The sequence below is a fragment of the Atractosteus spatula genome, chromosome 9 (assembly GCF_055471065.1).
Source record: "Atractosteus spatula isolate fAtrSpa1 chromosome 9, fAtrSpa1.hap1, whole genome shotgun sequence".
NCBI classification, from domain to species: domain Eukaryota; kingdom Metazoa; phylum Chordata; class Actinopteri; order Semionotiformes; family Lepisosteidae; genus Atractosteus; species Atractosteus spatula.
In genome coordinates, this window is record NC_142714.1 from 49,597,152 (window position 1) to 49,667,163 (window position 70,012).

A 70,012-nucleotide genomic window follows, 5' to 3' on the forward strand; every position below is an offset into this window, starting at 1 on the left:
GCAGCACCTGAAGAGCAGGAGAACCTGTGAAACTGGTCAAGCTGAGTCCACAACCAGCTGCTGGTGGTCATTAAGAGCCTGGAATGGGAACCTGCAGACACGGCGCCCCCTGCAGGACCAGAATGGAGTCTGAATGGCCACCACACAATAGCACCAAAACCCTGCACAGCCCTTGCACATGAGCTTGATCATATTATATAGTAGATAGATAATACTTTATTAATCCCGTAGGGAAATTAATGAGAAAGGTCGCGGCGCCGGCTGGATTTGAACACACAACCTGTAGGTTAGTAATCAGGCACATAGACCAGTAGGCTACTAGGGAAGTCACACCGTATGTATACACCGTATGTACTGTATAGATTATAAAAGTGCCTGCACAAAAACAGAGAAAACTACACGTCTCTGCCTAGCTGTGTTTATACACATCCTGCAACAAAATGTTGCACGTGGTTGGGTGATATCCGACTGAGTCAGCCTGCACTAATAAGCTGACACGTTGAGTCTGTTCTAGTAATTCACGCGCAGACAGGAGCAATGTTTGCAGAGGAATCCTACTCCGTTGGGCCCCTGAGCAAGGCCCTTAACCCCAGCTGCTCCAGGGGCGCTGTGTAAATGTCTGACCCTGCGCTCTGACCCCCAGCTTCTCTCCCTGTCTGTGTGTCTCAGGGAGAGCAAGCTGGGGTCTGCGAAAAGGACAAACTCCTAATGCAAGAAATTGTATAGGGCCAATAAAGTGATCTTAAAAAAAACGTGTCTTTAACAAACCGAGAGGCCTGAGTGTGGAGCCGTGTCAGAGTGCAGGCAGCAGACGAACAAGTAGGTGGCAGCAGTAGCTCGTCCCGTAGCCTCCAGACATTTTTAAAGCAAGGACAAGTGTTTAAAATTAAACAACAAGGCCGTGACGTGTCAAAAAACAGGCAGAGGTGAATTCCACGCCAAAAATTGAGAATAATTGATGAAGAGAACTGGAAACCATCTAGTCTCCCAGAACTGGAGGGCACCCAACTGATTCTACACTGAAAAGGAGAAAAAACAACAGGTTTTTAGCTGTTAAGTCTCTTCAGTTGTGAGGTGTTTGTCATTCATTTCCACTTTTCAGCGTTGAACTAACCTCTGCTTGTTCTTTTTCAAATCAGTCTTGTTGTTAATCTGAAATCCTTGTCCTTCCCCGAACTGTCTGCAGGCTTGCTGGCAGTTGGACCTTAAATGAATAAAAAACTGGCAAAGTGCCACAGTAGCTGTATTATAGTCAGAAAAACACTGAAAAGTAAAAGTTAAAAAAAGTAAAAAAGAATCCTAATCCCAACCAACCATAGCAAAGCAAACTAAAGCATACCAAACCATACTGAAGCATATTAAACCATACCAAACCATATTGAACCACACCGAATCATCCTGAACCACACTGAACCACACCAAACAATACTGAACCACACCGAACTACAATTAACCATATTGAACCACACCGAACTACAATTAACCATATTGAACCACACCGAACAATACTAAACCACACCGAACTACAATTAACCATACTGAACCACACCGAACCATACTGAACCACACCGAACTACAATTAACCATACTGAACCACACCGAACCATACTGAACCACACCGAACTACAATTAACCATACTGAACCACACCGAACTACAATTAACCATACTGAACCACACCGAACCATACTGAACCACACCGAACTACAATTAACCATACTGAACCACACCAAACAATACTGAACCACACCGAACCATACTGAACCACACCAAACTACAATTAACCATACTGAACCACACCGAACCATACTGAACCACACCGAACTACAATTAACCATACTGAACCACACCGAACCATACTGAACCACACCGAACCATACTAAAGCATAACAAGGTAAATGGGCCCAACAACCTCCTGTCTCTGTAACCTTTCTTCTGTTCTCTTCCTTTCCAAGCTCATCTGCTAGTAAATACCACACTTCACTCTCCACTGTCCCCATATCGTTCTTTTAAACTGTTCATAGAAGCTAAATCAAAAAGGGGGCTTCAAATTCTCCCGGTGATAAAAGCACCTCCATTGGCCTAATGATCGTGCCCTGTGTTGCAATTCTGATTTTCTGTAATGCTGATCTGTGTGATCCTTAGCTTAGCTGGACCTTTAACTGGATAAATAATTTTAGTAATTAAACCTTTAAAATTATTTGCTGTTCCTCTTAAACTGTGGATTATACATCAACTATGGATTTTCACAGCTAATTTAAACATCTTGGACAGTTCCCAGAAAACTGAGAAGAAATAAAAAGTACCGTTAATAAATAATTTAACTTCAAGGTTCAATTCATTCAGCGGGGGCTCAGTGGGCACAGGTCCCAACAGCCAGTGAGGTCAGGGGTCAGAGGGGTTGATAAAGGTTGTAGTGATGTGAGCTGGGCTGTCCGATGTCGATCCAGAACTCTCTCAGCAGTGCCTGGAGAGCTGGGAAAGGCTTTGACAGGGGTCCAGTTCAGCCAGTAAAGAGATGAGTTAGCATTTCAGGAGCTCAGACGCCGTGAAAAACCAGAGACCTTCAGGACCAGGACTGGATACTGCGTATGCAATAAGAATGGTTTATAAAAAGACTCAGCCTTTCCCAGCCTACTGCAGGATCTTACTAAAACCGGGACCTCAATTGCTTCATTCACAATTAACACCACCCACAGAATGAAAACGTGTCACGTGTCCTGCAAAGGAACGAGCAGATGAAATGCCTTTACCTACACGCTTAAAAATGGCATTTTCAGTCTGGAAATCTGACCTGTTTGGTTTTTCTCTTTGTGATGATTACAAAGGGGACGAAAACAAATGAACGTCACAGCTGGGAAATAAAATCAAAGCAGCAGAAACTCACACAAATCACCCACGGAAAAAGATGAATAAAAACCAGTCACTTGCTCAGATCAAGGCACACGAGCCGACATTGGTATCTGAAGATGCTCTGCAACTGTAGCTGTATTAGCAAACATATCTGCTATGATCTTTCTCTCTCCTGTGAAAACTCTGGAGCCGAGAAGTGGGTCGCCTGACTAGGACTGGACTTATCCAAATGCACACTGCAGAGGCGCTCGATTCGCAATGTTTATTTCCTGTATTTGCAAACGGCAGAAAGCGGGTCGAAAAGACGTGCTGCAACGTTTTTCAGCGCTGCAAGGTGCCACGCTCCGAGAAGTGAGGTGACACTCGAGACAGCGGGGGTGAGACTATCTCGCAATCACCCCCAACCGAGCGCAGAGCCCAGACCAGACCCGGGGCCAAACTCTCGCGTTGTCAGGAATTTTCCTTAGCCACTCTCCTGCGAGTTAAACAAGCAAAATGCGCGCAATCATGTGGCTTCCTGCGCGAAAAGGGTGTTTCTCTCTCTTCGCCAAACCCACGAAAGACAGAAGCGGAGGGAGGGAGGGAGAGAGAGAGAGGAGAACAGCCAATTGAAGCCAAGCAATCGCACGTCGAGAGCATAACTGCTTTGCATCAGCCCAGCACTAACTGTAACTCTCAGCGGGTCTTGCTTCGAAGGAATTAGTCTGCAGAACAAAAACACAAAAAAATAAAATATCTGTGCGGCATTTGCTTGTGACTGCCCGCTCGGCTTGGAAAGCAAGCGTTCGCCGGAGAGACGTCTTCGAAAGTAGAAGGAAACATGGTGATTAAAGTTTACATAGCATCATCGTCTGGGTCCACCTCGGTAAGGAAACTTTCTATATTTGGGCAGCTCTCGCAGCTGCAGGGAGCACAGCGGTTTGATGCGGCGCCTGCTGCTGTACGGGTTCTGCTGTCAGAGCTGAGAAGCCGCTTTTCACAGATTGCAGCGCAAAAGATATCTTTGCACATGGGCATTTCATCCACGGCGACGAGTACAATACACGTTTCATGCCGTTAAAAAAAAAAGAAGAGCAATTGCCGTTAGTAACTTTGCGGAGCACCTTGTACATTGCTGTGCCTGAACGCCTGAGAACTGAGCGTTGAAGTTGGGGATCGCTCGCTGCGTTGGCCTGCCGTCTTCCTCTTGCGAAGGCTCGCTGGCTGTTTGCACGGCGCAGCACGGGTCGGCGCCGGCACACTTCCCAGGCGTTTAGCCCGATTACACGGGACCGTCACTGTGGAAGGATGCGCTCGCATTCCCCCACGATGTGCTGTCTCCGAGCGAGTCGCTTATAGCCGGTGGGAAGTGGCACAGCGGCGTCTGCCTGTAGTTCCGAGTTTGAGACCAGTCGGGTAACTCCGAAGCCCGAAATTACTCGGAGAACTGCCTGAACCCGCAGAGACTGTTTAAAGAGCTAAAAGAAAACGGGAAAAGAGACGGGTCATCTGCCCCACCTGGCTTGTTTGGTCCTTGGTAGCTCGTTGATCTGAGGGTCACATCCCACTGGTCTTCGTGAAAGAAACTTCTGGATTGTGGCCAGTTAGTTTTTTGTTTGATGTTTCATAGGTGGCTTTTAAATATTCCGTTTAGAAAGGCCAGGGATAATTTTAACAGTGAGCAGTTAAACGGGAGGTCAGTTCCATTAAGTTTAGAGATTGTGTGGAACGAAAGTCAGAACACCCACTGGCCCTCAGAGACCAGTGTGTGCTTCATGCAGCATGGCTTAAAGAAATGTTCCTGATCTTCAGACAGCAGGTGACGTAGGGTGACCTGTAAGAATATGTGGCCTGGGTCTCTGTAGACTGTGGGGCTGTCTCTTCACAGCTCGTGTGCGGCAGTGCCTGTGTTGTTTCTGGTGGCTGGCCACTAACTGCAGGCTCTCGGTTTGGCAGATCTGAACCTAGTTCTGGGATTTCTGCTAAAAGCACCAATCTGGGCTCAGCTGAGCTCCCAGTCCAGCCTAGGGGCCACCTCTTAACACCCTGCAGTCACTCCACCTCGGAAGCTCTCTCTCTGTTCCTGCCAGGAAAAGTATAGTTGGGGCACGTGTCTAATGTTAAACTGAAGATGCAAAGCAGGGAAATGCACACACACGGCATCAGAGGACAGCGGCGACTTGTTTTTCCTCACAGACAGTAGGCCCGCCATAAATGCACGATCCCCAGTGGCTTTATTCTGGGTCGTTGATTTACGCGATCCGTTTTCTGGAAGGTTTCTCATTTCTGCACCAGGGTTCAGGGAAAAGTCTCCTGAACATCACTCCCACACCGCCCCCATGGGCGCAATGGGAGCTCTCTGTCCCAGGCTGGAGTCCAGATTCCAAAGATCGTTACTGTACCTTTTGGCTTGGCTGACATAAGGCAGCTGTATAAGGAACTAAAGCAGTTGAGGTTGCATTAAGGAAGTAAAATCCTAAAAAATGAGAAACGGTCCGGTCTAGAGCCGCCGTGTTTTCAAAGCAGAAAGACAACGCGCACCAACAAAAACAGAGAAGCTGAGCTGTGCAAGGGTGTTTTTTTTTTCCGGGACAGCACCTCTTACACAGAGTGCACTTCATACTTGTTTGCTCAGTGGGCGGGCTGAGCCAGTCACAGGACTCGCCAGCGGAGCTCTCTCTGCTTTAACCCGCTTGGCTTCACAAGAGCCCTGCAAGTCGCCAGCAAGCAGAGGCGCAGCAACCAGGTGCGTTTCCAGCCGGTGAAGCCATGCAGCCTGGCCAATGTGAGCCTGCCATCTCGGATCTGACACCGTCTGGTGTCCGTATAGACCTCCCAGTGCCTTCCTTCTCCTCTGCACAGGAGCTCCTGCATTCACACGGATTGTGTCTTCGGCATTCCGAAAAGTCTGCCTTCCAGTCTTTCTCATATGGGAGGGGGGAGGGTCCGTTGCATGTAGCCATACGCTTATAAACGGATGATGCCATTTTTCTAGCTATGTATTATATTCAGTCCAGTATATATACACGGTCAAGTGCTTGTCTAATTATTGATCCAGCGCAGGTTTTGGGGGCATGCAGGGCAGTCCCCGGTCATGCTCATGCTGCTGAGATTCCATTAGTCCTCAGGGGCTGTGCAGGAAATTCTGGAAGAGCTCTTACCAGGCCAAGGTCACAAACTCATGGCTGCTGTTCTTTCTTCCGCTGGCTGGCAGCTGGGGTTTGTATCTCATCCCAGACATCCACTGAATAAGTAGGGTCTGTGAGCCTGCGGGACCCTGTCTGAGCCCAGCCAGATGTGGCGGCTGCTGCAGCTGACATCTGAGTCGATGAGGTCTGAGCGTTCTGCTCGGAGCTGGATGTAGAGGTCACAGAGGTCATGCGACACTGCCAGGGGGTCTGTACTGCTAAGGCCTTTTGGTTTGTTTATACAGTCATGCATTGTTGCTATTCATCCCTGACACTTAGTGTGAAAAGGGCAATTTTCCAGTCACCTTGGAGGTGATGAACCGGCCTGGGAGATGCCACAGCTACATACCTGGGGAAAGGCAGGCAGGTCTAAATGCATCAGGTTTTCTGGAAGTTTGTGGCTCGGAAACATCTTTCTTGAATCCAGTCTCCAGTATGACTGTAATCAAATGTGGAAGACAACTTCCACTTTTCTCATTTTGAGTTATTTTTAAATCTGTGACAGCTGCTCTGTTTGGTTAAGGTAAAAGGTGACATCAGCCAAACAAAATGGTTCATGTGTTTAAATTTTGCATTGAAAATGTGCTGTACACCTTTGTTTATTATTCAGTAATTATTGTCAGGCCATTAACCAGCTATCCTTAATGCATGCTGCAGAGCTGAAACCTAATTCATGCTCCTCTCTATACTTGCTCCAGTGTTTCAATTAGGCTGTCTGCTACAAGGTTGTGGAGATCAATGGCATTGATTCACGAGAATTACAGCCCAGTCAGTCTCCTGCAGAACTACTGCTAATGAACAAGAGCTACGAGTTACATGGGGAATAAACAACTGCTGTGGCTTTACAGAGACAGCACAGATATCACCATTGTGATGTACGACAGCACTGAAGCATGCAAATGTGTGCATTTCAGTGCAATAGGCAATAGGCAAAGGGATACTGTTGGTAGTTTGGTTAAATCAAACTGCACAGTTGGGGTTAAAGATCAGAAATCAGGGCCATCCTGACAAAAGCTACGCAGACCCACACACACCTGCTTCCTCGATGAGATCTCAAGAGTCTCCTTCGGGGATGATAAATAAAAGAGAAAATGAGAAATTAGCTAACTGCTCCTGGGTCTGTGTCATGACAGACAGACGATGGGGTTGTGGAGGGTGTCTGCGCTGTGGGAGTGAGCTGAGGACTGTAATCTGAGCCTTCTGCTCACAGCTGCAGCGAAGAGTTCATCAGTCCAGCCCGAGAGAGGCAATTAACGGTGAGACCGGTGATCTGTGTGACAGGAGAGCGAGACGCTGAGATAGCGGATTCTTGATCGAGGCTGTGTGGGCTGAGGACGACAGCTGGGAACAGTCCTGTGTGTCCTCCTCACCTGCTGTTAGCAGGAGGCATGTGCTCTTCACAACCCCAGTATTTCTACTCAAGAGCTCAGTCATAAGAATAGAGCAGCCCTGTAGAATTCATAGATGTAGTTCCTTGATCTGAAGAAAGCAGGTAGCACACCTTGTTGTTTAGCTCTGACAGTACCAAGTTCTTGTTTAGGAGCAAGTAAAGGTTTATTCCCTGCTGAAAAGAGAAGAAAAGAAACACAACGGTTTGGCTGTGGAGCCTCCTTCGGGTATGAAGAAGAAGAAGAAGAAGAAGAAGGCTCCACAGCCGGAATGTTGTTCCTTTTGTTCTCTTTTCAGCAAATAATAAACTGTTAACTTGTTCCTTTGCAGCCTGCACCTGCTGACGCAGCTACCAACGCGAACAAGTTCTTGTTTAGCTGACTGGAAAGAGGGCGTGACATTCCCAGACAGCTGGCCCTCAGAATGAGAGTTCTGTGCTGGTGTTTAAGAACGCTGCTATTCCGTGTGTGCCCTTTCACATTCTGTGTTTAAACACGCGTGGTGTCCTTGTGCTGAAAGTGACATCTCAGGTAACAGAAGGGGTTGGCCGGGGCTGTGCTCGGATTGTAAAAGGCCCCTGGCAGAGCAGAGTAGGCACTGCGCCTGCTGTGTCCTTCAGATGGCCGCCTGTGAATAAACTTCCTGCTGAGCTGCACTGGAGCCCATAGTCGAGCAGTTTCTGCTGAAGGCGGGACTGTTGGGCATGGCCGGGCCTGTGGCTGTGTGTGCCATTGGAGCGCAGCAGCTGTGTTAGCTTCCCCGGAGCTGCTGGCTGTGATCGGGCACAGATCTCTGCTGTGGGTTTCCTGCAGATCCGCAGCTACGGGCTCAGTCTCGGTTATTCAGCGTCTGCCAGGCATCAGCTGCTGTGGCTCAGCCCCAGGCCTGTGATCTGTGGCCTGGGTCGAGCTGTGTCCGGAGTCGCCTGGTTCCTGTGGCCCGTTATGACAAGCCCTTCACCTGGACTTTCCCTCCGTTCGCTGCGATCCCGTCGGTGATCTCGGGTCTTCCTTTCCCTTTATGTCTGGTCCAGATAGAGCAGCGCGCACAGTTCCGCGCGACCAGCTCGGCCACGGCTTTTCCCCAAGAGCTCAGAGCTTTGGGGAGCCTGGAGACGAGCTCCCCAGCCGCGTTGCAGAAGCTGACTTCCTGAAACCCTTTCACAAACGCCTGGACGGTCCTGGGATCAGTTAATTACTGCCAACACAATGGACTAGACTGCTTGAACGGCCTCCTGTACTTTGCAGCCTTCATGTGCCCTTTAATGGCTTTGCATCAATTACATTTTATACTCTGCAAAATACCTAATTTGGTGATGCAGCGAGGGACGTGGGAGGGCGCCTTCAGCTCAGACGGGGATTAAGCTGCAGTGGGACAGACGGTGCGACCCCTGCCCTGCTCTGCGAGTGGGCGTTCCTGAGCCGCGCAGTCCCTGTGATCTTAATTTAATGGATACTGCAGCTTTTTGAGTCGAGAACCTGGATCATCCAAGCATGTCTCGGTCATATGTTCAATCCCCCACTGTCTGGAAAGAGCAACCTTTAATTATCTTTAATTAATGTGCAGCTCGTCCTCATTAACATGGAGGAGGTGTGCACAGTGTTGATTTTCCTTGCTGTTCATGGCCACTAGGGGGCCCTTCTCTCACAAAGCCCCCTGGCAAGAGTTCAGTGCTGAAAACGCTGTAGGAATAGTCACTTTAAACATTTTACTGTTTTAACATAACAGTAGTAGCAATAGCAATTTAATTAACTGCATTTAACTGTAAACACGGCTGTGGGTGGAGAAGTTTAAGTCTTTAATTAAAAGAAATGATGAAAGAAAATTCTATTTTTAATTTAAAATTTGGATTTTGCAAATGAGAGGAGGCTTCTACTCCCACAATCTTTTCGGTGAAGAGGTGCCTCCTGTTCTCAGTTTTAAATACACTTCCATTAGTAGTTTTCACTCGTCAGCTGGGTTGGCTTTGTTAGTTCCTTTGTGGATCCTGAATACTTGGATCAGGTCTCCTCGCGGTCTTCCCTGTTCTGCACTAAAAAAAGATTTAATTCTTTCAGCCTGTCAGTGCATTCCTTTAATCCCAGGAATGTATCGGGTTGCTCTTCCCCGGTGTTTTGTTGTTCAAGAGCAGCAGTACTGTGGGGGGGGAGCTGGTTTTCGGGAGACTGCACTGAGATCCAGATCAGTCCTGGTCTTTTTGTGCATATAGGAAGGATCCAGCTGCTCCTCCTGCGCTTGGTGCAGACCTGTGCCAGGGAGATCGCTGCAGGGGCACGTTGTGTTTCCTGCACTCCTGCAGGCACCTGGCAGTGCTGCAAACACCCTGAGCTTTCCGCTGTGCATCGCGGCCATTCCTGCAGCCAGCGCTGACGGCGCCGTTTCCATGGGCAAACCTTCACTGCCTTTCCCTTTGCTGCGAAAGGCATTACGTCATCTCCCGGCAGCAGCAGGGTGGGAGGAGGGGTGGGGTGGGAGTGGGGGGGGTGGGAGAGGGGGAGGAGGAGCCCGAGTTCAAATGTGCTGCTGCTGCTGCTGCTCTGCTTCTCTGCGGGAGTGAATAAAGAGTCAAAAACGAAAAGCCCATTCAGATTGCGCAACAAATTCCCCCCCAGTGGATTAAACCCCCTTTCCCTGCCAAAAAACGCAATTCCAGCCAGATTTAAAAAAAAATAAATATTAAAGGCGAGAGGGAGCGGTTGTGTGTGAACTAATCTTCGCAGTGTGGTGGGATAGCAGGCCGCTGGGCGCTGGCTGTGTGGACACTGGGCTCTGGCTGTTTCTGTGGCCTGTGGTCTGTTGGACAATAGAGCCAGCATATGGCCATGGTGGTGCTGGGGGGAGGGGGGAAGTTGGCGTCGCTCCCCTGCAAATTAATTTATCTTGGCATCTGTACAATGAGGGCTCTGTGGCTGGCTGCTCCAAGCAGGAACTGGATATTTGTCCTTTGGAGATTTGGAGAGAGAGCTGGAGAGCTGCCCCAGTGAACCCTAGGATATTTGTGCAAATTTAACACCACTCAGGAGCCTTTCTTAGGAGGCACAGCTTGTTCTAAAGAGACTTGGCGCATCAAAATAATAATCTCCCCTCCCGCAAACCAGGGCATTTGTGCAAACAGCTCCGTGCTGGGTGTTAAAATGCAACAGATGCCTTGTGCATGAGCGTCTCTGTTGTGTTTATGTCTTTTATTTCGTGCTTGGTGTTTTGTTTTTGAGACGACGGCTCATTTCAGTGTTTGCTGACACTGGATATCACCAGTGCCGCACGTTTAAAATGTTGTTTTCACTTTCAAAACAAAATGCTATCCAGTATCAGGTGAGAAATAACTCTGTCATTTCTGGCCAGGTGGTCTATAATTAAGCTTCTGATGCAAAGTTGTTCTATAGAATAATTGCTCTCAACTGCACTATATCTCCAATGCATTTGATTGACGGTTTAAATGCACAGGTCTTGTCACTGATAGAGGAGGCAAAGGAGTAGGGGGGTAGACCACCTACAGTCTCCTCTACAGCAGCTGTCTGCAACTTGCACAGCAGTTACGCAAGTATTCAGACTATAGATACTAGTATGTACTTATTGTCTCACATGTGATGACGTAGTTGTCTACAGAGGTGGCACTGCATTTTTATAGATACAGCATTGTCTTGTGTGCTACAAAGTTGCTCTTATTAACTTTATTGTACTTTTAACTGTTTTCCATATAGAGACGGGGGAAATGAACTACATCTCTAGAGAAATGATCCAAGTATCTAAAATTCTAAGGGGTACATAAATTAATCAAGAAGAATGATCTAATCCTGGTCCCAGATTTCTTTTGCACCAGCAAACCGGAATCTAGCCACACCCCTGGCTGTAAGAATAATTACAGCAGTTCATTAGTGAACACAGCTGATCGTGATAGAGGAGAATCTCAGTCTTGTAAAATAGATTGCTTAGCAGCAGCTGGATCCGCAAACAAAACGTGATAGGCTTGGGAATCGTCTTTGAGAAAGTGCCTGTGAGGGAAGGGGATGTTTTGAGGGATAGGGAAAGGAACCCCTCTGGTTCAGTGCCTGTGGAGGCAATGACTACACAGTTGTAGGAACTGAACTCCATTTCCCATGAGTCTGTGTTTGGCGAGGGGGGGGGGGGGGGCGGAACTGTCTTGAGCCCGCATCGCCGTGGAGCCACTGTGTGACACAGGGGTGGTCGCTGCTGGAATCCTGCTTCTGGTGGAGATGCAGACACCTGGTTCCCAGTGCACTGCCATATTTGGTTGTGTCCTGACCGCCCTGCGCCTGGTCTGTGATCACAGTGCTTCCTTATTTCTCCTTATAAGGCCGTGCTTCTCCTGATTCTGCCATCCCGTCGGCACTGGGACAAACATCCGCACGTCTGGGGGGAAAAAAAAATGCTTCACACATCTTAATGAATTGATTGGGATTAAAAGTTTCCAGCTTTTATTAGGGGGGTGCACTGTTCTGTCGCGAAGCTTGTAGCTCGTCCTCCTGGCCCAGAGGAGAGGAGCACATCCATCTCTGAGCCCCTTCTTGGTCTTTGTCTGTTCTCCTTGATTTTGCTCCTGTCTGAAGTTCATGTTTGGTGGAGGAAGTGTTTTTGAGTGCCGGAGTATTTTTGTTTTTAAAGCAGAACAAACGAAAGTAAAAAGCTGGGCTCAAAACAGTTGTGAAAGGGTCATTTCTGTACAAGCCAACAGAAGTATGCGGAGTATTTGATAATAGCGTGTCCTGTTTACTTAGTCCCTCTTCGGTTTATAACTAGAGTTCAGCAACCCTGCTATCCCTTCCAAAAGTCTGCCCCTCACTCCCTCTCTCTCTCCAAAAGAAAAATAAAGCTCAGTGATTTGGAGAAATCCCCTTCAGAATATTCCACAAAAACAGAGCTCACTGGCTAGCAGGAAGGGGAGACAAGTGCCTAGTGGAATTCTCCTCAGTGGAATTCTTCTTCTGCTTAGCATCTGGTCTCTCCAAGGCTCTGTTTCAGCAGGAGAGTGAGCTGCAGGGGGCTCTCTTGCCCTGAGCCCTTGTGAGAGATACAGAAATGAGATCAGAGACCTGCAGCACCTTTGGCCTTGAGGCCAGATTGGTTAAGTGTGGAAGGCAGGAGACTGTCCATGTGATGCCCGATGCTGGGCAGCAGGGAGTGTGTGCATAGGTGAGAGAGGGAGGGGGTTAATAATGAAAATGTGGGAAACTTCAATTCTGAAGCAGTATGTGTTTTTTTTAATGGGTTTGATGTCTCTGTAAGCGACGTGAGGGTGAGGCCTACTGCACATCAGCAGTTTTGCACAGAATCGACATGCCTGTCAGACAGTACAGTCCTCCACAAGGAGACTCCCACAGCCGACAGGCGTGGTCCTGTACAAGCCTGCTCCTCCAGCTGCATCTCTGCCCTCAGCTAAGGGAGTTCTGCCTGCTGTGTGGGAATTGGCAGGTTTTTGTGAAGATTGCTAGGTTTCCCGAGAGATAGAGCACACCACAACTGTTTGTTGTCTTGTTTGCCTAAGAAAAATATGTTAAATGAAAATGCAGAGTTTTTGGTTTCTGTGTTGGGTTAGCTGAAAGAGCTCAACGTCTGTGAAAACCAGGGATCAAAGCGAGCGGAGGTGTCCTGTTGGGGCTCGTCCATGTGTTCGCCGCGTGCGGCCCTGATGGAGTGGGAGGTGCAGCTGAAGGCCTGGTGTTGGGGAGCTGCTGGCAAAGCTCAAGTCCTCTGAGTCTCTGAGCCCTCAGCCCACGGACAGCAGCTCCCAGCGTTCAGCGGCTCAACACACTCATTTCCTGTGCCTCTCCCTCGCTCACGTTGCCATAATTAGGAGGGAGCGTGTAATGAACCTTGTTTTCCTTCGGCTCAGGGCGCCCACGCACTCCTTAATTAGCCACTACGTGCGGAACGGAGCTGAGCGATTGAGTTTCCGTGCTTGTCATGTAGTCGCGAGCAACTGTCACTACCGCTTCCCCTTTTTGTCCCCTCTGCACAGCGGGGCACGGCAGCTCCGGCAGAGACTGCGGCCCGGCAGGAGAGCTGCGCAATCCCACGGTGCCTTGCCTCTCCAACTGGGGCGGGGGGTGTGGGAGAGCGGAGGTCGCGCGGCCCAGATCCGTGAAAGTGCTGGATATCAGCAACGGAGACGGCCAAGACTCTGCTCCAAAGCGACCCTTAACAAAAGGCCCGAGTAGACGTCGCGAGCAGGGCTCCCCAGGTGGCAGCGCCCAGGTGGCCGAGCACCCCCGGGGCAAAACTGGCGCAAACTCTGACTGTGCCGGTTGCCGTCCGCGAGACCCCCGCCCCCGCCAGGCGCCGGTGGGCCCACAGGAGGCGTGTCCCATGGCGACTGGCAGTGCCGGTGGGCGTGTCGGTGGACTGCGCTCACGGGACCCGTCTCCCCGCAGCAGGTGCCCGAGTCCCTGGCGTTATCTGGAGAGAACGGGCGACTCCAGATTTGGCGAGCGTATGGCAAAACATCGACTGACTATTGCAGATTCCGCAAGATCTTGTTCAGGACTTTACCGCCATGACAACTCGTTGCCTGGAATTTGGTTCGGCAAGCTCGGATAATTAAAGACGTATAACACAAAGACGCCACATAAGACCAATAACAGAATGCATCCACCCAGCACAGAAAAGGAAGAAAGCGACAACATTCTTCCTCACCTCGGTGGTCCTATGCCCTTCATCCTCTCTGCTTGGTTCGTGGGAACGCTACAGAGCTGTTCCAGCGATAAGGAAGTTGAAACTGCCCCTGTGTCTCTGGGGTCCAGTTGCCTCCTGGCAGACTGAGGTCTTTCCTAGTGTCCTTTGTCTGAGTGCGTTGACCACAGTCTGCCTCCTGTCTCTGACCGGGCGTCGCGCTCCCTGCCTCTCCCTCTCCTCCTCAGATTAAGAAGCAGCAGCAGGATGTGATGGGGTTCCTTGCAGCCAATAAGATCGAGTTTGAGGAGTGCGACATCGCCGCCAACGAGGACAACAGGAAGTGGATGAGGGAGAATGTTCCGGAGAGCTTCCGACCCTCCACTGGGAACCCCCTGCCCCCCCAGATCTTCAACGAGGAGCGATACTGCGGGGTGAGCTGCAGGTGTCAGGGAAGGGAGGAGGACTCCCACAGTGCATAGCAACCTGTGGTATTCCAGGTTTTTCCAGCAGCCGGGGCCTAATATGTCAACATACAGCAGGTGCTGGATACGTCGTACTGGTTATCCTTTTGGGCTTAATGTGTATAGGTCAAATTGCTGTATGTGTGTATATTTTGTGTATGCAGTGTATGAAAAAATGGCATTTTAAGTAAAACCTGAAAGGGATGATGCTGTCAAGGAGTCTAATTCTATTCTGAATACTGGTGAATCACTCTAAACACCCGGTAATGCAGCCAGAAACCAGGATTTTCAACACTGTGCGCACAGAGCTCACTGCAAGATTGATAATTAGCAAATCCCTCCATTAGAAAGGTACAGGCCAGGCCTGTTGACAAACTGTTTTAAAACTAGTGCGATCTGGACAGATTTCCATGCAGTTACAGCAGATGTAGCAGGTGGAGCAATACAGTAGCTGTAAGATCCTTCGCTGTAATGTTTCCCATCAGCTGCATTTTAATAGGCTACCTCTCCGAAGCTCCCCTCAGGAACAAAATGGATGCAAATTCTCCATGGGAGAAAAATGTTCCAATAGCAATGCGGGACCAATGCAACAAGAGAATGAGCATTGAGAAAATCCTGGTTCTTTCCCAACTGGAATCATCTTGTAAGCGTTGTTTTGGGGAAAAGAAATACAAGAATCCCTCCATGCCTGCTGCTGGAGGAATGTGAATCGAGTTTTGGACTTTTGGCAGATTGTGGATTAATACCTCTACAGATTAACTAGCAAAACATGACCAGTAGGACATATTCAGCACCTGGTGTTGGTTGTCGCATATGCAAATAGCAGAAATCTCACAAAGCTGAGAAAAAATATGGGTCCTGTTAGACTCCCCTGCACACTGCTGACCAGCATGCTCCCCACCTGGGACGCCTGGGCCTGGTCCCAGCTGCAGCCCTGCCCTGCCCTGCCCCCTGCCCTGCCCTGCCCTGTCCTCTCCTGCCCTGGTGTCCGTGCGTGCATGCACATGGACTTTTTACTCCTCATTCAAGCAAGCGCTGAAGGAGTTTCCTGGCCTGTGGTTTTTGCAGAATTACCAAGCCTTCTTCGACGCCAGGGAAGATAACGCGGTCTACGCCTTCCTAGGTCTGACTGCTCCCCCGGGGTCAAAGGTGAGTGAAACAACACTGGGGCACTTCACGGCTGGGGAAACGGGGGGGGGGGAGAACAATTCACTGACAGCGGTACTCTGATCCAGGTGCCTTGATGGGATGTGTAGGTTTTGGACCTAGTGTTGGAAGTGATTCCTAGCGTGTTGCGTAATTGATTATGGCTGCAGAGATGGAATGGGGGCTCATCTGGGAGTGTCTTCCCAGAACTGAACTGCGGCTCAGCCTGCTTGTAACTCCCGATGAAAGCATGGTTATTGTGTGACCTAATCCTTGGAAAGGCGAACTAGGGGCTGATAGTCCTCTTGTGGAAGAGGAGAGAGACCGTTCGAAACGCCCTCGAGTGCAGGGAGGCAGTGATTAGCCCGCTGGCTGTTGTAGTGAGTCGGCGGCCTGGTTCGCAGCAGGCGAGAAGGTGCGAGTCGGTTTTTTTCCAGGGCGATAAGATGTCTTCTCCAGATAAACGCGTGACTCACACCTGCGATACAATTTCCAGCTCCAGAGAGTTCTGAGCAGAACAGAGCTGCCCTTGTGGCTCAGATAAGGTACAAGGAAGCAAACAGCCAAACGCCCAAGTGCACAGGTCCACCTGGCCTGCTGCACACACACGTTCAAACACACACACACGCCCCCCTCGCTCTCTGGCCATTCTCTCTTGCAAACCAGCATGCAAATCTCATGCAAAAAAAAAAAAGTGCCAGTTTGTTCAGCTAGACAAAACGCAAATGTAGCCAAATTTAGACACGGATACTATGTACCTTGGCAACAAAAAGTAAAAAAAAAAGAAACTACAGCTGTACGGAGTTACTGTATGTGCTTCAAGCTCAGCACATCTGGAACAATAAGGCATTGCAAGTATTGATACTTAAGTATGTAATTGAAGGTGTTACACTAAATAAATTGAGAGTTTGTCTTCCATTTGTAAGTCATATGCTGCTCCCACATGCTTTATGATTCGAGCCTACAGACAGAGCGTTTGTCTGTGGCTGTCCAGGTCTGAAAACTACAGAATACCCTCCTCTCTCCCGAACCTGCATATTTCTTTGTCTCTCTCTTCGTCCAGAGAGTCTCTTTTCCCCTTGTCCAGCACTGGCCCAGCGCTCAGAGGCAGGTGTTCATGACCCTCGCCGTGCAGGTGCTGGACAGATGTGCTGGACAGGCGGGGGATAAGGGAGGGGGGAGAGAGCACTGCTGAGCTGTGCCCGGGGGCTCACTCTGACACTCCTTCCTGAGTGACAGCGTTTGTTAACCTGCACGCTGTCCAGCCCTGACGGACCAGGGCTGTGTGTGGCTTTTGTAAAGGTCAGGAGATTAACTGAAACAACCTACAGCTGCGCATTTTAATTGGGTGGGGGGGGGAAAAAAGACAACTATCAGATGAAAGAAAAAATAAGTCGGTAAAAACAGATACCAAATGACCCAGGAGGTACTTGTAAGCCGATAATTAATATATAAAATCCTTCTCTTTGTTTCACACCCAGACGTGAATTACTTGTTACTGCGACTAGCTGACCACTTCCTCTGTTCACAGGAAGCCGTGGCCCTGGCCAGGCAGCAGCAGGAACAGCAGCAGTAGCAGACAAGCACCTTCCTCGGCAATCGGCGCCCTCTCCTGTCAATGTGTAGTACTGCAGCCACAGCAGCGATGTCAGGGAGAGCCCGTGCTGAGATGACCCTACTTAGCAGTGTTTCCATCCATCATAACCTGCTTCTTTTTATATATATATAACTTTTCCCCTGTTTTCTATTTAAAAAAAAGAAAAGGCAAGCCAAAATATATTTTTGTTAGAGGGAGAGGGGGAACAAAATATATATTTTTCGTTATTGTTAATTTTGTATCCAGCGTCTTATAATAATAAATGGTAGGTACAAACATACCCCCATAGATTGCACGACTTTATTGCACTAATAATCTTCTGTTCATTTAAACAGAGGCTATCCACAATACCCAAAACAACAAAATTCCCTGAGACGTGATGTGGTTTTGGATTCTAAGGGTCTGTGGTCTCTGCTTTACCTGATGGTAGATAATTTAAGGCTCTGTAGGTCTGTTTAACCACTGAACTCCATAGGTCGTTATGATTAGAAAAAAATGTCTCTGCCATGTCTCTGGAGGCGGTGTGACTCTTTCTCTTGGTTCTGTCCCTACGAATTTGAAAGTTGGGGCCTTTAAAAAAATTAGCACATGCTTCATACACAGGGTTCCGTTCTGGTGCCTTCAGAGACCCCAGAACAGGCTTTCAGGGCTGTCCAGCTGACCCACTGCCCTGCAGGGTCCTGGATGCAGTTCTCTTGCACGAGAGTCAGATTAAATTTGGTGGGGAGTCCAGTCTCAAAGACGACGCACAATGCTATTCAGGGGCGTCCCGTTTGAACTTCCTGGGGCCCGGGTTCAGGCTCAAGTCAAATTTTAAGATTTTTACAATCCCACCCCGCCTGCTCAGTCCCCACATGTGAAATCCAAACTCCTCACTGGACTCGCTGTGCTTTGCTGAGATCACGGGACAGCTGGCACCGACAGCTGGATTCAGAGCTCGGTGACTGGCACCGAAAGGTGAGGGCTTGCTTTGATCCGGGCCCGGTGAGTTCATCCAGCTGCTGATGAATATGTCAACCACAGGAAGACCTAGAATTTCTAGCTGCAGTCCGGGAGTCCTATCATTTCAAAAGCTGACAGAATCAAAAGCCTTAAGCTGTAGGACACCTTGGGTTTTGTCTCCAGTTTGCGACAGTCTGCAGTCAGTTTCTGCCTGTTCATTTCCAGTGACAGTGATGTCTTGCTGATTATTTGTGTCTCATCTGTACATTGTGTCTGGGCTCTGGGCTGCTGTCCTTTGCTTTGTTCATGATAAAGCTTCCATGTTGAGTGCCATGTTGTGTTCCGATTGTACTTTGTGTTCCCTTTCAATCCGACAAACGGGAGATGGGGGGCGGTGTTTGTGTTTGATGTTTAAGCACACGAAACGACAAACTGTGGGATGTTGCAGTCTTCCCAAAACAACATGAACTGCAGTCCCTCATTCCTGAATACGGCACTCTGCTGACTACCATTGGATACAGGTAGTTGTCACAAGGATGAAGTTAAACAATGCATTGGTAGTTGACTAAATGTTATTTAAGCTAAATTTCACTGTAAATACAGATGTAGAGAGGGGATGGATGATGACCATGATGGGGATGATCATTATGAGTGACCTTAGCCATTATTCAAGACAGAGCAAAGACTGCCATAAACAGATTTCAGTATAAATGCAATAGAAAAGCACATAAGTACAGCAAGATAGAAATGGGATGAGATTTTGAGCACTTGGTACTTGGTTTAGCAGTGCAGCGGAGGCAGCTATAGCTACAGCTACAGAAAATGCAACAGCAGCAATACAAAGGCTTAGCCAGAGGCGCAGGTCAGGGGCAGATCAAGGTGTTTCAGGAAAAGAATGTTCTCTGCACGGTCCCCTCACCTGTGTTGTGTTTTCCCAGCCCCTGGCTGACACAGAGCTGTTCTGGAATGCTTCAGGCTATGTGGCTGGGATTAACCAAATTCCATGCATTTTTCCCCACCCAATACTAGCCACTGAGCAGATTTTTTTGCGAGAATTTCAGTATGATCCCTGCCACATTCCTTAAACCCAGAGCAGATGGGCAACACGGGAAGTGTCGGAACACGCAAAATGATCAGCACAATCGTGTGCTGATGCACAGCTGCTGCTTTGTAATTTATTAAGATATAGAAGAGGAAATTGTTGTGCCTGGGAGCCCTGCAGTTCTGAGACCTAGTCATATTTGTTTCTGCTCTTTCTTAATATGCGTTGAGATGCCAAGTCAGATTCTCTGTGGTGGAATTTGACAGCAGTGAGAGGCTGTCAAGAATGTGTATTCTTAGCAAGACGCATTCTGCTCCGCACAGAGACTCCTGTGATAAATCTGCAGGCCGGCAGTCCTGTTTGGAGACGTACAGAGACTGATCTGGGCGCCCTGATAACCTCCTGCCCAGCAGTGCGTAACACAGCATGACTTCACTGCCTCAGATGCTGTACAGGTGGAAGTAGCTCACACACAGTGCTGTGTCACAGGGTCACAAGACAAAAGAGAAGGGTGAAAAAGCCCCAGAAATTTCCAACATTCAAATATTGTTTAAATATATAGTTACATAACCTTGTGAACCAGGGTGCACTTGTCTGGTATTTCAGTCTAATTTTCACTGGCAGCCAGTGCAATATATAGAGATCAGGAGTTACTTTATGAGATGATACATAAAACTTGAGGCACATGAACTGCAGAATTAGGGACGCAATGAAGCTTATTTAGTACTCTAGACGATATTCCAATAAGATGATACAGCAATAGAATCTTGATCCAATAAAGTCATGTATCCATGTTTCATCATTAAACAGGCAGAGCAAGTGTCTTATCCAAGCAACGTGATGCCCATATGTTATTTCCTAACATGAGCTTCGAATGTCAACACAAGCTGACTTCAACTGTTTCTACTGCTGCGATAGCAGAGATCGTCGTGCAACCGTTCGCACTGTGCCAGGGGAGAGGGGTTTGCATGGCAGAGCAGTGTGCCAGGGGAGAAACATGGGCTGCTGAATAGGGATGAGCACTGAGAGCTGCCTGCAATGAGGGGCTGCACGGCCCCAGCCAGTTAACTTGATTGTGTTAGTTTCCAACTAACAGGAAGTTGAATGAAGTTTATAACAAAAGTTCGGGAGGGATGACAATAGCCAAGTTCCAACAGCCTCAGCTGTCCGTCATTTGTAATAAATCTTGTAATCAGTTGTGACTAAAACACTCCAAAAACCTTTGGGTACGCTTAATTCTTAGGTGTTGTTATTCCTAGCGTCTGAATGCAGAGTGCTGTTGTTTGACAGCTCCAGTCCAGAGAGTGTGTGTGTGTGTGTGTGTGTGTGTGTGTGTGTGTGTGTGTGTGTGCAGGTTGTGCTCACCCCGGGCCTGAGCAGGGAACGAGTGGGAGGAAACAGAGGAGAGACCTTCTGAAGAGTCTTCCACCCTCCCCGGTGCTCCTCTGAAGGCAATCTCAAATCGTCTGGCCACGCAGCTCCAGCACAAGTGCTCAGGGGTTTCAAAGTGCAAGGTCACCCCTGCTCTGCTCTACTCAGGCTCAAGGCTGGATCGGCCATTTCTGGCAGCTAACAAGTGTTTTGACAGTCAGAACACATCCGACTGAAGGAAATTCCCAGAGGAGCATGGGAAATTCTTATGTCCAAAAGGCAGCTGGATGCACAAGACGGAGCACAAAAAGGAGCAAAGCGATCTAGAACCTTGTGGCTTGGCTCTTTAGAGTACGGTGAGATGCAGCAACAGTGGAAAGTTTGCAAAACTGCCCTTGAATACAACAGCACAAACTATGGACCAAAGGACACGTTAAAAGGCAAGTGAAACTGCCTGACATTGGTTGATGTAAATACTGTAAATCCAGTGTGGGCCAGGTTTCAGGTTTAGTAAAGCAGGAGTCATTTTACCGCACTGACATCCAGGTTCGGCTGAAAAGCAGTTACAGGAAACATCATCTCATTTCCCATGTGCCAACATCTGGCACTGCCCGCCAGACACCTGTCCACTTTGTTCGTGTTTTACAAGTGACCTACATTAACGGTGCAAGCATTGCTAATTGGCTTCTGGGAAAGGTGGCTCTGGTGGGAGGGTGTGTTGGTGTCGGTGTGTGCCCTGTGATGGACTGTGTACCTCCTATGTACCCGTGGCTTGCCGGGATAGGCCCAACTCTGAGCAGGATAAAGCAGTTCGAAAAGGGATGACTGGATAAATTGAGCTGCTGTTTAATTACAGCTAAAGAAGAGTCACATAAAGTGTCACATAATGGTGAGAGCATCGTGGGTTTTTTCCAGAGTCACCTAGACAGGTGTTGTAAATGTCATGCTCGTTAGGTGGCAGCGTTCTGCCTGTGAAGGACTGAAGCTGACCCTGGTGTAGGTACTCGCTGGTTAAGTACAGTAAGTCATATTCTTCCTCTATGACGACAGGAAAGAAATGATCATTTTACAAATACATCACGCAACAGGATTATTACGATGTTGTAAAATATAAATATTCAGGGTAAGGGTCAAAGAAGCACAGTGAAATGAGAGGAAACCAGAAAACCCACCCAAACACGGGGAGAACATTCAGGCTCCCCACAGAAGGAGTTCACCTCCATCCAGAATCAAGAATACCCCTATATCCACGCCAAGTCCCATTATCAGTTACGAAACATTATAATTCCCCACTATAAAAGTGCTGTTAATGAGTTTCCTCTGCTACTATCAATCAAGCAAAAAAACTCTTACTCTTGGGACTAAATTCCAAACCTGCCAGTATAAACATGCTTCGCCTTTCAATATTGCGATCTTATCGACCAGCAAAACTAGAGGATTATTCAGTCATCGTGCAGAAAAGTGCATCTCAAATAAGCACTCGGGCGCAGTTGTATTTTTCTTTGCAACCTCCTTGTCTCAGAAGATCGATTGTACCACAGTTTATTCCTTATTCCACTTTTGCTCACACTGTGAAGCATCAGTACTTTTGAAGCAGCGATAAAATATTTCTAATGCAAGTGTAGATTCGTGTGATCAGACCATTGGCATTATGAAATTCTGTCCATGCTGCCCTGAGAGTTAAAAAGGAAAACAGGGACTTAAGAGGAATTAAGAAGCCTCAGAGGGGGTGTACACATGTACTTTAATTGTCAAACGCAGTATTGCACATCAGGGGATTACCAGGCACACTGCACGAGCACAGCTTTGTGATTGCAAAACCCAAATCCATTACTGCAAAACAAATTGGTCCATAATCTCCCCTAATTCGCAACGGGTCCGTTCTTGCATCTTAATCATCAGAGGAGAGCAGTGGAGGAGCCTTCGAGGACAGCCGAAGGAGAGGGCAAGGAAGCCCGAGGTGAAGGAGGAAAAGAGCAGGAGGAGGAGGAAGGTGGAAAATGACAGCAGCACTTTACAACAAAGCTCTATAACCACCTGGGGCAAAACACAAGGTCTACAGTACTAGTCCCTCCGGCATTTGAAAATCACGGGCTTCTGTGTCAAGTTTCACTATGATGGGGCTCAGAACAGGGTAGTGTATCAGCAGGAAAAACTCAGAAAAAACCCATAAACTGAGTTTACACTCATGACACACGCTGACACTGCCTCGCGCTTATTGGCAGCATGAAATCCTGAATCCATCAGGCTGTAAATGCTTTCTTAGCTCTGAGCAGATTACGCTACTTTGATGATCAAGAAAATTTACATATGCCAGCAAAGAAATCATATACTCTAGGTATGTCAATGTCTCTTGTTCTTCAATGCTTGGAAAACCCATAGGTGACTGACTGAATACCCTGTACTAGTTTATCCGATTTAACAATCCTTCTGTGAAAGGGCACCAGGTGTAAGTTAGTGGGTGTGTGCTGTACAGTATGTAGTCTGTCTTGTCCTACATAAGCTTAGTCTAGTCATAATGTCAGAGGTTATCGAACTGACATTTGCCCCCATAATCGTGTGACAGTCCAGCCTCCACCAACTCACAGACCTTTGTGCGACAGGTCACATCGCCGTCATGGAGCAAGGACAGTCAGCTTCGTCAAGCACACGTAGGAGACCACAGAGCAGAAAAGAAATCTCATTGGTGTTGCTGCTCAAAAAAAAAGACATTTTCCACCCACAGGGCTGCTGCTCTCTGTGTTGCACTATGGTTAGGAGCATTTCTGTGAGTTCCTCTTTCAGCGTCGGTTTGCAGAAGTTAAGGAAAGAGCTGTCCTAGCACCCTGCCTCCGCAGTCACTCTTGATCAGCACACGGCTGGAGCGACAGCACCCTGCGAGCAGACCGGCCACGCGCCCCTACACACAGCAGGCTGACGGAGGTCCTCCGCACAGCGGGAGGCCATCTGACGGCACAGCCTGCCTTTCCTGTGGGTACGTATCTGCTGGGGAATTCACAGCCGTGTAGAGACGGCTCCTCGATCACTGACCTCTTTCAGAATAGAAAGCTGTAGGCAGAGCACCCTGTCAATGTCACCGTTGTGTATGTGCAGTCCACCATGATTCTGAGTTTTCTTTTTCCCACAGGCGGCACGATGTTTTAGTCCTTGATTTTACTGTGCTTTGCTAATCCTGTGCTTTTATTCAAACATCCTGGTGCTCCTGGAGCAGCGCGCACTTGTTTTGTTGTCTCGACGCAGTAGCTTTGTACGGTAGCTTGAAGTGGTGAAGGTAAGTCAACAGAACAAATAGCTGCTGTGTGAATGATCCACCATAAGACTCGCAGGCGGGGAGGAGTCAGTGAAAATGATGCCCACCTGAACCAGCTTCCTCCAGTGTCTCTCTGCCAGCTGGCAGCCTGCTTTGTTCCGCCTGGTTTTCGCTTCTGTCCCCTTGCCCATTGTCGCAGGGCTACAGATGTTCTCGTAGTGAAAGGACAGTGGGTGGGCTGTTCCAGCCCCCGTGTTTGGACCTTCGCTATCATTGCTCATGCTCTAATCTCAGACGGCTTGGGGTTATATGTGTGTGCGTGTTCGCAAGGAACCAGCCCACCTAAGTGACCCACCCCCATTACTAAAAAGGTAGAGGCTGGTGTCATGAAACCACTTCCTGCGTTAGTTTGGATCCGGAGATATGTGCACCAGCTAATGTTTTTCACTATCAAGGCAGATCCACACAGTTGCCCGCGTGTTCTGGAGCATACTGCTGCAGCAGGGGACAAAGTTTCCTAACATGCAGGAGGGAACTGTTTGCCTGTCTTTGAAGTGTCATCTAGTCTATTGCTCATGCAGTCTACCAGTGAATTCAGTTTTCTGGTTTCTGTTGCAGTGGTGGGGTTTTCTGTAATTGTTGCCCATTCTCTGATTTTTTTAAAGCACCTTCAACCCCAGAAGTACCGTCCTGTCCCCTGGCACAGCCATGCTAGCAGAGGGGTTTCTCAGGGCTATTGAATACAGGGAGGACCTCAGTGCCACTGCCGCAGCTTGTCCCCGCAGGGCCAGGCCCAGGCCCAGCAAGAAATCCCGTCAGGGCTCCTGGGAAGACCTGCATGGAGACTTTGTGGTTCTGGGAGGTAGGCACTGGGAACTGCGCAGTTTGGGCTGGGGGGGTGATGTCCTTAGTTGCAGATGTATTCTTTTTTTGAACTGAGCCTCCAAAAGTGTGAGCAGTCCTGACACAGGTAATATGCATGGTACACAATACTTAGCACAACATGGAGCAGCCTCAAACACAAACGTCAGTCTCACTCTGACACTCATAGACAAGGCTCTCATTTACACCACAGGTGCAAGAACGTTTCTGGTACATTGGTCAGTACGTTTGAAATAGTACAGGAGCGTATATTAAAAGGCATTTTACATTTTACATGATTGTTCTCATTAGTGTTAGCAAGGGCTGTCGAGCAAATCAAAGCCAAATTTAAAAAAGCTGGATCTTAGCTTGAGAGCCGGTGAATCAGTGGATAAGCTGTGTGAGAAAACTCCCAACAGCAGAAGGAAAGACTACGAACCGAGAGCTGGCTCGGCGCCTCGTGCAGGAGATCACGTCGCACTCTTTTCCCTGCAGCGATGCGGGAGGACGCGCCCGGCCTGGCGCAGGACCAGCGCCAGAGTCCGAAGCAGACGCCGCCCCAGGGCATACCCCGGACCGGCGGTGCCAGCTTCGCCCTGGGCAGCGCGGCCGATGGGGGCCCCTGGGGCCTGGAGCTGTACCGCTCCTGGGGGTGCACCAGCATATGCAAAGACTACCCGGACCTGCAGATCAGAGGGGACCACGTGGGGGACCGGGGCTCGCCGCCCTCTGGGCCCATCGGCCGGGGGCCGGACTGCGAGGCCTGCCTGGGCCCGCTGCTGCAGTCGGGAGACCTGGAGGACCTGGAGGCCCTGGAGCCCCTGGAGGCCCTGGAGGCCCTGGAGCCCCTGCCCCTGCGGTCTGGGCCTCAGGACTGGGGGGTGCAGGAGCGCGCCAGTGGGCACGGGGACACGTTGGCGGACGAGGGCTATTTGGTCATGGACAGCAGCATCGGCCTGAACCGGGAGCCCCTCTCCAACTCCATGCTCAACATCTACCTGGAGACCAAACTGCTGGAGGTGTACAAGCAGTACCTGCAGGACAGACTGGCCAAGTGCGCCTCTCCGAGCCGGGCCCTGCCCTCCAGCTTCGTGCAGTACAACGTCCAGCAGCTCAGCCTGCAGCTGTCGCAGGAGCAAGGACTGGACGCTCACCGAGCGCGCAGCATCGTCATCAACTACCTGAGCACCCGGAGCAGCAGCAGCGGCCAGATCAGCTCCCCTGTCCTGCGCATCTCCAACATGGAGCCGAGGAAGTTCCCAGAACCAGCCAAGAAGAAGCCCCCCCCTCTTGTTACTGGTGTGCTCCACACCGCCCTCTAGAGACAGCCACTGGACCTGCACCCTGACGCCATTTCACATTCTGTTTGTAGCTGCTGTTACACAATTCATTCAGGAAGAAGCTCCTGACAGATCTCTTTAACGAATGGTTTTTAGCACAAGACTGAATGGTTTTCATCCCAAAATGATCTGTTTTGTGGCCTCCCAAAATCTCCCTTTTGGTTATATAATTATATATATACTGTACTGTACAGCAGGTTATCTGTGTCCTTGGAAGTGCAGTTTATATTTTTCCTCTTAGGATAATGCATCAAGCCTGAACTGTAAGCAGCTTGATTCTGCTTTTCTTGCCCTGATTTCTGTACAGAATTGTTTAAAAATAAATTAGTGAACTACACCACGTTTGTGGTTCTGACACTTCTCTCTATTTTTAATTGCTGCACAAATACAGAGCTGACACACCCCACAGCTTCCTCTGGGGAGTTCTGAGACATGCAGTAGAACCTCTGTATCACTATATTATAGTGCACAAGGGTGCTCGTTTTGTCTTAAAAAAAGGGATTTAAACTCAGGGTTTAATAAGCAATCTGACTTTCCTTGTATCTAAAGAATTAGCGACTGCGAAGCAGGGCGCCAGAGGAAAAAGGCCATAGATATGGAGGAAATAGATATTTTAATATTTTTGCTCAGAATACAAACCTTAAGATTCAGTACACAATCTTATAAGATTTTTTTATTTCTCTTTGGAGAGCATACATAATGATTGAGAAATTGCAGCTGTTTGAGGTAAATGCTTTTGCCCAGACACTGACATACCTGTAGTTAAAACAGCCTTGTCCTGAAGTACTCAACTTAGGTGTAACCATTACAGAAAGAGAGCTAACTTCACTGTTTCAAAAAATAAATAAATAAGTAACCATCAGCTTGTTACTGACATCATTCTACATGTTTCTCACTGTTATGTACAATAATGCAGGGTGACATTAAGATACTCTAAGAGAATATCAATAATATACTTTAAAAAATCAAAGAATTGCTTTTTGCCATGATGCAACAACAGCAGCAGTTCCCCTTTTTGTGAAATGGTATGATTTTCGTAATATATCACTTCTGTCATACACAGTGACTGCATCTCTTTCATCAGCAGTGCTCTGTGACTCAGTGGCCACCCCTGTATATTTATATATCTGCATGCTTCATAGATTCCAACTAGTCAAAATGCTCTAAAACATCCACTTTCTGGTTCTTGCAGTAATAAAGCCACATGCTGTCATGTTTTGAAAGTTACGACATGGCCACTGTGTTTTAAAACAAACTTACACTTACACCAGCAATGTTCAAACAGGTGAAAATGGTAATAAAAATAACAATTATGTAAAAGATTTTTAAACTAATTCTTACATCAGGGAGAAGAAATATTAAAACTCTTTTTCAAAAATCAAAATTTTAAGTCAAGGTGGCTACTTTATCCAAAGGGTGGTGGGGGTGTGGAACAAGCTGCCCAGCCATGCTGTCAAAGCTGATACCCTGATTTCTTTCAAGAAACAGCTGTACGAGAACTTTGTATTAATTAACTACGAACAGGCTTGGATGGGCTGAAAGACCTGGTCTTACTGGTAACCTTTCTTATGTTGTTGAGTTTATGTTCTTACCTTTTAACTCACACACATACACTGCATTCTGTGGAGATCTTGTCTACAGTATGTGTATAACTGGATGATTATCTTCAAAACTCTGGATGAACTATGAGCTATCAGCGTGAATCCAACCTCAGAACAGTAAATCTGTTACAGCCTGACTCATAGCTCTGGGAGATAGGTATACAATATATCTCTTACCTTCTGAGACCTGTGCTGTCCTTAGTTTGGGGTGTTACCTACAGCCCAGTGACACAGATGGTCATCCTGAGTCTCTGTGGAACAGCCAGGCATATATCACCTGCTCCTTCTTTCTGACCCTAGCTCTGGCTGCACAGAGGTCACCAAGGTCAAAGGTCAAGGTCAGCTGAAGGCAGAGACACAGTGAAAGAGAGACACAGTACAACTAACATGATTGCATGTTTTTGTGCTACAAAAACCTGTGGTATATGGGATAGTTTTCAATGCTGATTTCATATAAATTGTAATTCGGAGTTTCGGTCAAAGCCCAGTCATGAGGGAGAAGAGGTGTGATTTTGAATCTAGAGCTTTACTGGGGTAACTTGCCTGGCTGAGATGAGTCTGGGAGCTGCAGCAAGGGCGGAGATGGGGCAGAGTAAGGGATCCAAAACCGAAAGGAGCAGCGAGTCAGCAGGAAGCGGGATATTTATTTATCGGCAGGAGGAAGTGGGCGAGATAATGTTTTGCCATCCTCCGGGACGTGTGCTGAAAAATCTTTCACATCACGCAAAAGGTTCTGGTAACTCCGCGGTTCCTGCTCTCCCAAGCTGAAACGTTGTTCGATGTGAGATGTGTTAGGATTGGATGTGGCTTTTGAAGTTGCGTGTCTGAAGATAAGCAAAGCACAAAGATATCACAAGCTCAAGTGAGCTAAGCCCTTGCAATGGACAAGCAAATACAGCACTGAGATCTGGTTTTCCATCGTGAGGGGTCACGGTGAAAAGTGATGGCATAATGAACTGGCAGGCTCTTTAAAAGCCCATTACTGAACGGCTCAGTCGATACAGTCAGCGCAGGGGCACATTAGAGTCTGAGTGCATCAATTAGTCAGCTGCTGCACTGGACAGCAGCGTCCCTGGGGGGCTCGGTGGGGAGGTGGGCACGCCCTGTCAGCAGAGCTCCACATGCCACTCTCCCTCGCTCCTGTGCTGTGCCCGGGCCAGTCTCTGCCAGCACAGCGGCGATGCTCCCTCTCCTGTGCTGCCTGCTCCAGGCTGCCCTGGCTGTCTCCCCGGAACAGCGCCCGCCTGTGCCCTACAGCAACACCAGCAGCCCCCCGCTGACCACCACACACCGGGAGCCCCGGAGGCCGTGGGTCTTCAGCGTGGACTACCACCATGTGCAGGCTCCCTTTGAGATAGGGCTCTGGATCATGCTGGCATCCCTGGCGAAACTTGGTAAGCAAGGCGTTCTTGATTTTTAAAAGGGGGGCTGTTTTGCGGGCTTTTTGCATCTCCACAAAAATAGTGTTCTTAGGCGACACTGCATTGCACGCAGATCTAACACAATTGCTTTTGTATTGATTTCTGTGTTGATGCAGTCGCATTGCATGACATTTTCATAGGGTTGTCCAATATTCTCCCATAAATTAGGCAGCAGCAGTTTGGAACGGCTAGGGCTACAGACTCTGGACCACAGAGCTGAAGGCTCATTTCCAGAGTGGGATTCTGTTGTGCCCTTGAGCAAGGTTCTACATTGCTAAAGTAAATGCCCTGCTGTATAAATGGGTTTGCAGGTCATCACTGGAAATGGGAAATTGTTCTCAGAAATTGACAGACCTGGTAAAATAAAGGAATAAAAATGTTTAACCATTGCTACTTGACTTGGCTTGTTAAATAAAAGTATACATTTTTTTTCTTGATCTGCTATACGGACTTTTCAATCAAAGGTTCACATTGTCTGTACCCTGTATAGCCCTGTGACAATGTATTAACACTGATATTTGAAGTTAATCAGTATCACAGCCTTAAAATATTCCTCTTGCTTAATCCAAGACTTTCCCATGGGCTGAGTGTTTTCTCACTGGCTAGGCTGTGTGCCGCACCTCCTGTCCATCTCCCTCATTGGCCAGGCTATGTGTCCCGCCTCCTGAGCATCTCCCTCATTGGCCAGGCTGTGGCCCTGCCTCCTGACCATCTCCCTTATTGGCCAGGCTGTGTGACCCGCCTCCTGACCATCTCCCTCATTGGCTAGGCTGTGTGCCCCGCCTCCTGACCATTTCCCCACCTCTACCCTGGCAGGGTTCCACTGGTCAGGCAGAGTGCCAGCGGTGGTGCCCGAGAGCTGCCTGCTCATCATGGTGGGGCTGCTGGTGGGCGGGGTCATCTACAGTGTGAGGCACGAGGCCCCGCCCCTCCTGAGCGCGGAAGCCTTCTTCCTGTACCTCCTGCCACCCATCGTGCTGGACGCCGGCTACTTCCTGCCCATCCGCCTGTTTTTTGAGAACCTGGGCACCATCCTGTGGTATGCAGTGCTGGGCACACTGTGGAACGCACTGGGAATCGGGCTGTCTCTGTACGGCGTGTGCCAGGCGGGGCCCTGGGGTCTGGGCGACCTGTCCGTGCTGCAGAGCCTGCTGTTTGGGAGCCTGATCGCGGCGGTGGACCCTGTGGCGGTGCTGTCCGTCTTCGAGGAGATCCATGTCAACGAGCAGCTGCACATCCTGGTGTTCGGGGAGTCGCTGCTTAACGATGCCGTCACCGTGGTGCGTGAGGGCGGTGGACACCGCATTCCTAAAACCCATTCCCATTCTGCAGACCAGGATTGGGCCCAGATCTTCCCCATGGTCCAGCTGTGTTTCGTCAGGCTTGTACCTCCAGGTCTCTCAGTCCTCTCCCAGTAAAAGGAGTGCAAATTGGGCTCAAGAGCAATAGACTTGGCCAAATCTCCCCTTTCAGTTTACAAGTTAATTTCTGTGAATAACAATAATCAATCGATGATTGCTTGACTTTACAAGTTAACTTTAAAGTTAACTTGTAAAGTTACTTTAATTTGACAATTTTTAAAATAAGAATAATCAATCAGTTGATAGATAGATTCATTCCTTCATTGCGTATAGAATTCTGAAAGAAGTTAATTAATTCCTTGCATTTAAATAGCACTTTTCATCCCTAAGGATCCCAAAGCACTTTAAATATAGGAAGGGACCGACTTCATCCAGCACATTACTGGTGTTTAATTTTGTAAAGACGGGGGGCTTGTTTCCTTTATTTTTACAAGACAGTGATGCAGAACTCTTTGTGAGAGGCAGGGAGGCAGAAGAGAGGGAGCAAAGGACAAGGATGGGATGGGGGTATTTCTGAGCGCTGGTTACGGTCGGGGAGTAGGGGCGAGGTGTTGGAAGTCACTCCTAATGCAGAAAACTGAAGAAAAGCTTTTGACAGCGAACACTTTCATTCATTCCTTAAGTAACACAGCATATAGGAAACAACACAAAAAAACCTTTTTCTGAAAACATGTTTCTATCATTCCCCTGAGTGATGTACCGACACAGACTGGATAAAGAGACAAACAGCGACATGCTGCCATTGAGCACAAACACAGCAGTGAGGAAAAGAACCTAGTCACAGTTCAATGGGTGGGGGTGTAGGATGAGGCATTTTGGAACAGCGGTGCTTTCTAAGTTGAGGAATTCAGGGGGAGATGCTGGTCTTGCTCACTCGTTGTTCCGACTTGTTTCCTGCTGATTCAACGGCAGCCCCAGGTCGGTGCCGTCAGAGGAGCAGTGCTGTCTGTCCCCTGTGTGCCCTGCAGGTCCTGTACAAGCTGTTCGAGTCGTTCCTGCGGCTGCCGAGCGTGTCGGGGGCGGACGTGACAGCGGGGGTGTGCCAGCTCCTGCTGGTGGGGCTGGGCGGGCTCTGCGTGGGGCTGGCCTGCGGGCTGATGGCCGCCCTCACCGCGCGCTGCACCGCCCGGGTCCAGGTCATCGCGCCGCTCTTCGTCTTCCTGTACAGCTACCTGTCCTACCTCACCTCCGAGATGTTCCGCCTCTCCGGGATCGTGGCGTGAGTGCCGAGGGAACTTCACACGCCAGCTCTCGGTGCCACCGGCAACCCATGTGACTCAACCCAAGAGTCCGCTGCCAGCAGCTGAAACAGCTCAAACCCAGCCAGTCTTGCAATGCAACTGCATTCTTCGAGCAATTGAAGCAAACAATTGTTTTGAAATGTATTTAGCATGTTTTAAACAACTGATTGCAAACTGCCAGGAGCAGTACTTCAGTGACGACCCTGGTATTAATAATTAAGAGCCAGTTTATTTCTATATTGCTCATTTGCTGAGCTGCATTAATGCAATCGTACTCAGGCAATGCATCATATCCAGTTCTTCATCAGAGGGAATGCAGCCCCCCAGCCTGCCTGTGTCTTTGTGAGCCGTATAACAAAAGCCTTTTCCACCAGCTACGTCTATCACACTCTTTCAGGAAAGGAAACGCAAACTCTTGCTGTTAAAATGTGAAAGAAGAGCTTCTAAAAAGGCAGTACGGTGCTAGCAAGAGTCAAGCCCCATAGTGCCCAATATCACCTGATCCAGTCGGGGCTTCTGTGACAGTGATTAGCGTAGTACAACCACACAGCTGTGATAATGCTGCCTGGGTTGGATAGTTGTGAATTGATCCTGCCTACACCTAACTCTCCTGTAGGGCCTGTGAGAGAAATGGCAAATAGCTCTGTTACAAGGTCTTCATCAACCATGTGAGGAGCTGTCAGGGGTGATAAAAACAAAAAGGCTTCATCAACAGGTTGTTGGTGTTATGGTTCTGACTGATCGGTGGGTAAGTCATGCTGCCCGTGTTTGTCGCAGGATCGTGACCTGTGCTGTGACCATGAAGCAGTACGTCGAAGCCAATGTGTCCCAGAAGTCCCACACCACAATCAAGTACTTCCTGAAGATGTGGAGCAGCGTGAGCGAGACCCTGATCTTCATCTTCCTCGGCGTGTCCACCATCCAGGACGCACACATGTGGAGCTGGGCCTTCATCTCCTTCACTCTCTTCTTCTGCCTCTTCTGGAGGGCTCTGGGCACGTGCCTTACTGCACACAGGCACCCACACGCATGTAGCCCCTTGCACACAGACACGCATGGAAAAGAGTGGCTTGGCGACAGCCAGGCATGGACTTCACCAAGGTGTATTTCTGGGTCACAGCTGAGTTACATTACAGCAGCTGGAATGGCTCCAGCTACCTGCAATGGGATTGAGTCCATTATAAAAGCCATAGGTCCTGAGCACTGAGTTACACAGTAATGCGATGAAGATACTTGTATGTGACTATTAGCATAAAGTTAATTTGGCTCATATTGTATTTCCCACCGAGATGTACTATGCTATATTTCTTTAAGTATGTGTGCCCACTTGGGTCTCCAATTCTCCTTGAGGGCTACAGGGTTTTATGGCTTTCATTCCAACTAGGCCTCAATTGCTTAATTGACCCAATTATCAGATTATTTATGTAGACCAGGTGCGGAAACTACAGCTCTGCAATTGGGTTTGATGTAGGAATAGAGTAGATATCCGTCATTCACAGGTGCAAAGCAGCAGGTCCAGTAATGGCCTGGTCAGTGTTAATCTAATCATCTCCTTCATGTGGTTCAGGGGTGCTCTTTCTGACCGCCTTGGTGAACCGGCTGCGCAGGAACCCTGTCACCTTCAAGGACCAGTTCATCATTGCTTACGGCGGCCTGCGGGGGGCGATCTGTTTCTCCCTGGTCTTCCTGATCGATGACTTCCCCAAGAAGAGGCTCTTCATCACCACCACCATCGTGGTCATCCTCTTCACTGTGTTTGTACAGGTATTTTACATCACCCTCTTTCTCGCTGGGCTACCAGCCAGTCGTCATATGACCACTCTATGCAGAGCCCTGACCAGGCTCCAGTAACCGATGCTGGTAGGGTCAGCTGAGCATATGGCAATAATAAGACATGAGTCCCAATGATCATAATATGTGAATTGTAGGAAGAATAACAACCCCACTCTTAAATAGATAAACTCATCTGCACAAGACTGCCTTTGTTGAGATGGTTCTGACCCAGTATGTCGTTGAAAATTTAACCCGGAGCTGCCGTTCAGCACAGTGACCCTACTGGCGCATGTGCCAGAGGTCAGTGCAGGGAAGCGAGCCCCCTGAAACTCAGTGTGGGTCTCTGCTGCAGCAGAAGACCTGCTCTTCTGGTGCAGTACAGGTTGGTGCCATGTCCACTCTGAGCACCTGAGCAACAGTGACTGAATCCCAGCAGGGGCAGGGCGGAGCTACACGTTACACTTACACATGTGACACACACACAGGGCATTTACACTGCGGTCATTGTTCTAGGTGCGAGTACCAAACCACAGGAAGTGAGATTCCTGCTTGGGCAGGGCTGCTGTGAAATTAAACCTCTTCTTTCGCTCTCAGTTCCGTTTCGACTCCTCTTAGGGGAACATGTGGGACCCAGGTCAGTGTGCGCTGTGAGATAATGCATTTTTCAAATGAAATCGAATCGTGTCTGAAATACACAGTTATCACTGCTCTTCCAGCACAGTCTGCGATCAGTGAGCGTCCACAGAGGACACTGGAGGAAATGGAATTCCATTCTTTATGTTTTAACATCTGCAGTGCTCAGAAGTAGCTCCTGCAAATTAACTGATAATATTAATATCCTAACAGAAACACATGGGAAAGGGGATGTTGAGTGTCACTGAGTAAAGGAAGTACTCTTCTGTCGCAGGGCATGACGATCAAACCACTGGTGGAGCTGCTGGAGGTGAAGAGAAGGAAGAAGGCGCCCCCTACTGTGAGCGAGGAGATCCACACCCGGGTACCTGAGAGAGAGCCCACAGTGGTCAAGGCAGACGTCTTTCTTGACAGCTGAAACGATGCCCACCAGCATCAGGGCATTCAGAAAGTACACAAAGAGACACAGTCTGCACATTTGTAAATCGCTCACACCTGAGCGCTGGCATGTAAAAAGGAAAAGATGTGTATGATAACTGATGAGGACACAGAGCACCCTTAAGGCACTGTGCAAATAATTCTAATTAACTTACTGTGATTTAATACGAAACCAGCCAATGTCACCAGCAGGAAGCAGCAGCCGCAGTGCTGATGAGCTGACACTTCCTGTGCTGTTGTGCCCACAGCTCCTGGACCACTTGCTGGTCGGGATAGAGGACATCACTGGCCACTGGGGACAGAACTACTGGAAGGACAGGTGAGGGAGCATCTTCAGACACCAGGAGGCCCCTGGAGCTGCTGTGCTCAGACCCACGGCTGCTCACGACATCTGGAACCGCTCCAAGCAGCTTCTGTCAAGTCCTGCAGCTCGGTGCCGTAGTGCGGCACCACTGGCCTGGTGGCCCTGGGCTTCTGATTGCAGGAGAATTCGGAACTGCCCCTGTGCTCCAGTCCTATCAGCATGATGAATGAGTAGCAGCCTCCTCTGCTGGGGGGGTTAGAGACCGGGTAAGACGGGGGGGTCACCAGCATGTTGTGCCACGAGAGGTGTGTGAAGGGTTTTAACTAGCGATCGACATGGTCAGTTTCACAGAACTGTTTTTTTCCCTCATGCTTATAAATCTGCCATGCTATTGAACACATTGCACCTTCTTACACCATACCTCCTTATGCTTTACCATGCTTTTACTGTGCTGTTGCCACAAAACACAACAGTGTTCTTTGAAAAGTGTTTGTGGCACTGGGTCTCATTGTGTTGTGGCTTTGCTTGCACAGAACGATAACCGTGGGAGTGACAGGGAGAATTTGGTTTTAACTTGCCTTTATGTGTTTCTCGGTGTCCTCATTAGATTTGAGCAATTCAACAAGAAGTACCTGAAGAGGTATCTGATCCGGGCAGACAAGCAGGCCCAGTCCAGCATCGTGCAGGTGTACCAGAGGCTGGAGAAGAGAGACATCCTGGGGCCAGATGCCGAGGGGCTTGGGGAGAGCACAGTGCCCCAGTGAGCATGGCCGCAGAGAGCACCCCGCGCCACGCCCACTTCCCCTGCCATGTGCAAGACACACTGACACAAACTTTCACTGTCATGGAAAATGCATTATGCATCTAGGCCCTGAAACACTGGAACTCGAGCTTCAGATCTTTAGACTTGTACTTACTATTTTCACATTTACTTTCAGCAAAAATGAAGCAGCAAAATCTTGAAAATCGCTTTTTTCTTTCTTATTTGAACCAGAAAACTAGAAAGGCATCTGCCTCGCTGGCTTATCTGAGAGCTGGCTGCCAAGTATTGACTGCAGCTCAGTCCCAGCCTGCTTCCCAAAGGAGGCCGTCATCGGGCTCCATTACTTCCATTGCTTGTTAGCGACCTGACTGGTAGCAACGACAGATACCGACCTACAAACAGCCTTAGGTTAAAATGCCCAAATGCCTAATGCCCAAATGCCCTCCTCTGGTCAGTCTCCCTGACTCCCTGACCTTGTAGGCATCGTGGATTTGACACCTGTTTCTCTGTGGCTCTGGGCTGTGACACTCAGGGCCGTACTCCACAATCCCGCTGTACTGCTCACAGTTCCTGCCCTCATCGCCCCTCTCTTGCTCCTCCTGTCCTGGCAGAGGAGAAGCCGCGCCCCCCAGCCAGCCCCTTCAGCCGGAGGAGGTGGAGAGCGTCCGGAAGCTCCTGTCCCGGAACCTGTACAGCATCAGCAGAAAGGTGAGGAAGACAGGGAGCACTGCGCCCCCCTGTCAGGGAGGGGAAGCACATGCTTAGCTTTTCCAGCGACCCCGAAGAGTCTACATGAGCCTGCGTCTCTACGTGGGCGTCTGAAGGTAAGCAACAGCGGGCACCAGAGCTCATAGCGTAAAGCAGGCTGTGAACATGTGCCCAACCAGGACACTGGTTCATCACAGGTCTGCCTGTGCCACCTACACTCACAGGATCTTGTGACTGACTCTGGCCCCATCTGACATCTCTGAACTCCTCCGTGTTTACACTCCCTCCCCTCCGCTGTGGCTGGTCCTTTGTCCACTGTACCCAGGACTAAATCTCGGACCGTAGGAGACCGTGCCTTTTCTGTTGCTGCTCCTTTGCTGTGGCACGCCCTCCCTCCTACTCTTCGAGAGACAAATTCCTTTTAGTTTTTATTGTACCTGTCTTGTCTTTTTCTTTATCACTACGTATAGTGTCCTTGGATTTGGGAAGGTGCTTTATAAATAAAAGTTTTTATTATTATTATGAGCTGGGCGGAGTGGAGCTACTGGAGTAAAGTACTTATCTCCAGGTAGTAAAGCAGTGCCTTCAGCAGGGACTCGAACCCACAACCAGACAGTCACAAATCCAGAGATTTACCTCCCTCATGTATTCTATACACATAAGTATATATATATATTACACACAGATATACCTAACTGAGAATGTTCCTTGTAAGTATTTCTGTTGTGTGGCTTATCAAATGGAAACTTGAATATTTGCACCACTGCCAGAGTTTGTGCTGAATATATACGTTAAAAACATTTAAGTATAGAATGAGCAGTAAAATAAGAAAGAGGAAGCTACTGAAAAAAACGAGATTAAGTATAATATTTTCCATGCAATAGCAAAGCTGCAAGGAAACGAGACGAGAGATGTCGCTCCCAGTCCCCCCAGTCCCCCCGCTCCCCCCCAGTCACAGCCCTGAGTCACCTGAGGCTCTCGCTGTGTTGCAGCAGACGCAGGCCTACAGCCGGCACACCCTTCACCCCGACGTCACCGCGGACTGGGACCCGCCTGGCCGGCCCGCCCTGAGGAGGCACTGCAGCCTGGGGACGGACAGGCAGGTAACGCGCTGGGCGCCTGGGGAGACACACGGGCGCGCGGCCTCGTTTCCTTCACTGGCGGAGCCGCCACACAGGCAAGCTTTCTGATGTCGTACACGCAGCGCTGTGCCTGTGTTCGAGGTCACGTAAGGAGAGCGGTGCCATCTATAGCCTGGACATCGTATAGCCAGCAGCTACATCATCCTGCAGCTCACCACTGGCAGCCCACTGGAGCTCAGCAGGTGTGAGCCAGGCCAGTACCTGGATGGGAGACTCCTGGGAAAGCTAAGGCTGCTGCTGGAAGAGGTGTTAGTGGGGTCAGCAGGGGGTGAGGTCTGTGTGGGTCCTAATGCCCCAGTATGGTGATGGAGATACTACACTGTAAAAAAGGTGCCATCCTTTGGATGAGAGGTAAAATCGAGGTCCTGACCCCCTGTGGTCATTAAAAGCCCCAGGATGTTTCTTGAGTAGAGTGGCGCTGTTACCCTGGTGTCCTGGCCAAATTTTCCATTGATCTTTATCAATCACAGCCTCCTAACAATCCCCATCTCTGAACTGGCTGCATCACTCTGTTCTCCTCCCCACTGAGAGCTGGTGTGTGGGGCGCAGACTGGCACATCATCCAGGTGGGGCTGCACACTGGTGGTGGTGGAGGGGATCCCCATTACCTGTAAAGAGCACAGAGTGAAGTGGTTCAGAAAAGCATTATAGACGTGTAAGGAATTATTATTATTATTAAAAGCATCTTGTAAATGCTTGTACACTTTAAGCTGCTTTTGGGATGTGTCTAGCGAGTCCCACTATGACAGTGTTCTGTACCTGTTTTTGTGCACAGGGGGGCAGTGACGGCCATGCTGACAGACAGCCGCAGACAGCCAGAGGTCTGACCCGGTCTCTGACAGGTATGTCACTTACCTGACTTGCCTCTCTCCCCGAGAGCTCAGCTGCGCTGCAACACTGCGCTTCACTTCAGATCCACGAGCGGAGCTCCTCACAGCTCATACATGTGTTTTAAAGGGGTGAATCCAGATTCGAAAGGCTGGCCTCTTAAATCAGTCCCTTCCTGTGTGATCCTCTGAATTGTGCCTGCAATGCATGCTGACTGACGGGGATAATTGTGATTTTTAGTCATGAAATCCCTGGCAGGACTATTTTCCAACTCTATGACTCTGATGCCCCTGCGGTACACAGACTGAACCCACACCCTGTCTCTCCCTCCCTCTCTCTCGGACCAGAGGGCTCCAGCGAAGGGCCTGCTGTGGGACCCAAGTCTCTCCTTAACTCCTCAGAGTGGGGCGCAAGCGGGCCCCAGGGGCACTGCGGGGACACAGCTGAGGGGGAGGCTAGGGGGACCCCAAACCTGCCAGGAACTGGCACTCAGGATCTCAGCTTCTGTCTGGAAAACGAGCAGAGGGGCGATAGCTGCTGATCGCTTCTCACGAAGAGCCGGAGAGGGAAACGAGTTCCTGCAAGGAGACCCCCAGAAGATTTAAGAAACACCCGAAGAGACCTGGTTCTCAAGGATCGCCCACCGTGTCACTGGGGCACAAAGCCAGAAGCTATGGGACAGGAGGGCCAAGTGACTGGTGAGCCCCCTGGTGCAGATCTTACCCGGGACCCAGGCAGTGAGTCACCTCTTACTGTAGAGAGCTCCTCTCAGCAGGACCAGCTCCCAGGCACGGGACGATACACAGCGCTCCCAGTTCCAGTGCAAAAGGACACGGAGCCAGCGTCTCTAGTGCTTATGGCTCCTATGTGCTTTGCAGATGCACACTGAATTGCGATTTGGAACCCGAAGGGAAAAATGAGAGCTAATCTACAAATCTACCTATTATTTTGATTTGTTTAAATGTTACTGTAAATGTAATGCCAATATTCAAAGTGAAGCGAAGTTCTGAGGGGAGTCATTTACGTCCTCAGTAGCAATTGCAAATTAAGGATTTGCAAATGCTAAGGCAACACTTCCCTCTTGTGTTCATTTGTTGTCATAACAAGTACAATATATTGTATCCACGGAATGTTATTAACAGATCCTCATGAGAATATAAAGAATGGTTAAAAATGACAGGAAGCTGTTTTGTATCTAGTAGCTGAATTCAACCAGTTGAATGAAATCAGGGTAACGGCTTCATTAACACATCCAGTGTGTGAATCCATTCTCCCACATCCCTGTGTGTAAAGAAGTGCCTCTTTGTTCTCAGACCGCTGGTGTATTGGGGTGTTTTTTGCACATATTGGGGTGTTTTTGGCATATTGGGGTGTTTTTTAAAGAGATTAATCCAGGTTTGAAAGGCTGGCCTCTTAAATCAGTCCCTTCCTGCGCCCGTCAGATGGTTTTCCACAATGTAACGACATGGGAAGAGGAAGGGCATTTCTACCTTGAAGATGAGTTAAGAGATCCTGTGTGATCCTCTGAAACGTGCCTGCAGTGCATGCTTACAGGGATCATTTTGATTGTTAGTCATGAAATCCCTGGCCTAACAAGGGGCCGCAGACCTTGAACTGGAGCCAAAATGGTAGGAACCTGTGCTGTAAATGCAATCATTCTCTGCACCGTATTTTCCAAACTGCAGCACTGAAGGGTGGATTAGTCATGTTTGTAGGGTTCTGAATGTGAAACAATTTGGGAGAAAGATACTCTGGCTTTCTGAGACCCTCTGTACAGCAAAGTGCAGAATTACCCAGTAACGTTCCAGACAAAAAGATTGCGCTCTCAGACAGCTGGCAGTCTGGTATATGAGGGGAGGGGGGGGTGATTATATAATCAGTGCTCCTGTAAGATTGAAGTTTGGATGGAGTGAAAAGTTGAGAGCAAGGTTCCTGACTGGAGTCACGTCAGACTGTTTTGTCTACTTTGTGATCTGAATGAAAGTAAAACCTGAAAGCATGCAATGAAACACAATACCTACCAGTTGTCTCCTCTGTGCTGGGTGTTTGTGCTCTCTGTAATAATAATTCCCTAAACTTACATAGCGCTTTTCTGGACACTCCACTCAAAGCGCTTTACAGGTCATGGGAAACCCCCGCCACCACCACCAGTGTGCAGCCCCACCTGGATGATGCAACACCAGTATTCTCCCTACACACCAGCTCTCAGTGGGGAGGAGAACAGTGATGGAGCCAGTTCAGAGATGGGGATTATTAGGAGGCTTAATTGTTAAAAGCCAATGGGGAATTTGGCCAGGACTCCAGGGTAATACCCCTACTCTTTTCAAGATTTTTAATGACCACAGAGAGTCAATACCTCGGTTTTATGTCTTATCCGAAAGACAGCACCTGTTTTCAGTATAGTGTCCCCGTCACTATACTGGGGCATTTGGACCCACATGGACCGCAGGGTGAGCACACCCTGCTGGCCCTACTAACACCTCTTCCAGCAGCAGCCTCAGCTTTCCCAGGAGTCTCCCATCCAGGTACTGGCCAGGCTCACACCTGCTGAGCATCAGTGGGCTGCCAGCTGTGAGCTGTGAGCTGCAGGATGATATGGCTGCTCTTTAAGATAGGCTTCTATCATACAGGGTCTCTCAGCTCAGTGTCTCTCCTTGAGGAGAGGTGTCAGGGGGGCGGGTCCCCGTGCTCCTAGCCTAAACCCGAAAAGCAGGAAAGACATGCAAAGATGCAAGAGAAAAAAAATGATTAAAAGAAAAGAGGAATCAGGTTTTCTCGCGCCGCTGTGGAAGACAGGGGTGGGGAGAGCTGCAAAGAACATTTTCACAAGCGTAAGGAACAGAGTAATTGTAATAACGCATTAGGTGGGAACACAATCAAATTCTCACAGCGTTTGTACAGAAGGAAGCATACTGCTTCAATTATGTTCAGCTAAGCAAGATCAAAGGCTGGTTGTGAACGGTCATTAATATTCTTTTAATCCTACATATCTGTCACTCAGATAGAAATATGTCTGCCATTTCCCAAGATGCCCCACCCTTTTGCGTCCACTGCTAGCTAGATCCTCAGCAATTCAAGACACTTCTGGGAAAAACTACAGCTGTACTTCTGTGGGACGATATCGTGACTAAGTGGACTGGGCCTGGACTTGTTCCCTGTGCTGTGTCCTCCGGCTGTTTTTCTCTTAATCCTGCCCTGGCATGCTGCCCTTCTCTTTATCCTCATGACGTCTTCACAATGAGTGCTGCATGTTAAAATAAACGGACACCCTGTGGCAAAATACCACCCATAATATGGAGAAGACACCAACAACCCACTGGCATCAATGGGATGGTTCTTGGGCCTCATGAAGAGCCCTGTGCCAACAATCATCAAGAGTATTTTTACTGTAGGTGTAGGAAAATGAGTTGCACGTGGTTGTTTTCAAAGGCAAGGCGCTGTGTGGTGGCAGGGGCTTCTGACAAAACACAGGAAAAAGTTTTCTCTGTGTCGGCCAAGTGCCAAGCACTCCGCACACCCTTGTGCAGCCAGGAGCCCCAGCCCCACACCCTCTATCTAACTATGCAGAGAAGGTTAACTATGTAGTTGGCATGCACTGCCTAATTTCTTTTCCACCCCCACCACCGCATCACACAGAGGGGCTAAGAAGTTAACTGTAATGAGGAAAATTGCAAAACGGATACGTCTTTGAAGCCACACTGGTCACATTCCGTCTGCCGGGCTGGTAGGCAGGACACGCGCAGACGCTGGTGCACGCTGCTGGTGTTTTCACCCTCAGAGTGATCTGTGCTCATTGTGCAAACGCTTTCTTTCCACTCCCCTGTGAAACTCACACCAGCCCCCCCCCACCTGCCCCCGGCCGGCTGGCCGCTGTTAATTCAGCCTCCCAAAATAGAGCCCCCGCCCCCCACCCACGCCTGTCCCGTCCCCCTCCCTGCCCCTGCCGCCCCGCTCCTCTCTGCCTCACTCAGTCCCACAGCGTCTGCGCTCTCGCTCCAGCTCCGCCATGCGAGTGGGGATCTGCGCGCTGGTGGCGGGCGTCGTGGGGGCACTCGGGGTTCTGTGCTTTCTCACAGCCTTCGGGACCGACTACTGGCTCCTGGCCAGCGACGACTGCGGGGGGACAGCCGGCTCCAGGGCTCCGGGCCCCAGCAGCGCCACAGAGGTAAGGGGAGGGGGGGGGGGGGGCGGTGTTCCTCTTCTTCGGCAGCCTCGGGCGGTAAGGAGAAGGAAATCGCCCCCCAGCCTCCAGCCCGGTTCGGAGCTTGGCCTTTCGACCTGTTAGCTATTAGGATTTCAGTGCTACATTTGTAAAGGCGCTAACAGATCTGCTTCAGAGGTCTGCCTCAGGATTGGGTGTCTGGTGTGAGAAGCCCAGACAGTCTGTGACTTCCCCGGCCTGCTGTAGCACATCACTGGTGTGGGCCTGGCACCTGGGCTTTTCATCACGACAGGCAGGGTAACAACCAGCAGAGGGACGATTTTTTGAAAAAGGGCCCCACACAGCTGATTGCTACAGTAGGTGGTTGCTGGGGGGACCCAAATCAGCGTCGCACGATGCTCGGCAGCCCGCTGCTATTTTCTGTGCTCCACACCAGGGCCGGCCTTTTAGAAAACGTTCTACCAGTATTTACTTATGTAAGCAGCCTCTGTGAGCAAACCTAAGTAAATCGCACAAAAAAATAGCACTCTTGCAATATCCTGAGTTATAACAGTCTTGTGGCTGCCGGTCAGTGATTTGTGGCATCAGGATGATCGGATTACTAAATACTGAAAATAAAACAAATGGGCTGCTGTTCAGTAATTGATCATTACTTTCAGCCTTTCAGCCAGAAGACTGTCTTACAGAGAACACAGACACCCACTCCAAACACAAACAATGAGGTGACCCAGACCCAGCACAAACACCTGGCCTCTTGGAATTCCAGCACAACACAGGTACCTGATGGGCGGACAGACTGGGGAACAAGTGGATGGAGGGATTATTTTAAGCGAGAAAGTAGCTAGATTTACTGCCACACCCTTCCCACACACACATTCCCATTCCTGCCGCAAAGTTTTAAAACGAGCGAATACTGTATGTCATTTAGCAGACAGTGCCACTGCCTGAACTGAAAGTACTGTACTAATGTTATTGCAATACCTACATTTTCCACGCTTGCAACAACGAGAGAGGATCAATTCATCCTATCAGCTGCCTCCCTTGCTATGGCTCCACTGGAGCTGAATGCAGTGCAAAGGGAGAGTATGGTTAAAAGAAGCTCTCATGTGGTCAGTCAATGGTCACGTCTATGATGGAGAAGAGTCTTGACCAGAGAGAATTGTATACGACAGCAGATCAGCAGATTAACCCAGATGTTGATGTCAAAGCATGGATTTCAAGACGGATCAAAACGCAGATGTTTCCGTTCTAGGTTTGCATGAACGCGTTCTGCTTTATAGGAGTGACGGCACTTTCTATTGACGTGAATTTTCAGTTGTCTGTATTGCTGGTCCTCTTTTAAGGACACCCCTGTAAGACAGGCCCCCGCGCACAGCAGGGGTGCTCCTGAGCCAGGCAAATGAAGGAGTAAATCAAAGTCTACTGCACTTGTCTGCAGTGGGTCCCCGCTGAAGCATGAGACTAACTGAGCCTTAGGGGAAAAGAGCTCTGACAGGATACAAGACCAGCTCAACAGGCGTTCTGGCTCTGCCTGCGAAAAGTTTTTTAATCAAGACAGATGCTCCCTGCCAAATCTCATCTGGCTAGACACCATTAAAACATCAGAAAGCCCGGGCGCTCCCAGGAGCAGCACAGTGAGAGGCAATCTGTACAACAGGGCTGGTGTATACACCCTCTCTCTCTGTACTTCTCCATAATTTTCATTACACTAATTCCCTCCTCCGTGTGGAGTTGAGGGAAGCTGTCACTGTGACCCAGATTCATCAGAGTCTCCCAGCTGGCAGCCACCTCCTCTTTGAGGAAGAAGACAGTGCCGGACTGGAACTAGTGAGCAGCAGGGATCATTATCACAGTGGCATGCTCAGTGATGATTCACATTTCCCATCAACAAGCAGGAGTGAGCCAGAGCCTGTCAGAGCCGTATATAGCTATGATGACCAGGGCTCTGCTTATCATTGGCTTTGGGGCCATGCGACACCGCAAAGGACTGTCCAGATTATCACCAGCCACTGTGCATAAAGAGAACTGTGCTCAACTTTACAATCACAAATAAAAGCTACCGCTGCCCGCCACTTACACACTTCTCTACAGTGGCCAGTAGGCTGCGCTGCTCCCCTGGCTGAGACAGAGTGATGGTGTGGTGTGATGAAGCAGAGAGCTGAGGTAGCAGCCAGAATGGAACAGCACAGACACAGCGCTTGTTTCTGCAGGTTTGTGGGTGACATATACAAGACACACAGAAGGCAGTCAGGATGTTACAGTGCAGGGGATGGAGGCCACAGGGGACTCAGTGCAGCCCCCTGCCTCACAGAGCCACACCCAAGATTACTGGCGGTCCTGTGTTAATGCTCACCAGTTCTGTGTTAATGCTCACCAGTTCTGTGTTAATGCTCACCAGTCTCTGCGTCCCCTTCTCTCCCAGGCCGAAAACCAGACAGTAACAGTGAAGGTTACAACGACGGGAACAGACACTGTCTCTGCTCTCATCTTCCACCACGAGGGCTTCTTCTGGCGCTGCTGGTTCAGAGAGGACAGCTCCTGGCACACCTTCTGGGCCTTCCTCTTCAGTGAGTCCCAGCGCTGCACGCACTCACACCAGGGGAGACAGACAGCCAGACAGACAGAGGGGCATGGAGGTGGCCTCGATGCCCTGAATGCACAGACTGTTTCGTAATGTGCATGTTAATATTATCCTTGAAATATACACCAAGGTACAGACATTTTGCTGCTTCGGCTACTGCAAATCACGACCAGATGCCCTGTGCCCATCAGCGCTCTTTACGATAGCTGGTGTTTCACCTGAAAGATGCCAATCACATCCTTTCGGATAGAAAGACTAACATCCAACAGTTCATGGTGAACCAGTTGTTTAATAATCTACTGTAGCCAACAGCTGACACAGGCTTCTCTGTAATTGCAGCTAATCAGCCTCCACACAAGTTCTGCGTTCATGGGTACCTCTTTCCTCTGCCCATTGCGATCGGGCCAGTTCCACACCCCTCCTACGATGCCACAGCAGGTGAGCCCTCTCTCAGTCTACCAGCCTCAGAATGGGAATGATTGGGTTGGGTTATCCTCTCTCAGCAAGTCAGGAATGAGTCTAGGGGGATGTAAAGGATTGCTGTAGCTCTGTCCTCCTCTTTTAGGACTTTTTCATTACCCCCCGCCCAGCTTTGTGCTGGAACCTCACAGTTTCTGCCACCAAGGAGCAGACAGGTTTGCCATACTGTGGCAGCTGTGTCCCAGACAGCTAAATCACAGGCAAGCAATGAATGAAGAAGCCCACAGGAAAGAAAAGATTGGAAACAGAGTCCCAGACAGCAACTGCAGCAGACAGCAGCACGCGGCTCGGTTTGGCCTCTGATGCTCTTGTGTCGCTCTGATCGTCTGATCCTCTGGTTGACCAGTTGCACAAACACCCTAAGACAGCTTTCCCCTCCAGGATTCTTCGGTTCGGAGTTTAAGACACATTCAAGACAAGCTCCTTGCATTTAACACTCAAGGTGTTTTTGACGGCCAGGGCCGACCTGATCTGAGGTCTTGGTGCTGTGACGTGACCAAGCGGCACTCTGAACACGCAGATGTATACACCCTCCCTTCCTGTTGCAGGGACGCCCCCCCCCGTAGCCATGCTGCAGCTCTGTGACGCTCCATTACTAAGCCTGACGGCGCTGTGCTCTGTGTTTTCTGGCCACGCGCCTCCGCAGTGTTCCGGGGCTTCTGGACCGTGTTCATCGTCCTGGCGGTGGTCTGCTGCCTGGCAGGGGGGTTCCTCCTGGTGTGCGCCGTGCCCTTCGTGAGCGCCAAGCTCTACAGGCTGGGGGGGGGCTTCCTGATCACAGCCGGTAAGTGCCGACGTCCCTGACTTCCTTCCCAGTTCCCCTTGGATTGCCATCGTATTGATGCTGATGACTAGAGCCAGGGACGACCGTGCACGAACAAATGCTTGAAAGCAGAGGAATAAAAGCAGCTCCAGGTGGCCCTTCTGGTCTGGGACTGCTTGTGGCTGCTGGACTCTCCCTTTGAGTTCTTCCAGATCATTTCCTGTTCCGAGCCTGATGAGAGAAAAAAGGCAGGGCAGATTGAGAGTGTGTATTCATGTGTGTGCAGCTCGGGGTACAGGGCGCAACCTGCTCACGGAAATTGAGAGTAACAGGGTCAAGGTGCTCAAGCCAGGCACAATATCTGTCAATAAAGGGCAGCTGACGTGAGAGGGGCTACAGCCAGGCCCAGGGACAGCTGCTTCACGCAGGCCTGGAGACAGCCACAGCTCAGGCCTGCTCTGAGCGCCCCTCTGGCTGTGTCTCCGCCAGGGCTGTGAGGAACTGCCTGCCTGGGGCCAGAGTTATAAAAAGCACATCTGTGAATGAGCCTCCCGTTCATTCCCAGCGCCAGCAACTGCACGGCCGTCTATAAATACGGGTGCACACCCAAACACACTCACATGCACTATGCATGAACTGTGTGTGTGTATTTACAACGTGTGTGTGTTTATACAATGGAGAATATAGCCCAAAATATATTTAACTGTCAGCCCACCCTGTGAATAGTTTTCACTCAGCTCACTGCACGCCTGCGCCAAGCAGAGACCACAGGCCTAGAAAGAAGCAGCTCAGCCCAGATCTCGAGGCTGGGAAAGCCAGGTGCCTTTCTGCTGGAGTGGAATCTGCACAGCCTGGCTCTCCCGCCCGGTCCGTGGGGAGCACCGCTATCAGCTGCCCAGGGCGAGAGCCCCAGCGGACAGCGAGACCTGGCACGGCTGTCTGCCCTCAGTGTGTCCAGAGCCCCTGACACAACTGACCCATTGTGGGAAGACACCGCTTACAGGGATCAGATCTAATTAGTCAAGTTCAACTGAAATTCACTAAATTGGAAGTAAAACTGGAATGTATACATGCTGCAATTCAATGATCAAAATACTTCTGAAACATATAACATCCTTTTTTACCCTCTGCTACTGGAAAGAAGCCAATGCAGGTGGTCGTATTGTAGCTTTCTAAAGGCACCTTAAAACTGAGTGACAGAGCTACAGGGCCAGCGAGGAAGAGGGGACATGAAATGGGAGTTTCTCGCTGTGCCACTGAAGAGGCCGCAGCTTTTGCATAAGTTCTTGCAGAGCAGTCCAATGCCGGACAAGAGTTTCATCATCTCTGATAACCAAAGTTTGGATTTTTTGTTTTTGTTTTTCATTGCTGCTCCTGTGCTAAACGTTTGAACAGGTCGCGTGCAGCTGTGTTTTAACAAGGACCTCAGGGGGCCAAGCGGGCTCTTGGCTTGTTGATTGCTGCACATTTTTCCACAGAATGAAAATCTGGCCCTTCTCCCCAGTGTGAAGCAAGCTGTGATTTAAAGAGACAAGTAGCACAGGGGGACTGTGTGCCATGGGTGGACATAAGACTGCCCACAAGAGGGGGCCATTTGGCCCTTCTGACCCATCTGGGAATCAATACATAATTGATCCAAGGATCTCACCCAGCTGTCCCTTGAAAGAAGCAAACCACACGTCTGGGTTGCTCATTCCATACTTCTACAACCCTTAGAGTAAAGAAGTGACTCCTGATCTCACTTTTAAATGCTCTTCCCTGTAATTTCCACTTGTTGTGTCCTATGGTTCAGGTCTGGGGTGTGGATGAATACTTGTGTCAGGTGCCCCTGTAGTCCTCTCTGTTCAAAAAAGGTTCAGTGTCTTTTGTAGTGATGTCTTTTGTGTTTCGGGACTGAGGGAAACATGCAGAGGTGCCCCCGGTCCTGCCCACGCCAGCTGCGTGTGTGTCCCGCAGGTAGCCTGTTCCTGGTGCTGCTGTCTCTCTTCGCCCTGTGGAAGGAGCTGGTGGCGGACGTGCCGCGCTACATCCTGCTTGAGCGCAGCGAGGGCTGCCCCGCCGCCAGGGTCATCGCCCACTACGGCTGGTCCTTCCTGTTTGCTGCCGCAGGGATCCCATTGGTCCTCCTCGCTGGGCTGCTCTTCTTTTTCATTGGACGGCATATCCAGAGGAACCAATGATTAACCAATCAGGGAACAGGGGACAGGGAAAAACCGCCCATCTACTTCCTCTTGTTTGACTTGTTTACTTACTTTAAGATGTGGGTGTTGCTTTCCAAATAGTTGTTTATTTTATTTTCTTCAACACGCTGGATTTAGACAGTGACATTTACCAAAGAGAGGGTAAGTGATAAAAAGGGCTTCCCATGCAAATGATCCTTTGCTTTTAACTCCCTTTCATCTGGTTAATCATGTGCCTTTAGCCCCGATAGTTACGTAAAGAATTTATCCATGGGACGGGGTACCCTTAAAAGTCTGCAAATAGTAGAACAGTCAATTCCTTACATTTCTATGCAGCTGATCATCCCCCAGAAATAGCCCAAAGCCCAGCAGACTGGGTGGACGAGTGAGAAATTATGTCACCACTTGAAATAAGGTCAGCCAGGATCATGCAAGCACTGTGTGAAATTTAGTCAAAACACTGGGATTACACCCCCACTCTACACCCCGTGCCACAGGATCTTCAATGACCCAGTGGTCAGAATCTCTGACCTTGATGTCTCCTCTGAGGGTCCGCACCTCCTACGACAGTGTTGGCGGCCACCACAGTCAGGCAATGGCTGACACATTCTAGCGCTGGAGGAAGAGCGCCACCTACCGGTCCATCAACCGAACTTTAAGCAGCAAGCTGGTTTTCTTGGGGATCTCTTACTCATGCCTTCACCAGGACCAGTCTTGCTGAGCCACTAAGATCTGAAAAGATCAGGTTACAAGGTGGCAGTGCTACAGTCTCAAAGGTTACCTACCATCTGCTAGCACGGTGCTTATATTCTATGATTAGAAATAGTGCTTGGCAGTCGAAGGGCCGTAGAAGGAGAGACCACTAAAGATTCCTAATATTAATTGCATCAGGAAACCTAAAAAACAGTGTAAAATTACATTTATATTGTCATCTGCTTTTCACACGTGGGCGACAGAAGAACTGACTGCCAGACTGCTTTCGGATGATGAATAATGTGGTTCGTACCTAACTGTTAATCCCAGGATCTAAATATACAGGTTTTTTGTATATAAAATTCCATTTTATTTATCATATGGGAAAGTCACTGAAATGTACTTTAATAATATTAATACCAAATATAAAATGTACTACGCAGGTGACATAGATTGTTAATATTAATCAGTGGAACAGACAGTTATAAAGGGTTTTTTTTCTTCCAAAGCTGTACTGTATAAATCGTATTAAACTATAACTGTATGAGAAAGATCTGCCTAGTGATCATTTTAAACCAAGGGTAAGATGTGAATCAGTGATGGGCATGTTTACAGTAGCGGGCATGTACTGCACTTGCACGTTTTTAAGACAAAGCAATGCACCAATCTTACAACACAAATCCAACAAAGAGCCTTTTTCTCTAAAAACCTGGCCACGCACAAACACTGCCCTCAGAATTACCCCTCCCCCCCCCCCCCCCCACACACACACACACACACACTGTGTGAATGGACAGCAAATGGACAGCCCAATTTCGTAAAAGCGAGCACGCATCCGCGCACGGAGTCGGATGAAAATAAAAAAACAGCAAAACAACTGAAAACTAACCACTAACAACAACAACAACGACAACAGCACCGGGAGAAGGAAAACGCATGAAAGAAGATCAAACGGGAGAGGAGCTTTGATACATGAATGGGAGTCTGTTTCCCGGGCCTGGCTGTAGCGGATCTGCGGCCACCTGTCCTACTCTCCCCCCCACCTACCTCCAGGCCCTGATTTACCGGGGGTGGGGGGTCTGGTCTCAGTGCCAGTCAGCTGGTGCACGGAGGGCCGTGCCTGCCGCGTGTGTCTGTGGGAGGGTGACACGCCTGTGATCTCCCCGCGCTCCACCGCATATTTGCATATCAGAGCCCAGCCTCGCCAGCCTGTGTCGAGCCCCGGTGTTTTCATGTGAGTTTCTGCAATTTTACCACTTAATGGGCGGGGGGGGGGGGAGGCTTGAAGTTTCTCTTAGAAAGTCCACATTCCCTCTTCCCTTATCGACTTCAAGCACCTTTCCGTTTCAAAAGCAAACCTTTTCTTTTTTTTTTTTTACCCGGGGTGCGAGAAGGTTTTTTCTCCAGCTGCCGAGACGACAAAACTGTCGGCCAGTTTAAAGTGAAGCAAACAAACACGCCTACAGGAGGCGCCCTCCCTAAGGCTGCGCGTACGGTACTGGCCAGTTCCAATCACACTGGGAAGAAATTGGTCTCCATTTGCATTAATACGACAGCCCTGCGGGGGATTAATAACACCAGCAACGCGTGGCCTCACAGCGCGTCAAACAGACGTGAAAACAAATCAGAAACCTTTCCACAGTCTCTGACCTAAACGGAGGAGAGCGAAATGATCTCCTGTATTCAAATAAAAATGCGGTCCGAGACACATCTTACTCGACCGGTTTCCGCTGCGGCGCCTCGGGACGGCCCGTCGCCGCGCGGAGCAGGCGGCGGCTCGCGCGCAAGGTGACCTTGAAGGAGAGGCGCGGCCCCCGGGCGATGCCAGCGACTCCGGCGAGCGCGGCGGTAGATGCACCGAGCAGCCTTGGCTGGCAGGGGAACACGCTGTGTTGCGGGCACGACCCCTGCGAGCCGGGGAGCCAGCGCAATCCGCTCCAGGGGATTAGACTGCTGTAGCGGTGTGGGGGAAAAAAAAAAAGTGAGTCTTCTGTACGGGTGTCGTGATTCCATCGCGTCGCTGTTTAACACAGGAGTGACTTGCACGAAAAAAAAAGAACCTTGCATTATTCATGCAATTTAAAGTTGTAAAGATGTGATCGTTTTCAGAGCGATATGTGGAGTTTGTGTTATACAAACCGTCTATATAATAGTTTAGAGGTGTTATTTTGTGATTGTTGGGTTGTTTTTTTTTGCCAGCACCCACACCTACATTATTTCCGGTAAATATAGTTTAATTAAAAGCTCGTGAGGCTCAATTAATAATGGATCTACAAAAACTGCTAGATGGATCGTAGTTAAGCGAGGCACAGCTTGTTTATGAGTGTATTCAGTTAAATATGATGTATCGCAGGATGAGGATACGTGGATCGGCTGTTAATGGGCAGATTCCCCGGCGCGTGGGATCTGTGGTCTGGAGCTCGCGTGCTCGCAGCCCGTTTGATACCATCATTAACATAACGATATCAAACCACCCTCCTCCTGTTTCCTTACGACTGGGGCTGCAAAACCGGGGCGGGTTTATTTGACTAAATCAAACCTTATTATCTTTTCTTCTCTTTTTTTTTCTTTTTCTTTCTTTTCTGAAGGAAATTTAAAAAAAAAATCCGTGCCTTCTTCAAAGTAGCAAGTGATCAAAACCGCTGTCAGCGACGCGATGAAAGGCATGCTGATACCACCGTGGAGAGCGGGTTTGAATAGGCACTCGGCGCAGCCTCCCCTACTCCTGCTTGTCTCCGGTGGTCAAGCGCCGAGCAAACACGGGGAGACGGGTCCCGGGTCCCCGCCCCCAGCAGCGCTCAGCACGGCCACAGCCCTTTGCATTGGGAAGAACACAGGCACATGTGAAGGGTGACAAACCAGAGGCAGCCATTCTGCAAAAACTGCAGTTGGCAGTTAGCAGCTCATTGATCCGAGTATCTCAACATGCTCCTTTTCTTTTTGAGAGAGAGAAACCAGAGTCTGGGCTTCAACAGCATGGCTGGGTAGCTTGTTCCAGACTCTGCAATCCCTTTGCATAAAGTAGTGTCTCCTGTTCTTGGGTTTAAATACACATCCACATAGTTTAAACTCGTGCCTGGACTGTTTGGAACACAGTGCATGCGAGGGCATTCGGATTGGAAGCACCTCTGAATTCAAGACTAGGTGTTTAATGCAGGTAGACAGGTACTGTAATGATTATTCAGACAGCAGGTAGACAGGTACTGTAATGATTATTCAGACTGCAGGTAGACAGGTAGGGCAGTGACTGTTCAGACAGCAGGTAGACAGGTACTGTAATGATTGTTCAGACTGCAGGTAGACAGGTAGGGCAGTGACTGTTCAGACAGAAGGTAGACAGGTACTGTAATGATTATTCAGACAGCAGGTAGACAGGTAGGGCAGTGACTGTTCAGACAGCAGGGAGACAGGTACTGTAATGATTATTCAGACAGCAGGTAGACATGTAGGGCAGTGACTGTTCAGACTGCAGGTAGACAGGTACTGTAATGATTGTTCAGACAGCAGGTAGACATGTAGGGCAGTGACTGTTCAGACTTCAGGTAGACAGGTACTGTAATGATTATTCAGACAGCAGGTAGACAGGTAGGGCAGTGACTGTTCAGACAGCAGGGAGACAGGTACTGTAATGATTATTCAGACAGCAGGTAGACATGTAGGGCAGTGACTGTTCAGACTGCAGGTAGACAGGTACTGCAGTGACTGTTCAGACTGCAGGTAGACAGGTAGGGCAGTAACTGTTCAGACTGAAGGTAGACAGGTACTGCAGTGACTGTTCATACAGCAGATAGACAGGTACTGTAATGATTATTCAGACAGCAGGTAGACAGGTAGGGCAGTGACTGTTCAGACAGCAGGTAGACAGGTACTGTAATGATTATTCAGACAGCAGGTAGACAGGTAGGGCAGTGACTGTTCAGACTGCAGGTAGACAGGTACTGCAGTGACTTTGCTACATATGATGTTGGCTAGTTTACTTTACATATGTGTGTTCTTTAAAAAAAAACAGGAATGAGCAAGTCACACATACAATAACATCACATACATGACCATATATATGTGGGCCAAATGCTTTTTCTTGATTTGGTAACATGGAGGATTTTTGTTTTCCTTTTCTTTGTGAGAAAAATCCATCTAAAATCCCCAAATCCTGCCAGTTCCTTATGAGCAGTGAGGTCCGAGTCCCGCAGTCCGGGGTCACGGAGGAGGGCAGCCGGAGTGTCCCGTGCTGGGGAAGAGGCTGGGCGGAGAAGGGGAAACTTGGAAACGGCTCCTGCTCCGGTGGAGCAGCCTGTTCCCCAGGGGACACTCTGTTATCTGCTCAGCGGGAAACATGATGCAGAAGAGGCCTTGTAAAGGCTTCCTGTGGGAGCGTCTGTGGGGATGAGGCGTCTATCTCCCTACTTACAGATTTAGTCTGCCTATCTGTTCTGCGCCGCAGTGGGCTACGTTGTTGTGTGAGATGCATTCTAGCTAAAAGGATCGTTCAAAGTTAGTGCCACAGCTACTGCCCTAAGCTGAACTACTCAACCTGTCACGTGAGTCTAGAACTGGCCTGGGAACCGGCAGGGACAGAGGGAGTGAGGGAAAACGTTGCCTATGAAGAAAGCAGAGCGCCTGTAGCCTGCAAGAAAAAGACTACCAGTTCAAACCCAGCTCGAGCCCAGTGCACAGACTGAGCAAGTCTAGTGCCAGGATCCATGCGAACAGTCAGACCCCGCCTCGGCAGTCCGATGGCACACGTTTTAGGAACAGACATTCCCTCAACGAAACAAACAGATAAATTAAATAAAGCAAAAGCCGGGAAGCGTAATTGCATCTCGAGAGCGACGCACCTTCCCTCAAATGCGTCGGCTTCTGGAGGACATCCCTTCCTCTCTCTGTTCGCCCCTCTCTCTCTCTCTCCCCTCCTGCTCCTCTGCCAGCCTCGGAGCTACAATGGGAAAATTGATTCTGAGAGAGGAAGGCGAAGAAAGAAGAAAAGGGAATAAAAGGGAGAAGGGGGGAAATTCAGTCTGGGAGGATGTGAGCGGGGCTTGATAATTGGATCATCGTGCTGAAGGGCTGGGGGCGACTTCAGCCTCATTTCGCACTTGACAGGTTTCTTCTGCAGCCCTTCCAACCCCACGCAAACGGCTTGATTGTCGAGCGCGCTGAGCGTTTGACCATCCTATCTCTGACAGTCAGCCTGCGGCGGACAGGTTTGATAACTGTTGTCAGGTCTGTGACAGCCGCTTTAATCCAAACAGTCAAAGAGAGGCAACGGTCCGCTGAGCACCAGCCCCAACAATAATATAGACCTTTCGTTTGCATAAGGCCTGCTCAGGTCGGCCATGCCTGAAGAGTCACAGGAGGGGAGCGGGCTGGAGAGGCGGAACTCTTCCCTCTTCAAAAAAAAAACAAGCCGGAATCTCAAAAGCGATCTGGCCGTCTGCTTATCTCCGTACACACGTCAATAGGCGCCCGGTCCTGCATATTTATTTTCCTAACTCGAGATTTTCCCCCTAGTACATTATGCAGATACTCCAGGTTTCTTCTTTTTTTTTTTCAACTGATAATGAGCAAGGCCTAATCTTGGAATTCTGTTCCGCGAACTCAGTTGATCGACACCGTGACTGTATTCCCTCTCTACAGGGCTCCGGCTCATGGTTTAGATCCCCTCGGTTTGAAAGCGATAGCAAAAAGAAGGACGCAAACGAAAAGACCGGCACATTTCCGCTGCTGGAGTGGCCGCGACCTCAAGGTGAGCGTCGACTCACTTTGGGCCTTTGATGTTCCAACGGCAGGCGGGGGATTTTGCTGACAGCTGAGAACTTCCCATGGATAATTATTTTGCCTACAATGAGGAGATACCTTGGGTGTTGGTGATTGTATTGTTTCAATGTAAGGCACGTCATTAAAGGAAGTATAGGGAACATATAGATGGAATGGATGCATGGATGGATTAGAATGTGAATGCAGACAAAAAGTCAGCTGCGCTGGTGCAAAGTCAAGGTGAAATTGAGCATAGACGAGGCCTCTTCTTATATCCCTGGAAAGGCACAACTGTTATGTAACTAACGAATGCAACGCTAGATGCGGCTCTACCCGGGTTAGGTATTGCTGGGGACTGTCGATTTTAATGGGGTTTTTAATTAGCATGTAGGGATATCAGTTAATGGTGACACTGGTCTGATACACCAGAGAAAATGGAACTGTAACAGCTCAGCTAATGACTGCTGTCAGGCCCTTTAGAACTGATTATACCATTAACAAGGTATCTTCAATTACCAGGTATGCAATTTAGCACAACACTGCTCAACACAGCACTAAAGGAAGAAAGCCTCTACGGTCTGCTTGCCGGTTAAATGTTTTAAGCCTATCCTTTTACAAGCTTTCTGACCTCCAGGCAATTAAAACGACGAGATATGTAAAATTCAACTAATGGAGATTTTTCAACAGGATCCCGCACGCGTTGATTTAATAAGACACATCGCGGGGGCAATTAGCGTGTTTTAAGGAGGAAATTATATTGCCCTTCCAGTGACAGGAGCTACCTCAAGTGTGCTGTAATGCCCACAGCCCTGGGTTCCGATATCTCAGCTCCCCAGGTAACACAGGCACGGCCTCTGAATTTCATCTCAGTCAGGATTGGCTCAGCGCCTCAGCGGCCATGATCACAGATAGCCAGCAGAGGGCTCTCTTGCTCCTTACAGCGCAGTGCAGCCTCCGATGCCAATGGAGCAGGCTGAGCTTTCCTTGATGGGTGCTGGATGTTTACACTTATTTACAGTATGTCTGTGTTCTTCTACCAAAGACGCAGAGCTTAAAGTGCCTGCTTACTCTGATCTAGATAGCACCCAAGGACAGCACCTTACAACTATTGCCCCTTATGCGTTAAAATAATAATAAAAATGAAAGAATAATAATCAGGTGCACGTAGCCCTTTCCATAATTAAACCTCAAATCCCTTAGCAATACATACAAATAAATATCGTGCTAAAAGTGGAGAGAGGAGCCAGAAATGAGAGAGAGGTAGAGGGAAGGTTCAGGTCTCTGCTAGCGCCCATGCTGCCCTCTTCCATGGCAATGGACTTAATTAAAGAAAGCTGCCAGGACAATAAAGATCTGAAATTCAACTTCCTCTCTCTCTCTCCCCGTACTCTGAAGCCAAATCTAAAGTAGAAATGATGGAGAGAGGGAATGCAATTCATTTCCATCTTCTTCCTGTTTTTTTTCTCCGTTTCGTCCCTTTTACTCCTACAGAAATGACGAGAGAGGCTGGTTTTATTATTTTTAAATTTCCTCTCCGTCCCGCTGCCCGCGGGCTCCCTGCCTCTCCTCTCTCCCTCCCTCCTTCTCCCCATCTGGAGAACAAATGAGGCAGAGAGATCTGAGCGCTAGGCTGGGGGCAGCAGTGCCCTCTCTCTGAGCCTATCCCCAACAATCGGCACATTGCCCTGCCCCCCAAACACAACCCAGCCCCCCCAATGTCTCCAGTGGCACAGCTCCTGCCACTGCCACTGTCTTCACTGAAGACCCAGGTAACCCACAGCGCCATTCTTTACACCACGCATAATATATTCAGAGCAGACAGATGTATATACAAACATACATATATTCTCAATATTCTCCAAAACAGATCACAGCTGCAAGTACAATGTACAAGAAATGAACAGGGATAAGGAGCTCGGCTTGGGCAGACTCCACCTGACCATGCTGTCAAACACAACCCTTCCCCCCTCACTTGCAACTAGGAACAGGAACAGCCCTCGGGCCCCCTCCCAAACTCTGCCGAATGCCGTATGGAAATGGAAAAAGACAACTGCCAACGTTTTACACCCGCTGTATACTACCTCTACACCTTTCCACGTATAGTAACACATGGCACACACCGTATTGGAATATAACGTGGCATCGCCATTTTCCCTTTTTTATTGGCATCCTCGTAACTACATCACTTTCTTTGTGGTAACCCAGTACCAGGAGGTGCTACGTCTTTAAGATAACTTTACTACCTTAAGGCGTAGTTAGGTGGTGTATAAACAATGCAGACACTTAACAACACCTAGCCTCCTACTGCCCCCTGTTGGCCAAGATAAACCCCTTGTCACATCATCCGAGCAGGCTCTCAGTCCTCAGCCAGGCAGGTGTGAGTCAGGGAGGCAGGAGTGTTGCCGACTAACTCAGTAACCACCTACCAACATACCCCTCACTGCACTGGCCTGTGGGATGCTGTCTCAGACCTCCTGACTGCACGCTGACCAGGACAGGCATCACGCAGAGCTGCAGATACCCATGTCCCCAAAAACACAGCAGTTCCTTCCAGCCGGTAGGAGCTGGAACAGAAAGAAATGAGGCCCAGATCCAAGGATAGGAAAGTGTGCTAGTTGTGAGTGTCACGGGGTTCGAGGGCGTGAGAAAGAAACATCTGCCTTTTCTGTTCCATCTAAAAACGAGTCAACCCAGCCCACCACGGTAGTCTAATAGCAGGTTGGTCTAAATTGTTGTGGATCTTCTCTCGAATCCCTATTAAAAAAAAAAAAACACTATTTAATTATCTTGTAAGAGGAATGAAAACAAGAAACAAGAACAATTAATTATATGTAAATAACCGGGATGAATCACAAAACAATTAGGGCCAGCCTCAAGTCCAAGTGCTGCTACAACTCCAGCAACGTGCACAGCAACCCATCCTAGTTAAGGCGCCTGTCCTCTGCTATTTTCTTTCCTTGCCACAAATACATATATGTCCCCCACTGTCTTTAAAAACAAATGTTTAAATTGAATTCTAACAGGAAGCTTAATTAAGACACGCAGTGGGGTTTGACTCTGGCTGCCGGAGAGGTAATTGAAGGGCTGTTCCTCTTTGCTGCTGAGGCACACAGGTCCGTGGCTCCGGCGCTGGGATTCTGCTGGGAGGGGGGGGGGCACCTCCAGATCTGAATCTCCCAGCTGTCAGGCCACAGAAAGGCAGGGGAAGACAGGGCAGGGCTTTGAGCAGCAGCTCTGCCGCCAGGCGCAGAGCAGAAAACCTCACCTCCGCTGGAATTCCTAATTAACCTCTAATGCATTCCCCCATCACCTGCAACAAAAGGAAAATCAGTTCATTTGTTATAAAATTACAGCGGCTGGGAGGGTGTCATTGATTATATAAAAAGGGTAGGCCTTAAAAATGAGATGTGAATGAGGAAATAATGTGACTTAATGGTTCACAAATTAACCTCGTGTGCTCTCTTAACGGTACTTTAGGGCATTAACAAATACTATTGTAGCTCACAGATAATAAGTCCAGAACAAGCACCTATAAACAAAAGGCCTGCATTACTTGCCATGGCAGTAATTATGCTGGAAATCTATCTAAATGTCTCAGGGCCAGGAATTTATTTGCAGCGTGTTTATTACCTGTCAAAAAAAATGGAAAACAGAGGAGAACGGGCAAAGAGGGAAAATTATGTTATTAAACAAGGAATCGTATTTGAATCGTAAGGGTAAACAAAATTAAACTGTAAACACTGCAAGGCTCAGTGCGCAGAACTGCTCGTTTCTTGTATTGTATTATATTTATTATTATCGTGATTATTTACCAGCTATCATTCACTTTAAACAGGAATATTTAAAAGGCTCCTCGGTTCGGTGCCGTATGTTGTCTGGCCTCCTCAGTCTGTGTGGCCTGCCGTCCTGCCTTTACAATGTCTCCACGGACACCTGGTCACCCTGAGAAAAACAGGGGACTCCTGCTGCACTCCGTACTGAAGCTCGCAGTCCTTCGTACAGCAAATCGTTTTCTCTGTGGTCAACCTTCACACATCAGGGGAATCACTTCTACTAATATGGTGAATCTTTCAAATGAAAACCGACAGCGTCACTTTCCACATAGAAGATGAGATGGATAGATATACAAGACACCGGCCAAAATATTAGGAATCCCTCCCCAGTCCAATGAGTAGACTGTGAGTGTCAGACGTAGGCGGCTTTATGAACCCTCCCTGACCAAAAGAATCTCTGCCACTGAGGTTCGGTGAGCAGGGGCTGAGCCAGTGGAAACGCTGTTCAATCCCACATCCAGTTCCCCCATAACAGCCTCTCCTGAAGCTGAACCTGCTAGGGGCAGGGGGAGAGGTTGAGCTGCAAATATTTTCAAACCTCGCAGAATTCGAATGCGCTTGTTCAGCCTGATTTTACTGCCTGCTAGGGCCTGACATAAAAGTTGGTCAGAAATTTGGTCATTTGACAAAAAAATCTCTAAGAATTCGGCCGCAGAGGCCAGCCAGCCAGACGGATAGGTCATTTTCTTAATATATTTGTATATTATTTATTATATATTTCTATAATAATGTATTTAATATTCAGTCAGTTTCAAAGTATGTAATACATTATTTCACAAACCACATATTTCTGATCATATATTTATGAAACTAAAAAAAGTCACAGATATCATTCCATAAATACACCATTTAACAGCATCAAATTTAAAGATGTTAGTCCAATGCTAGAAAGTCCTGCCCATCCATATAACTAGCTAGACAGACGACTGAAATGTGTAAAATTGAAAATAACAGATCTTCAAAGTTGTCACTCTCGTACTACTGGAGAAGACAATGTGTTTTGTAGCTCTAACAAGAGGGGGAAAAAACTCCAAAGAGTTTCAAAACGGCAAACAGAAACTCCAACGAACAAAAAAAAAAAGCCATCTCGTCATTCTGTCAATCACAGAGGAAAGCCCAGGCCCTGAGCGATCAGTCTCCCAGACAGACATCACGGAGCCTGGCCCTGCTGACGAGAGGTGCATTCTGCTGCACTTCGTGTCCTCGCTGCCGTCTCGCCCTCTGCACCCCAAATTGTGAATCAGTTCTGCTTCCCTTGCTTAAACGGTTTGGAAAATAGTGAGAAGTCTGAAATCTGGGCCGTAATAACTCTGCACAACCTCCCTGGGAGAGGTGGCATCCTCTGACTCAGCGCTGCCAAGAAAGCACTGTGCAGTCTCCTCTGCACTCCAGGGGGACAGAATGATAGAGGAAGGGGCCAGGCTGGAGGTGGGCTACAACTTTGCTGGGGACACTGAATAATACATGACAAATAAAACAATGGCAGCAGTTCTCCTCACTCTCCCCAGCACACAGACAGTGCACCACAGGTGAGTCTGTGTGGACAAAGCGTTCTCCAGCTCTGCCCCACGGCATTTTCTCACCCAGTGCAGCAGCACCATGCATCAGGTCACGCCTAAAAGGCAGCACTGCAGTACAGCCCTACACAACAGGGACCTACACTGCACTTTTGATGGGCATTTTCTGAGCTCTCGGGCTCCAATCTGAGCATCTAGCTAAAAGAGCCTGTCAGTCAAAGCACTGTCTAAGCTCAGTTTAAAGTGGTGCCTCACCACAGTATATTCCAGATGTCAGGGGGTACTAGGCATACTAGGCATGCAATTGGCTCAGCACTGCCAGTTGCTTATTCCAAACTCCCACAACTCTTTGTGTAAAGAAGTGCCCCAGATTCCCAGTTTTTCACCTTGTTTCTGTTTGTGTCCTCTGGTCCGTGGTTCACAGCTGGTTCTGAAGAAGTCCGTGGGGTGGGGTGACCGTGTCTTGGCCTTTCAGGGTTTGGAATGCCAAGATTAGGTCCTCTCGCAGTCTCTGTTCTAGATGAAAAGATGCACATCTGGCCTGATGGTGTAACATCTGTTTAAGCTCAGGTCTCTTTTCCAGAGAGTGATTCCAGAGCAGAAATTCCTTGTTTGGTAAATGCTGTCACCAGAATTAATCACAATATTCTAAATTAATATTTAGTATTTAGTACAGTTTTCATTGGGATTTTATTATAACAATCCACAGATTTAAATTCTACACTTTAAACTATGTATCTGGGTGTTTTTTATTATTGCTTCTCCAAAGTGTCTAGAAGATCAGTGTATTAACATAAGAGATTATGTATTAAGAATAACACCCAAGTCTTTTTCATAAGTACCTTCTAATTCATCCGTATTTCCTACTTTATATGAAGAATTTATGTTTTGCTTTCTGCACGCAATACTTTGCACATCTCTAAATGAAATGCCATCTGCCTTTTCCAGAATGTCATCTAAATATTTCTGAATTTTGTCTGCTGCCTCTGCACCCCCTATTTTGTTATCACCTGAGAACTGCCAGCAGCGATCCCAGTACAGTCCCTGCGGTTCTCCAGTAATCGCATCCCTCCAATTATTTAATTCCATTTATTCACCCCGTATCTGTGCTCTCTGTTTCTATCCATTAACCAGTTCCAAACACGTGGCATTACCGTGCATGCCTATAGCCTGCATTTTGAAAATTAATCTTTTATGAGGAAATTGATCCAAAGCCTTCTGAAAAATCTACCATTATCATATGCTCTTTATTCAGTGCTGCTTTTATTTGTTCAAAGGCATAAACAAAAACTACATTTTCTAGATCCATGTTGACTATCCCCTAGGTATCCCATACTGCCCTACAGATGATCCACTCTAGATTAGATCTAATTCCTGTTTCAACTATTGTTATGTCCACTTACCAGAAGTAAGACGTATTAGTCTTTAATGGAGGTTCCAAATAAAGAAACGTTCTGCGTGTCTTAAGGGTGGGAGGGAATTGGACCACCTAGAGAAATCCCATGCTAGCATGGTGAGACATCATGCAGACTCCACACAGAAAGTCCCCAGGACTGTAGAGGCATGAAGCCACACCGTCATTCTGCCCCTGAGTTATGTAATGAATACAGTACCAAAGACAAATGGGATGATGTGGGCGGTGGAAGACAAGAAGACAGGGACCGCCCTAACTCTCTCTCTCTCAGTGCCAATGTGCCAGACACTCCACAGTGCCGTGCCACGCTACACGCCTGACTCGGGCGCTGGGGGAGGCAGGGGGTGTGTGGCAGGGAGCAGGGCAAAGGATACATGTGATTAGCTCTCCCTACACACACACTGTAGCTCACAGCCCGAGCCCTAATATCGTGCCAACACTGATTAAGAATGATACAGCGCATCCTCATTGTCAAACACTATTCAGCCAACACAAACCTGAGTTAGAGGAGTACTTGTCATAGAGGAATGTGTCTTTGATTTCTATTACGCCTTTCCAGTAATTGCTGTCATCACTGGCAGGTTATTATTACAGCTGAATAGAGTTTCAGTAATTACTTTTCGCATAGATTCCAATGCCATTGAGATTGAAGAATATTCTGACAATCTGAATAGTTTGGGCATTTAAAAAAAACTCGGGGTAAAAAATAGAATTTGTTCTTTTCATTTTCTATTTATCTATTTTTAAATTTTCTGTTTTCTTCAGATTTTCTCATTATTTCCTGCCGGACTGCCGAGCACTGTGCCCATTCCTCTGTTGAAGACAGGGAATTAGCCTGCTGCTAGAGTTCTGATTTGTGATTTGTGATGCTGGGCTTTGCTGAGGGTTTCTTGATCCAAGGTATTTCCAGGAGCTGTGTAGAGAGAAAAATGAGAAGAAGCATTTAGAGCACGTGTGCACTCTCTTTGTAAGCTCTGTATTTAATTTAATAGCAATTTAATTTTTATTATATCAGAATACGTGTAGGTCAAAAATATACATACAGATTGACAGCCTGCTACAGAAAACCCTACAAACTACTGCTAAAGCCAGTGGGTGTGTGTGCATATGCATACATTAAAAAATGTGAATTTCTAGGTCTGAAAATCAAAATCTGTGCAGTTCATACTGTTTGCTTGCATTATGTAATTGCTCTGGCAACGTTACTAATTTTAGTCATGCCAACAAGGCGCCCTTGAATTTTGAGTTTGAATCTGAATTTGAAAAGGATTCTAAGCATAAATTATATTTCCCAGAGCAGACATTTAGTCATGTTTCTTCAACAGGAACGCGGCGCAGTAAGAGCGAAATTGTGCCACAGTCTGTCTTGAGCTGTGCTATACTGTATGTACACTTCTGGAAAGGAGACACCTGTAAAATAGTTGCTTTTACTTCATTACAGAGGCTAGCTGGGTGCTAATAAATGTCTTGTTGGGGAAAGAGGAAAGTTATGTATTGTTTATTACTGATCATGGAATAAAAGTATCTAGTCACTGCAAGAATATCAATAATAAATCATCAGCGCCACACGTACTGTACAGGTGTCTTCGATTGTATTTCTAAAGGAAATTTACAGTATCTTCTAGACTCTTCTAGTGATCCAAACCCATCCATTTAGAACACTTTTCATTGTTCTCACTATTTTATCATTTGTTGTGAAGCCTGTTTACAAGAGGATTTGATTGCTGAAATATCTTCTGCAAAGATGGCGTCCTGCATTTCATTTTAATTCGTGTTGGTTGATGGAAATTTTACTTTTTTTATTGCCAACAGAACATACTGACTGCTGGTGTGGGTAAGCTAAAGTCAAGCTAGCTACACGTTTACTCTCTAATTGGGAGGAGGGCGCGGCTGTGGAAATTCCTTTATTAGATCAAACAGTGTAGGTGTTTTCAGAATTGAAAGAGAACAGTTTAGATGTTATACTATAAGGTGACAAGAAAAGGAGAGACTCGTAATCCCAAACCAGGAAAGACGGAGCTCGCTGCAGCATCTCCAGCGCACAGACAGCGAGGGTGAGACGCCACAGCTGCCAGGAAGAGACGAGTTCAATTCCAGTTTGCTGTCGGATTTAAGATGGTATTTGTTTAAATGAAAAAGTTAACTTAGCTCGGATTAGGAGGCTAAAAATTTTAATATCCCTAAATGTCAAGCGCAGGATTCCAGAAAAGAAAGTTTAGCTCCTATCACAACGCTTGAATATTTACAGAAGACGATTAGACTTGGTGAAGAAGAGGGGGGAAATGATTTTTTTTTTGTTAAAAGCGCCCCTGCGTGCAGAATGTGCGTACCTCTCTTACCGCAGAAAACTAACGAGGGGCGCTTATTAAAAATGAGTTTTCGTCAGATTTGTGGGAGAAAAAAAAACTGCAGGACGGGCAAAGGCCGCCTAAGCACGACGCAGCTTCAATTTCCCACGCAGATGAAACTGGCGACTGCCCCGTGTTGGGATCCCCTGCGCTTCTGAAGATCTGGAGCAATGCGGCAGGGCACTCGGGCAGAACAAAGCACCATCGTGACTTCCTCCAGCTACCCAGCAGGTGGCGCCACCACTGGCCATTAACAGGTAGCCTACCGCCCACCCCCTGGAGCACACGAAGTGAGAACTAAAAGCGGCCCGTCCCTTGACGTGCTTCACGCACACACACACATCATTCACCGTTTTGGTAAACGTGTCAGACGTCCCTGCAAATAACCCTTTGTAATTAAAAATAACCAAAGAAAAAACAACAACAACAACAACAAATACTAAGTAAATGGGATTAATGATCTTCTGAAACCGAAGGAAAAGCAGAAGAATAATATAATTAACCTACGTCTGAATGCAATCCCCTTTAATGGTATTCAACAACCGAACAGAGAGCGATTCAATAATGTAATAATCGAAATTAAGGCGCTTTTACTAAAAGTGCGATGCATGAACATCCAGGGTCACCCAGAGTGTAAAGGAGAACCCCAAAACGGGGGGTGGGGGGGGGGGTAGAATGAGGACCGCCCTCTAGTGGCCCTGCTGCAACACTGACACTCTAATTTCTCATGCGATAAACAGGTTTTGAAACGGTCACTGTCTGAGGCGCAATGCACAGCTCTGTGGCAGTGTCAGCAGATTAACAGCAGCGCACGTGGCTTTCGGAAATCCTCATTGGCTGTGCTTTGACCTCCGTCTTTGAAAGACCAGCGCTGCCCCCCAAAGGAAGGCCAAGCATATTGCTATGCTGGCATTGGGGCACATGTAGAGACTGGGAGAGATGGCATCCGGGACTGAAATCCGGAAGCACGTCTTTACACAAAGGGTTGTAGGGGTCTGTAACAAACCGCCCACACCTGATGTTGAATGGCGAAATGAGCCGTGTATCCTCTTCTTGTTTGTCATCTTTCTTATGCTCTTACTTTCCCGTGGTACGAGTGCCCTAGTTCTGTTTTTACCCCATCACAGTGCTGTTTTGGCACAGCACAGTTCAAGGAAATTTGAGATTTGGCTTTTTTCACAGCACTGTTTGTACTGACCCTAACCTAGCCCTCACTTTAAAAAATCACACCTTATGAGCACTGCGTACCAAAACTCGCTTTAATAACCTTCTACAAAACCTCAGCCGTTGATAAACTGCTGTCTAATGGGATAGCTCTCAAGCCTTCGTGCGTACAGCTGACTCCAAAGTGACAGCCAATGTCCTTCACTGCACTGCAGAAGCAGAGGGCTCTGCCTTTCAAAGTCCCTGAACAACAGGCAGAGACAGAGAAATGGCAGAGGAGGGAGAAGGGTCAGAGGCCCTCGGACATCACAGTGACACAGTGACCGTTTAAATTGGCTTCATTACTCTGCTCTCCTCCCCACTAAAAGCTGATGTGTGGTGAGCGTTCTGGCGCACTATGGCTGCCGTCGCATCATCCAGGTGGATGCTGCACATTGGTGGTGGTGGAGGGGAGTCCCCATTACCTGTAAAGCGCTTTGAGTGGAGTGTCCAGAAAAGCGCTATATAAGTGTAAGCAATTATTATTATTATTATTATTATTATTATCACATGGGGAAGGGGAGAAATGTCCTGATGTGGAGAGAGCGAGGTGTTTTTCATTGTGCACCAGTGGGACTCTCAGGCCTGTCCTTCATCTGCTCACAGGCTGTCTCTCTGGCCTGTGCTTAGTGTGTCAGTCCGATACCTCGAGATCTGTGTGGCTGTTGGCTAGCAGTGATCAGGGCGGTTTAACATCCTGAAACAGAAGGGCTGCGGGTGTCCCAGCTCCCGCCAACTCACTGAGAATCCCAGCACGGAAAGACAGCCCCAGATACTAGACTCCTATTCCACAGCAGCTGAAGCCGTTCCAGCTTTTAGCTGCTGCTGGCTTTTACACACAATCCCACACCTGGTGCTAGATAATTGCTACCTTGTCTTGTGTAATTATGCGCAGACAGATGTAAAGTTCGCACATTTGCTTCTCTGCCTCTCTAGTTAAAAGGTCATGAGCGCCTGCTGCTTGTAAATGTGAAACAGATCAGACCTGCTACGCAATGGGATTCTAGCCTTCTTGCAGAAAGCAGCGCCTGAGTTCTTCACACAGTGCTGCTTCCTTCAGAGCATCTTTCCATTTAATATTTCAGATCTCGCTTTTATAAAGTGTTTGTCTAGGGCTGGTGATCTTCAGCCAGAAATCCACAAATCGGAATAACTTAAGCAGTTTTTTTTTTCCTGAGATAAAGCCGATGAAGGAAAAAAAATGGGGTGAAGATTTATTTTCGGCGTGCCGGGGATATTTACAGAGCCCTGGGTGCTGTTAAAACACCTATAACACACATGGATTGTGCAGATTGCTTATTACAAGGAGCACCACGTCATTTTCTTTGCAATAATATAGTTATCATTGGTCAAACAGAACAAAAGGGCAATAACGCATTCAGAGAATAATAAATCCAGTTATTTTCCAGATAGGTAGACAGCTTCTTTTTTCTTTTTAATAAAACCATTTATGAGTCAACACCAATCTACCTTTGTATGGGAATAACAGCTTTTTTTCTCCCTCTCTCTCACCAGCACTTTAGAATTATAGACTTATTGTAATACCTATGCAAAGTGTATTGCCTTTTATGAGTCCTGGGCATGTGGCACAAAGGTAAATTTAGCTCTTTCAATGGGTTGAAAAGAAGCAATCTTTTACATGACAAATCCAACATTACCATGTGTAAACCTCATTTATAATGCAATAGCACGCCGTTTCCAGCTCATTAACTGATGGAAACCCACTTGCAAATTTCAGAGGGGACTGCAGAGTCACAGATTCACATCTATAGGAAAGTACAGCAACCCCCGCCCCCGCCTCCTCCCTAACACACACACACCCTTCACACCTCTCAGCTGCTTCAGAGTAATTCAGAAAATGGTTCAAGGCTGAACATCCATCCATTTGCTAATCTCTTTATCCAACACAATGTCACGGGGGAGCCGGAGCCTATCCCAGCCAGCAACGGGTACAAGACACAGACACAGCACACACTCCAACCAGGCCCAGTGTACCCATAGGACAGTTAACTTCCCAGTAGGTCTTTGGACCCTGGGAAGAAATCAGAGCTCCCAGTGAAAACCCACACAAACACTGGGAGAACATGCAAACTCCACACAGACAACCTAATAATAATGAATAATAATTTCTTACACTTATATAGCACTTTTCAGGACACTCCACTCAAAGCACTTTACAGTAATGGGGACTCCCCTCCACCAGTGTGCAGCCCCACCTGGATGATGCGACAGCAGCCATAGTGCACCAGTACGCTCACCACACACCAGCTATTAGTGGGGAGCAGATCAGAGTGATGAAACTAATTCATAGATGGGGATTATTAGGAGGCCATGATTGGTAAAGGCCAAAGGGAAGTTTGGCTAAGACGACCAGGGTTACACCCCTATTCTTTTAGAAAAAAATGCCCTGGGATTTTCAATGTCCACAGAAAGTCAGGTTGTTGATTTTACATCTCATCCAAAGGACGGCACCTTTTTACAGCATGGCATCCCCGTCACTATACTGGGGCATTAGGACCCACACAGATCACAGGGTGAGTGCCCCCTGCTGGCCACACTAACACTTCCAGCAGCAGCCTTAGTTTTTTTCAGGAGTCTCCCATCCAGGTACTGGCCAGGCTCACACCTGCTAAGCTACAGTGGGTTGCCAGTGAGTTGCAGGGTGATATGGCTGATCTCAGGCTTGGAGTTGAACAGAGGGCCATAGCATTGTTTCAATGCTAAACACTGTGCTGCCCCTTTGAGCCAGAACGAATATCAATATCAATAATCAGCACAGAGTAGCCCAGAGAACTGAAGAGATGTGTTCATTGAACTATTAAAATGATTATGGTCTATTGTTAAGATTCGGTATTATTATTCATATATTTATGATACTACAGCCAATGTTTATTCAATATAGTAAAAATAACAATTCAACAATAATACTGATAATACACTGAGCAGAAATTGAGATTTGAAATCTTAAAATCATTAAACATGTTTTATAACTTTTGTTACTGTCAGCAATGAAAACACAAATTACTGGCAACAGAAATTAAGTGGAAAATATTATTTTTTCTCTCTTCTTTGGCGTGGGTGATGGGAACTGCCTTTCAGAGTGTAGGTCACCAGTCAGTACAATAATACTGGCTGCTGACAAACTGTTCTGAGCCTTTTTTCACTTTTTCAGATTCGAGATCATTTCTATAGCTTTCTATTCCCATGTGCATTTTCCCTTTTTTGGGCTTTTTATTATTAAAATAAACCGTGAGGTTAAAACAGCTGCGCTTAATGTGCTTTTTGAAATACCTGATTGCTCAGAATACCCATACTGTAGATCCCCTTGCCTCTCGCTTAGCTCTGTCATCTTCCCTGATTCCTCAACGACATCATGTGTACAAGGACTACCTGGACAGCCACAGAGTCTGTGAGCTTTCCTTCACACCGAGGTCACAACTGAGCACAGACGTTGCTAATTAGACTTTTTTCTTGATCAATGTCGAGGGCTAAAGAGATGAAACCCATTAACTGTTATTTAAGCAAACGATTAATTCAATTAAGCGTTCAATGAAGTGATGGAGCTCACTAGATTTTTATTGAACACGTCAGCTTAAATAAATGTACCAAAACCCGTAGTCACCCAGAACAAGGTGGGAAAGCCCCAATCTATACTGTGTACACAGTACAAAACCGCACGCCTCCATGCCAAAACCATAGAGACTGTGCTGTCCTGTTGGTTTCACTCAGTGTTCTTCCTCATGTATCTCATGTAGGACACTGTGTACACGTTTGGTCACCGCACTATAAAAAACACATTGCTGCTGTGAAATCAGTCCAGAGATGAGTGATCAGACGAATTCCAGGGCTCAAAGGAATGTTTCACACTGACAGGCTGGAAGAACTGAACTTTTTTTATTGCCGCACAGAGAAGCCTGCTTGTGAGGGGACCTGACACAAGTATTCAAAACCCCTCCAAGGCCCTGACAGAGTCAACACCACAGACATTCCTCAGAGTGAACAGTGAAGCACTAACCACATGACACAGGTACAGGAAACTACAGGGAGGAGACGCTGCTTTACACAGAGGGGTGTGGGAGTCTGGCACAAGCTGCCCCACGGTGTCGCTGAAGTCGATACCCTGGCTTCCTGTAAGAAATCACTCCCTCTGATTGATTAGCTACTTTCTACCAATCGGGCCAGGCAGTCAGTTTGCAAGCATTCTGAAGCTTGTGACTTCCTTGTCTCAAAGCCTGACGGAAAATGCGCCGATTTGCAGGGGCTCTGCTGCCGAAGCAGGAGCCTGGCTGGCCGTGTGACAGCAGGGCTGCCGCGGTGCTCATGCACCTGAGCGTCAGCTTCCTGAGCAGCCCAGGCTGAGAGTGAGAAGGACGGTCCCGGTCCATGCTCCCACACAGCCTGCTGCTCCAAGTCAAAGAGAAACCCCCCCCCACACCCCCCCACCATCACCTATTGTGCTCCGATACAAGGAAGGCTGCATTTTGGGATGGGCCGCCCCCCCCTCCAAAAAAAAGCAGGAGTCACAGCAAATTCCACTAAATCTTCGCCTCTAGGTGCAGTCTCCTCTTCTCCAGTTAGAAGATTACCTGCAGCTCAGGAAAATCTCATAAAGGAGGCCTCCTCACACAGAGCCGGCTCTCTGATTAAGGTCTGCAGCCAGTCTATACTCCGTGCCAGATAAGACCAGATGAAAGGGAACTCGGGGAATTATGTCTCTTCCCCTCGTTCCGCCTTTTTTTTTTCCCCCCTCCAGGAATTCCATTTTCCCTTCCGGAACACGTCAAGGGTTCCGCCAGCCTCAGACTGTGGCTCAATCCCACCCG

The 70,012-nt window shown here is 48.4% G+C and overlaps 4 protein-coding genes across 6 annotated transcripts; all 4 read left to right on the plus strand.

Annotated features, from left to right (window-relative positions):
* The first annotated feature begins 3,416 nt into the window (after positions 1–3,416).
* Positions 3,417–18,517, plus strand: sh3bgrl (SH3 domain binding glutamate-rich protein like). Its single transcript, XM_088925545.1, has 4 exons — positions 3,417–3,717; positions 14,284–14,469; positions 15,568–15,648; positions 17,177–18,517. Exons 1-4 carry the CDS (start codon positions 3,673–3,675, stop codon positions 17,219–17,221), a joined length of 357 nt encoding a protein of 118 aa, XP_088781671.1. The 5' UTR covers positions 3,417–3,672; the 3' UTR covers positions 17,222–18,517.
* Positions 18,518–21,558: 3,041 nt separating this feature from the next.
* Positions 21,559–26,389, plus strand: LOC148828763 (TLR adapter interacting with SLC15A4 on the lysosome). Its single transcript, XM_088925546.1, has 3 exons — positions 21,559–23,571; positions 24,513–24,709; positions 25,204–26,389. The coding sequence occupies exons 2-3, from the start codon at positions 24,556–24,558 to the stop codon at positions 26,028–26,030; spliced, it is 981 nt and encodes a 326-aa protein (XP_088781672.1). The 5' UTR covers positions 21,559–23,571; positions 24,513–24,555; the 3' UTR covers positions 26,031–26,389.
* A 2,385-nt stretch (positions 26,390–28,774) lies between these two features.
* LOC148828764 (sodium/hydrogen exchanger 2-like) lies at positions 28,775–39,447 on the plus strand. Its single transcript, XM_088925547.1, has 12 exons — positions 28,775–29,043; positions 29,887–30,350; positions 31,400–31,650; positions 32,450–32,667; positions 33,240–33,436; positions 34,353–34,442; positions 34,765–34,835; positions 35,428–35,580; positions 36,195–36,291; positions 37,284–37,394; positions 38,209–38,275; positions 38,609–39,447. The coding sequence occupies exons 1-12, from the start codon at positions 28,830–28,832 to the stop codon at positions 38,800–38,802; spliced, it is 2,127 nt and encodes a 708-aa protein (XP_088781673.1). The 5' UTR covers positions 28,775–28,829; the 3' UTR covers positions 38,803–39,447.
* Positions 39,448–42,215: 2,768 nt separating this feature from the next.
* Positions 42,216–49,672, plus strand: LOC148828765 (transmembrane protein 182-like). Of its 3 annotated transcripts, XM_088925548.1 has the most exons (6): positions 42,230–42,426; positions 43,083–43,199; positions 44,846–44,990; positions 45,344–45,442; positions 46,131–46,268; positions 48,204–49,672. In XM_088925548.1, exons 1-6 carry the CDS (start codon positions 42,268–42,270, stop codon positions 48,425–48,427), a joined length of 882 nt encoding a protein of 293 aa, XP_088781674.1. In that variant the 5' UTR covers positions 42,230–42,267; the 3' UTR covers positions 48,428–49,672. The 3 variants fall into 3 exon arrangements, with proteins under 3 accessions (XP_088781676.1, XP_088781674.1, XP_088781675.1); XM_088925550.1 differs by lacking the exon at positions 43,083–43,199 and having other exon boundaries at positions 42,216–42,426; XM_088925549.1 differs by lacking the exon at positions 45,344–45,442.
* Positions 49,673–70,012: the final 20,340 nt, after the last annotated feature.

Coding starts and splice junctions, on each gene's coding strand:
- sh3bgrl (XM_088925545.1), top strand. CDS start 3,673: ATGGTGATTAAAGTTTACATAGCATCATCGTCTGGGTCCACCTCG. Junction 3,718..14,283: donor CATCGTCTGGGTCCACCTCG/GTAAGGAAACTT, acceptor TCTCCTCCTCAG/ATTAAGAAGCAGCAGCAGGA. Junction 15,649..17,176: donor CTGCTCCCCCGGGGTCAAAG/GTGAGTGAAACA, acceptor CTCTGTTCACAG/GAAGCCGTGGCCCTGGCCAG.
- LOC148828763 (XM_088925546.1), top strand. CDS start 24,556: ATGCTAGCAGAGGGGTTTCTCAGGGCTATTGAATACAGGGAGGACCTC. Junction 24,710..25,203: donor AGACTTTGTGGTTCTGGGAG/GTAGGCACTGGG, acceptor TTTTCCCTGCAG/CGATGCGGGAGGACGCGCCC.
- LOC148828764 (XM_088925547.1), top strand. CDS start 28,830: ATGCTCCCTCTCCTGTGCTGCCTGCTCCAGGCTGCCCTGGCTGTCTCC. Junction 30,351..31,399: donor TTAACGATGCCGTCACCGTG/GTGCGTGAGGGC, acceptor TGTGCCCTGCAG/GTCCTGTACAAGCTGTTCGA. Junction 35,581..36,194: donor GGGGAGAGCACAGTGCCCCA/GTGAGCATGGCC, acceptor CTGTCCTGGCAG/AGGAGAAGCCGCGCCCCCCA.
- LOC148828765 (XM_088925548.1), top strand. CDS start 42,268: ATGCGAGTGGGGATCTGCGCGCTGGTGGCGGGCGTCGTGGGGGCACTC. Junction 42,427..43,082: donor GCCCCAGCAGCGCCACAGAG/GTAAGGGGAGGG, acceptor CATTACTTTCAG/CCTTTCAGCCAGAAGACTGT. Junction 44,991..45,343: donor CTTCTGGGCCTTCCTCTTCA/GTGAGTCCCAGC, acceptor CTGTAATTGCAG/CTAATCAGCCTCCACACAAG.